Source organism: Corylus avellana, chromosome ca3 (genome assembly GCF_901000735.1).
Source record: "Corylus avellana chromosome ca3, CavTom2PMs-1.0".
Taxonomy (NCBI): domain Eukaryota; kingdom Viridiplantae; phylum Streptophyta; class Magnoliopsida; order Fagales; family Betulaceae; genus Corylus; species Corylus avellana.
In genome coordinates this window covers 751,892-821,936 of record NC_081543.1, presented here as the reverse complement: position 1 = coordinate 821,936, position 70,045 = coordinate 751,892, and the positions used below count along the sequence as shown (strand labels likewise).

General features: G+C 33.9%; 8 protein-coding genes across 13 annotated transcripts in view; 4 read left to right on the top strand and 4 right to left on the bottom strand.

Moving 5' to 3' along the window:
• The window catches only part of LOC132176131 (heavy metal-associated isoprenylated plant protein 7), a 2,066-nt gene extending 1,480 nt beyond the window's left edge, over positions 1 to 586 (bottom strand). The window contains exons 1-2 of the mRNA XM_059588258.1: positions 439 to 586; positions 61 to 319 (exon numbers count right to left, since the gene is read on the bottom strand). Coding sequence (XP_059444241.1) covers positions 61 to 319; positions 439 to 447 — 268 coding nt within the window. The 5' untranslated portion in view covers positions 448 to 586. The remainder of the gene's footprint in view (positions 1 to 60; positions 320 to 438) is intronic.
• A 10,182-nt stretch (positions 587 to 10,768) lies between these two features.
• On the top strand, positions 10,769 to 13,106 carry LOC132174771 (UDP-arabinopyranose mutase 1-like). The gene is made up of 4 exons (XM_059586447.1): positions 10,769 to 11,291; positions 11,829 to 12,079; positions 12,257 to 12,425; positions 12,550 to 13,106. Exons 1-4 carry the CDS (start codon positions 10,968 to 10,970, stop codon positions 12,916 to 12,918), a joined length of 1,113 nt encoding a protein of 370 aa, XP_059442430.1. The 5' UTR covers positions 10,769 to 10,967; the 3' UTR covers positions 12,919 to 13,106.
• Positions 13,107 to 15,746: 2,640 nt separating this feature from the next.
• On the top strand, positions 15,747 to 19,254 carry LOC132175846 (probable WRKY transcription factor 75). Its single transcript, XM_059587914.1, has 2 exons — positions 15,747 to 16,174; positions 18,908 to 19,254. Exons 1-2 carry the CDS (start codon positions 15,903 to 15,905, stop codon positions 19,083 to 19,085), a joined length of 450 nt encoding a protein of 149 aa, XP_059443897.1. The 5' UTR covers positions 15,747 to 15,902; the 3' UTR covers positions 19,086 to 19,254.
• A 5,406-nt stretch (positions 19,255 to 24,660) lies between these two features.
• Positions 24,661 to 28,375, bottom strand: LOC132176302 (SUMO-activating enzyme subunit 1B-1-like). The gene is made up of 10 exons (XM_059588469.1): positions 28,170 to 28,375; positions 27,884 to 27,935; positions 27,595 to 27,790; positions 27,307 to 27,386; positions 27,089 to 27,205; positions 26,127 to 26,177; positions 25,647 to 25,713; positions 25,284 to 25,387; positions 25,098 to 25,202; positions 24,661 to 25,015 (listed from the first exon to the last, which is right to left on the bottom strand). Exons 1-10 carry the CDS (start codon positions 28,250 to 28,252, stop codon positions 24,899 to 24,901), a joined length of 972 nt encoding a protein of 323 aa, XP_059444452.1. The 5' UTR covers positions 28,253 to 28,375; the 3' UTR covers positions 24,661 to 24,898.
• A 4,068-nt stretch (positions 28,376 to 32,443) lies between these two features.
• On the top strand, positions 32,444 to 36,548 carry LOC132176678 (squamosa promoter-binding-like protein 13A). 3 transcript variants are annotated; one of them, XM_059588952.1, is made up of 5 exons: positions 32,444 to 32,760; positions 32,851 to 32,905; positions 33,431 to 33,925; positions 34,959 to 35,092; positions 35,744 to 36,548. In XM_059588952.1, exons 3-5 carry the CDS (start codon positions 33,510 to 33,512, stop codon positions 36,358 to 36,360), a joined length of 1,167 nt encoding a protein of 388 aa, XP_059444935.1. In that variant the 5' UTR covers positions 32,444 to 32,760; positions 32,851 to 32,905; positions 33,431 to 33,509; the 3' UTR covers positions 36,361 to 36,548. The 3 variants fall into 3 exon arrangements, with proteins under 3 accessions (XP_059444935.1, XP_059444934.1, XP_059444933.1); XM_059588951.1 differs by having other exon boundaries at positions 33,413 to 33,925; XM_059588950.1 differs by having other exon boundaries at positions 32,444 to 32,905; positions 33,413 to 33,925.
• A 1,550-nt stretch (positions 36,549 to 38,098) lies between these two features.
• LOC132174690 (F-box/LRR-repeat protein At5g63520) lies at positions 38,099 to 42,367 on the top strand. Its single transcript, XM_059586332.1, has 10 exons — positions 38,099 to 38,374; positions 38,618 to 38,725; positions 38,812 to 38,904; positions 38,996 to 39,139; positions 39,905 to 40,006; positions 40,101 to 40,140; positions 40,264 to 40,419; positions 40,782 to 40,963; positions 41,512 to 41,630; positions 41,779 to 42,367. The coding sequence occupies exons 1-10, from the start codon at positions 38,159 to 38,161 to the stop codon at positions 42,218 to 42,220; spliced, it is 1,602 nt and encodes a 533-aa protein (XP_059442315.1). The 5' UTR covers positions 38,099 to 38,158; the 3' UTR covers positions 42,221 to 42,367.
• A 5,851-nt stretch (positions 42,368 to 48,218) lies between these two features.
• On the bottom strand, positions 48,219 to 51,365 carry LOC132176645 (gamma carbonic anhydrase-like 2, mitochondrial). Its single transcript, XM_059588909.1, has 2 exons — positions 50,913 to 51,365; positions 48,219 to 48,808 (listed from the first exon to the last, which is right to left on the bottom strand). Exons 1-2 carry the CDS (start codon positions 51,274 to 51,276, stop codon positions 48,432 to 48,434), a joined length of 741 nt encoding a protein of 246 aa, XP_059444892.1. The 5' UTR covers positions 51,277 to 51,365; the 3' UTR covers positions 48,219 to 48,431.
• Positions 51,366 to 55,370: 4,005 nt separating this feature from the next.
• On the bottom strand, positions 55,371 to 58,682 carry LOC132175304 (MADS-box transcription factor 23-like). 4 transcript variants are annotated; one of them, XM_059587195.1, is made up of 8 exons: positions 58,432 to 58,681; positions 58,243 to 58,321; positions 57,599 to 57,660; positions 57,413 to 57,512; positions 57,109 to 57,150; positions 56,356 to 56,397; positions 56,182 to 56,252; positions 55,371 to 55,596 (listed from the first exon to the last, which is right to left on the bottom strand). In XM_059587195.1, the coding sequence occupies exons 1-8, from the start codon at positions 58,611 to 58,613 to the stop codon at positions 55,527 to 55,529; spliced, it is 648 nt and encodes a 215-aa protein (XP_059443178.1). In that variant the 5' UTR covers positions 58,614 to 58,681; the 3' UTR covers positions 55,371 to 55,526. The 4 variants fall into 4 exon arrangements, 2 of the variants coding, with proteins under 2 accessions (XP_059443178.1, XP_059443179.1); XM_059587196.1 differs by having other exon boundaries at positions 55,372 to 55,591; positions 58,432 to 58,680; XR_009439414.1 differs by having other exon boundaries at positions 55,572 to 55,591; positions 56,356 to 56,392; positions 58,432 to 58,682.
• Positions 58,683 to 70,045: the final 11,363 nt, after the last annotated feature.

The following is a 70,045-nucleotide window of genomic DNA, read 5'->3' as shown; positions in this document are numbered from 1 at the left end:
AACAAAAACAATCCTCTGTTTCTCTGAATGGCATCAAAGAATTAGCGGCGACTGCCTAACCTTCAAACCCTTTGAGGCAGCGCCGGACCTTGCGAGCACAGCCTTCGCAATGCATGTACACTTTGAGCACGATCTCTTGAGGTGGTGGTGGCGGCGGAGATTGGTCCTTACCTTCCTTGGATTCTTTTCCATCCTTGGCTTCCTCTGCTTTCTTTTCTTCCGCCGGCTTCTCTGCCGGTTTCTCTTCTTTCTTTTCCTCTTTCTTCTCCTCTGGTTTCTTCTCCTCCATTTTCGTCTCTTCTGCAGGTTTCTTTTCCTCCTAAACAAACACAACCCTACATCAGAACCCCGAGAAACAAACCTAAAAACAATAGAAAAGAAAACCAAAGAATGATTCAGATTAAGATAATGATAAAAGAGATTATTGGGCTTCAAGACCTCCCCCATTAGTTTACTACTCCTCTCTTGGGTTGTGGAGAGAGATAAGCTTTGAAAACGCTTCTTTCTGTTTGTGTGTTTTTTTTTTTTTGTTTCCCACACTCTCTAGGTCTGGTTCTCTTTCCCTCTGTGTAAGTTAAGCTTCGTGGCACTGTGGGTTATGAACCATCAGATCTTAAGCCACTCGCTCTATCATCATCATCATCCCACACTTGACGTGGCTTTTTATAAGGGGGCACGTGCAAGGGGGAGGGAAATGCTGAGACAAATGGTGCTCGAAGGTTACATGCTCTTTTTTCTTTTTTCTTTTTTTTTTTAATGGACATTTTGGGAATTCACCAAATTTTTTGTTCTGGATAGATCCTACTCTTCTGAACAGAAAATCATTATTCCTATGCCCTTTTATCGGTAGTGAAAATGTAGAAATTGGATTTGAGATATATCATAGGGGTTTTAAAGGTTGGTCTTTTACCGAACACCTTTCAACTGTCACTTTTGAAAACTATTTGGACAGCAAACAGACTGTTTAAAATTTATTTGAGTGGAGTAGATACTTTCATTTCTTTCATAATTGCTGTCTAATTTAAATAGCTAATTATTTGGAGAGTTGCTACACACATTCTCCTCACCATCTCTTCACCATCTTCCTTCTTTCAATATTTTGAGTTTTTCAAAAAAAAAAATTAAAAAAAAATACAAGAAAGAGGAGATGGTGAGGAGAATGAAAAAGAGCATTTCTCAATTATTTAAGACCACAACCCTACATAATAAATACCTTATCATTTGGAATTTAAACATTGTCTCAAAGTTAATGGAAAATGTCTGGGTTGGTGAAATAATTAAGACTGATTGATCATATTTTTTCCTTTACTTTTTTAATTATAATGTAATACTCTGATTTCATATTGAAAAGATAAAAGGCATCCCACATAGAATGTGTCGTTTATAAATATAGTCATAAGTATTAAGTCTCATATTATTTAGCTATTTTGTTAAACAAGTTTTATAATAACTTATAAGAAAGTTTTAAATTAACTACTCATTTTAAAATAATAACGCACATGTGAATAAAGTTTTTCTTGTGTCCTAAACTTACTAATTTATTAAAAAAAAAAAAAAAACAATAAAAGCACAAACTTTAATCATTGTGCTAAAATTCTGTACAACGTACCCTTCCATACTTATGATGTAACAACTGTTAGGAATGCTTGCTTTGTTACATGCAACTGTTAGGAATGCTTGCTTTGTTACATGCAACTGTTAGGAATGCTTTGTTACATGCAACGATGGGTCGTTAATTAAAGAACTTCGGGGACAAATAAATCTAACAAACAATATGGGAGGGCCAATGTGCTGTCACGATCAGACAGCGTGCGTGTGCTGTTGGCCAACAGTAGGATCCATTATACGACCTCCCCCTTCCCCTTCCCCTTCCCCTTAAATTGATCACAGAAAGAAGAAAAAACTATCCATTATACGACCTTGTAGTTTATTGTTAAAGCAATTGGCGGGAGAGTTTTAGAGCAATGCTTAAATTAGTAAAATATTTAAGAAAAAATTAAATGAGAATAATCTGCCACGTGGCGAGCTTGTGGCCCCCTGAGTTGTTGTTGTGTAATGGGGTTATTTAAGTGGTATATTTACTAATTTACCGTATCGACCACACTTTTTGCAGTGCTAGGTAGGTCTTAAATTTGGTCTTGATTACTTGGTCGTCTGTGATTTAGCAAGTTAGGAGAAGTATAAATGTAAAAACTTTATTGTAGAATATATCTGCTCTGGCATGTATTAAATACAACTTTTTCTGTGCTTTGCTCGTGTATTCAATACGTTTCGTGGGCAAGGATGTGACACATCGAGTGCATGATTAACAAGAATCGGACGATTACGGGATCATCATTGGCAAGAAAAACAGATCTACTAGCCTCATCAAACCGATCCATGTGTATATTGTCATTATCAACCCATCAAGTTCCAGGCTCAACGGGTATCAAAATTGCAGAGAATTCCCCTTCCATCTTGCATTCTAGATTGTCCATTTGTTACTTCTTTTGAATTCCTCGAATTTTACTAACCCAATCGTTTGAAAAGGAATAAACAGCGAGTTATGGGACTTAAAAGAGTATATTTTAATGATTAGACGTGAACCTAACATAAGATAAGGGTTAAGATTATACATAAGGGTTAAGATTATAGAGTATGATCTATTTAATTAAAAATGTTAAGTTAGAGTTAACTTATATAAATTTATACTCCTGCATGCTTCGATATGACTTGCACCCGATATGTGACATAATGGTAGGCAATTTTCGAACTGACCTACAAACTCAACATAAACCTAATACAAAATTAGAGGGTTATGGCCGAGGAATTTGATATATTTAATTAAATTGATCGGATTAGAATTGACCTATATAGTTTTATACACATGGTACCACTAATATTAACCTCCAATTAAACCTAGAAGGGGATCTATATAATTGTATATGTAATAATAAATATAATAATAAGGTAACTATTATAATGATATTAGTTTGTTTTTATCCATGATTTGGCTATAAACCTACTCTAAAGTAAGGCCTCCAATGTCATGATTAACATATATAGGAGACCAGGCGACAAATATTAAGGGTTTGTAAGGGCAAAAGTTTCCGAAACCTCTCTCAGTGAGATGGCATGTTAAGCATGAAATAACCACCCACCTAAAAGCTCATAATATAATTAACAAAACAATAAACAAAACAAAAAAGAACAGCAATGCAACTCAGATGATGCATGTGTTGTTGGTAGCCTGGTTGGTAGGTGAGAAAATAATTAGACAAAAGGAACGAATTGAATATGGGCTCAGAGCGAGCAAAATAGGACTTTAATTACTTTAATAGATTCAAAACATGTTTTATATATATATATATATATATATATATATATAAAGATGGTTTTTAAATATATACACAATTAAGTATTTGATAAAAGATGTAAAAAATAAAAAATAAAAGTGTGTAGAACATGTAAAATCGTGTTTTTAAAGGATTTGATTTGTAAATACGGTTTTTTAGAACTATTATTATACAGTACAGGACGAAGCAAAGTCTTCGAAATTTCAAAGGGGGCCAAAATGATGTTGACTTTAATTCCGTGAACAGTGGGGAATTATATGGAAGAGACATTGTTGGCTCTGATTCATAGGATAAGTTTGGGATAATGTTTTCGGGCCAATCAGATTTGACTTTGATTTGATGTAGTCTTGTAAGTTGTATTATGTAGATGAAAAGGTTATGGATTAAAGATTAAACCTCTAAGATTGGATCATTGGAGGAAATGTTTAAAAATCAAAACATGATTAATATCTTATTATTGTCTCCAATAGGGTAAAAGCTCTTGTAGAATTTTAAGGGATCACGCCATTAATATCTTTTTCTTTTCTTTTAACATTGTTCATAGAATCAAATCAAAATCCTCTAAACTTTGATTTACATATCTGGCCTAATTGTGCATATCGATTTCCTTGAATTGCCAAGATGAGAACAAATTCAATTACTAAACCCCAAGTTGCAATTAAAATTGCTAATAATATCATAACACGTCATTAGAAGCTGGGCCAATAGGGGACGAGAGAGGCCAAACGTCTCTCCTCGATGGTCAAAAACTTTTCTTAGCCTTTCTTGAATGAAAATTCTGGCTCTACCACTGCAATTTATTCATTGCAATTGTCCTAACTCGGGATCAGGATCTACTGAAATTTTTAGTTTTTGGAATTTCGAATTCAAGCCGTCCATTTTTCATCAAATAGTCATTGTTCTGCCACATGTCCCACTAAATATTTATTAATTTATTAGTAGTGAAACACGTGGCAGAATAATGACCCTTTAATGGAAAATAGACAACCTAAATATGAAATTTCAGAAACTGAAATTCCCTAAAAATTTCAATGGATCCAAATCCCTTAACTCGTATGCATGGTTTTAGAATATAACAATGATCGTGCGATAATAATTAACTCAAAGCAACCAAAGGTTTGGTAATTAGGTTAAGTGGTTGCACCTTGAAGGAACCATGGACTGGTAGCTCAATAAGGCACTGAAAACAGTTGGGACAGGATTAATTTCAAATGGCGCAACTAAAATACAACTAAGTTGTAATCAAATTGTTAATCTTCTTTACTTAAACGAGGAAATTTCACAACAACTGTTATTCTCCTTTTGCCTAAAATGGAGAACTTTTTTGCATGTGATAATACCAAAAACTAACAAAATGGCTGAGGTTAATTTATTCTTGTATTTAAGAGAAGGATAAGGCTAACGTTGTTAGTTGGACGAATTACTTATCTGTGAATGAGTCAGAAATCCTGAATCTTCTCACAAATTAATTGGTCCCATGACCATGTTTAGTTTGTCTAAGGTCAACTAGAAAACGTTTTAGACATCACCTCACCATTGCCTTTTTACTCTTAATTTGAATTACCTAGAGCTCTAAACTCGTACAAACCTAAAAGCAAACAAATCTTCTTAATGGTTGCTTTGGATGCCACATGGCGATGACATGTTCTAATCTTTTGACTAAATTCATGACATTTGGCAAAAGTAATCAGGGTCCCACCTGACACATTACACGTCACCTTACATTTATGCGTGTAAAAACTTGAACTAAGATTTTGTTGTGTTGATTATGCACTTTGCAATAGTACTAATGAAGGAACAAACACTTGTAACTTTGATTGGATTTGTTAAGTCAGCTTATTATGGTATCAAGCGCATACACATATGCATGGCTTTCAACAAAAGGCAATCCCCAATGGCCCACGGCTAATGATATTGCAGTTGTTAGCATTGCTTGTGGCACTACCACCAGAAAATTCACACCAACTTACATCCAACTAACTTTGTAAGACGGGACGACGTTAGATACATCTACATTATTATTCTAAAAAGTTTAATCAACTTACAATTGGATAGAGGCAAAACTAAAATTTTAGGTTTAGAGGAAAAAAAACTTGGGACAGTAGCCTCCAAAGCTCCAACTTGATTCTACCCCTACAATTGAAACTCCCTCAAATCTTTTAGAAAATCTAGTCATATCTAGTAATTAAGGAACTAATATTTTACTAAGCACCTACAAGCATTTTTATAATTTACCCACTTAATGGAGGCAGTTATCTTCCTAATGTGGAACTAATCTAAGATCAATTATGTAAAAATTTATGAGATTCAATAGGGTTGGCAAAACGGGTTGACGTATCGCTTTCGCTCTCTTTTTTCTCTTTTATATTTTATATACATTAATATGATTAGAAAGAAAACAGAAGCTAGCTTTAGTATGACATAAGAAAAATCATATATAATTATATATAAACATAAACTTAAGTACTTTCTCCAATTCTAGTATTCTACCATCACTTTGGTTAATCATTTAATGATTTTTGTTTTTCTAAGGAGCAATTATTACTTGAATAAAATATTAAAACATAAAAGAACAAAAAATATAGAAAGGTTAAGAAGATAAATTGAACACAAAAATTTGAGATGGTTCGGCTTTTAACATACCTACATCCACTACTAGGAAGTGTCCAATAGGAATACACCTTAAACTTATTAACTTTGATATACAATTATATCATATGGTCAATTTATAAGAAAAATGGATTTGATTACAAAGAGAAAACTAGGGTAAAAATAATATCATATATTATAACATTATTAATTGCATGGAAGAGACATCACCTTCTTTGTAGTACATAATGTGTCCAATATTACTGATTTCACTCTTGGCTTCTTCTTATATTCACCCCAAAGCAAGCAAAGAGGGTACATAAAAGGAGAGTAAACGATGCATATAATTTTTGCTTAGGCCGTACTCATGATAGCATCTTAAAGGAGAATGAAATGTCAGTCATGTCCACGAAAAGCATAGCATATCGTGGCAATTATTTGATAGGCCATGCATGTGATAATGCCTTGTGGAGCCCATTTGGGCCCACTCATACTTTGTAAGGGACCTGCACCAACCCAAAATTGATCAAAAGATTGACTGATTGCAAATGTTCTTTTTAAAGGCCCATCTACATTTTCACCCTTTTGAAAGTAGTTGATCACAAGAAAGATTAGCAGATTTGACACATTCGTGTGCATCCACCAATGCTTATGGATTCAGATCGGGATTGCTAATTAGTGAGACCCTTTTTTACGAAGGACGGATTTTGTTCAAATAGGTGAGTCTTATAGAGACTTTTTCCCGTTTGCGGACCGAATTATTACAAATAAGTACCGTGAATCTCAATCCTAAGAATATTCCTGAAGCTTAATTAGGTAGGGTTGGGAGTGTAATTTGGTGTGGTACTTGATAATTGGGAAATCTAGTTATTAACCTTTGATAAATGCTATTTGTCCATCTCTGTACATTTTTTTTCTTCTTCAAATATACCTTTGGAGATTATGGATTTGAAAAAGAGATAAATGGGAAATGGATGAGAGATGAAGAACTAATAGGGCTTTTAAACTTTACTGAATAGGTTGTTTAGCAAAGAAGCTGAAGCTTTTAGGCCTTTAGTTCCGTGATTATATATAATTTCTTAGAAGTATTACAACTGTTATTATAAATTTATTATAAATTAATATGACAATGTTATGTGATAATTATCATGTTAGTCATTAAATAATTAAATTTGGTTGCTTATGATAATTCTTACAAGCTAGGTACATACGTAAATTATCAGGCCAATTTGTACAATGATTTTAATAAAAACTATTGTACTTGAAGCATATTCCTTTATGAGGGGGAAAATGTTGGTGAAAAGTAAGTGAAATCTGATATCATCACCTACTATTACATTAAAAAAAAAAAATTAAAAAAAAAAAAAAAGGTCTAATTATACATTCATATTTTGTCTTCAATTATGCTCCGGGGGCCAATACGGATAATAGATGTAGGAGTTGTACCACTGAACATGTCTGGTCCCAATTTTGCAGTAATAGTGTAGGGTGGGTTGGGCCTACATGTTTTGTGGGCCATGGCTACTGGCTACTGGCGTCTCCAAGTATTGGGCTACTGGCTTTAACTGACCCTGACGTGATTAAAATCCATTTTCCGTTTCAGAATTTATTTATTTTTGTTTTAGCAAATAAATTATTTTTTATTTTAGTTAACTATTTTATTTTTTTCTAAATATATATATTTTTAATTCTTTCAAAGAAAAAAGAGTTCTATTATTATTATTATTATTATTGGGCTAAAATAACTAGCGGAATGCAAATAGGATGGATACCAGATGGGCCGATCTTTGAAAACATATATTTCCCTTTGTGTATCATATCTTCAACTCAGTTCGACTCGAACGTGTGTTGTTCAGTATGGAAGATTTAATTTCGAAAGGGCCCAATTATAACTTATAACCGATCACTGAAGCATTGTGGAAGGCCAAGATCCATAACATGTTGAAATTGCTTATTTGAAAAACAACAAAGTTTTTTTTTTTTTTTTTTTTGGGTGGGGGGTCAAAATTGAAGGAATTTATTCTATTGCAATCTATTAAATTAATATTTATTCTTAAAGTAAGTGATTCTTATATGAATTATTAATAGAATTACCGTAACATTCTTTTGATTATAAGAAAATCGAAATATAGTCGAAACTAAATATATTGTCGTCCAAAATTTTAAAATTGCCATGATTCGCATGTTAAGCTCTTACTTCACTGTAACAGTAGCATATAACATTTAATTTGACTTCATTACAATGTCATAACCGTATTATAGTGGAAAGCAAGACACGCCATGAAATTTGATTCATCAGAGTTAGTGACCAAACACTTTATCGTTCAGAGCACTGCTCAATAATAAGAAGACACCTAACACAACCCATCTAGGAGAAAAAGAGTCCACGACACAAAGAAGACAAGCAAACGAGAGAAATACGAAACTATTTCATTCATCCTCCTCTTAGATGAGGTCACTTGTGTGACCGTGTCGGTTTCCTCTTATTGCCTGTCATATTGGCTGGAAGTAGGGTTGTCCAATCTATTGATTATTCAAAATTATCGACCGATTTGGTTTGACATAAGTTTTGCTTCTTGAGGGACAATACGCTAGGCTGCTTTTCAACTTGTTATCGAATAGACTGTGAGTATTAAATGGACTAGAAAAAAGTAGTTGTGTTGCTGAGATGTCGTTAAGAAACCCTCCTCTTTTAGCAAGTAGCGTAGATGGACCTCTTCTTCCTACTTGTGGAGACTAATTAATGTTGTGGGCTTGGTGGGCTTTTGACTTTTGAGAGCCTCCTCTCAGAACACCTTCAAACTTCTTTGAGGCTCTTAAGGACACCACTAGGTGCTCCTTTACATCTACTAATGCAAAAAATTTCAAATCCAGAGATGCTTCAAATTATATTATAGCATCATTTAAAAATCTTAAATGAAATAATAATGTAAGCAACATATATACCATTAAAGATAAACTATAAAATAGTTTATTGGGAAAAGTCCATATAACCTCCTCAAACTACCACTCAATTGACAATATTCCCCCCAAACTTTCAATTGTGACAATGTCCCCCCCAAACTACCAAAAATTGTCAATGTTCCTCCCAATGACGAAATTACCCTTAGTAAAATTTTTTTTTTAAAAAAAAAACTAAAACTAAAACTTCTAGAAAAAACCTAAAACTAACAACAAAAAAAAATCCATCCAAACGTTGGCCAATTTTTTTTTTTAATCAATTTTATAAGAAAAAGAATTAAAAAAATTTCGATTTTTTTTTTTTTTTTTTTTTTAATAAAAATTGAAATTTTTCGTTTTTTTTGTTTTGTTTTGTTTTATAATTTTATTTAAATAAAAGTTTACGTTTTAAAAAAAATAAAATTTTCGTTTAATAAAATGAAATTTTTTTGTTTTTTTAAAACTAAATAAAAAAAAATAGTTTTTTTTTTAATAAAAATTTCCGTTTTAAAAAAAAATTGTTTTTTTAAAAAATATTATTTTTAAATTAAAATTTTTCGTTTTTTTTTTTAAATCAATTTTTTTTTTTTTTGAATTTATAGGGGTATTTTTGTCTTATTGAGAAATCTACAGGGGCTTTTTTGTCTTATTGTTAGTCTTGGAGGGACATTGACAATGTTTTGGTAGTTTAGAGGGAACATTGTCACAATTGAAAGTTTGAGGGGGACATTGTCAATTGAGTGGTAGTTTGAGGGGGGTATGTAGACTTTACCCTAGTTTATTTTCATTTTCCTTGAAATGAAAAGGACCTATTCTCTAGGGTAGGTACCCCTTGATCTCTCATTAAAAAATATAGCTTACTTGTAGCATAGATTACTTCATAAGTTGAAATTAAGAGGCACTTTCTTCTATAAGACTCAAGCACACTACAAAGTGAAACTTATGTTTTTTAATTATGACTTAATGTGCTTAAACTTTTACTACAAGGTTTTTTCTTTTTTATAAAATATGAATTGTCATTAGAGTTATATAAAAAAAGAGATTGTAACCAAGCTGGGCTAATGGGGTGCTAGGCCAGATTTGGGCCTAATTAAAAGCTGAGGCCCATCATTAAATGCAACATCTGTTGGGCATCCCAAGGTGAATTGTCCTTCACTGTCTGCCACGTGTACTCTGTGGAGCTCCTTATTGGTTTTTTTACGTTGCTGTACTTGTCACGGGAAATGAATGTGGCAAAACGTGGAACAACACAAAGACGCTCCGAGCGAGGAACTTCTCACGTTCTTCACCTCACGAAAGCCTGCCTCTTTCCCAGTTAGTCCCTCTATAATTGCTCATTTATTCTTCCTTTAATTTTGTGTCTCTTTTGTTTAGCTGTTCACAAATACTCAGATTTTCAGTAATTTTTTCTGCTTGAAGGGTCAGTAATTATTAATTCTAATTGGAGCAAAAAATATAAGAGAAATCTTAAAGAGCTCATTTATTTCAACAAATATTAGCAATTTTAACAGTAAAATTATTGAGAATCTCCATCTATTTAGAAACGTATTATTCGATTTTAAAATATTTAGCTAATAAAAACATAATTTTTGAAATCATAATTAAAATATTTAAATTAAACTTGTCGTTTAACATTCAAAATAAATTCACTTGCCTAAATAGATTTTAGATTGTTCAGTTACTTATAAAAAAGGGCAAGTAAGTTCTATATGGAGTCTTTCATGAAATAGGATCTCATAGAATTTATTTGATAATCAAAATTAAAATAACATGACACTATATATATACCATAAATATATATATATATACTAACTTTAAATCACTAGAAAAAAAATAATAATAAAGAGAAGTAATTGGTGTAGATCCATTCCATTCTTGGTAGCTTAGGAAAGGAAAGTCAATGATCATACTTTTCCATCGATCCAAACAACCCTCTCACATGTGCCACCTAGTGTGACTCCCTCATCACCGCCCTCTCCTTCCTCGTTCCAAACCCACGAATTCTACGCTCCCTCTTTCCCCACCACTATAAGAACCCCATCAGAGCCATCAAACGCCCATCACTCCCTCATCATCATCATCACCACCACCAACATCACCACCATGGCCCACCCAGTGACCCCAGTATCACCGCCGTTGAAAGATGAGCTGGACATAGTGATCCCCACGATCAGGAACCTGGATTTCTTGGAGATGTGGAGGCCATTCTTCCAGCCCTACCACCTCATCATCGTCCAGGACGGTGACCCCACCAAGACCATCAAGGTCCCAGAGGGGTTCGACTACGAGCTCTATAACCGCAACGACGTGAACCGGGTTCTGGGTCCCAAGGCTAGCTGCATCTCCTTCAAGGACTCCGCCTGTCGCTGCTTTGGCTTCCTCGTTTCCAAGAAGAAGTACATCTTCACCATCGACGACGATTGCTTTGTAAGTTTTCTCGCAATATCCATGATCTAATTCTTTTTTTTTTTTTTTTTTATTTCGTTGTCTGCTGAGTCTTGGATCGCCATGGACCATGGTCAAGTGGGCTGAGTTTGGCTGACGAGTTAGACTTGGATTTGGAAGTTCAAAAGTCAACAGTACTTGAGGGGCATATTCTTAATTAGGAAAAACCGAAAAATCTCTGTGAGGTGGAGCATGTTTCATAGTGTAGGAGAGTGCACTGGTGGGCTGTGTCCACCAGCTTCAGATGCTTGACATCTGTCCAATGTGGGTCCTATGGTGGGACCCTATTTTGGTCAACTTTAGTCCTTTATTATTAAGAAAAAAAAAGAAAGAAAAATCTCACATTTGTCAGCCTTATTAGAGCCCTTTATGCTCATTAAAGCAAATAGAAGCCAATTAAATCACTTTTGATTATTTGATAGTTGAATATAATGTACAAATATTTCTGTCTCTTTTTGTCTTTTTAATCATATTTATATTTTGGTTTGACTGAAAACACGAATAAATATGAAAAAATAGGTGGCGAAGGATCCGAGTGGGAAAGAGATCAATGCATTGGCACAGCACATACAGAACGTGCTGACACCTTCCACGCCGCATTTCTTCAATACCCTGTATGATCCGTATAGGGAAGGGGCTGACTTCGTTCGTGGATACCCATTTAGCTTGAGAGAAGGAGTCCCCACCGCCATCTCTCACGGGCTCTGGCTCAACATTCCCGACTATGACGCACCCACTCAGCTTGTCAAGCCTCGCGAGCGCAACACCAGGTTAAGTTTTTTTTCACACTCCTTAATCAGCATATTAAATTAAATTGTCTGAATTTCACAGGAATTTGTACAGTTGAGGCAACCTAGCTAGGATCCATAACTCATTTTGTACGTGTTTTAGTGGGTCTGTCTGCAGCTTAATCTTGCCTAATTATGCATTAACATTAGCTCGAACAGATATGTGGATGCTGTTATGACAATTCCCAAAGGCACCCTTTTCCCAATGTGTGGGATGAACCTTGCTTTCGACAGGGAGCTTATAGGACCTGCCATGTATTTTGGGCTCATGGGCGATGGCCAACCAATTGGCAGATACGATGACATGTGGGCTGGTTGGTGTTGCAAGGTACGTATATCTCTAATTCATTTGTTGACTTCTTCATAGAGTGCTCTGATGGATAGCTTTCTCATAGATTTTGATGGTCACACCTAGCTACTCAATGCTTTAATTTGGTGCTTGGTTTTTTCAGGTGATCTGTGACCATTTGAGTCTTGGGGTGAAGACAGGGTTGCCATACCTTTGGCACAGCAAAGCAAGCAACCCATTTGTGAATTTGAAGAAGGAATACAAGGGCATATTCTGGCAGGAGGAGATCATTCCATTCTTCCAGTCTCTTGTCCTCCCCAGAGACTGCACGACTGTGCAGAATTGCTACCTGGAGCTCTCAAAGATGGTCAAGGAAAAGCTTGGCCCTGTTGATCCTTACTTTCAGAAGCTTGGGGATGCCATGGTTACCTGGATTGAAGCCTGGGATGAGCTCAACCCACCCGCACAAGCAGCAGCAACAGCTCAGCCCACCGCTGTGAACAAGGATGGGCCCTCTTCCAAATCAAAGTAGACAGCCTTTTTTAGTTCCCTTTCGTTATTCATGTTTTTTGCTTATCACTATATCGTTTAGTTATTCCTTTGGGCCTATGTTTTGATCAGCATGAATAAGAGTATTGTCTAATCTTTTGATTTAAATTTGAAGCAAATCCTTACAATAGCTTTTTGGATACATATATAAAACAAGATGTCCGAGATCAATATCTATGATTTTTTTTTTTTTTTTAAAGTCCATTTAACCCCCTCAAAGTATCATCCTAATGACAATCTACCCCCTAAACTATTAATTGCGATAATTTACCCTCCAAACTACAAAAACAATGACAATGTACCTTAAATCTTAAACAAATGACAAAATTACCCTTACTAAAATAAAAATAAAAATACTAAATTTTTATTTTTATTTTTAAAAAAAAAAAAAAAATTAAGGGTATTTTTGTCTTGTTGAAAATTTTATAGGGGTAATTTCATCATTTTGCTAGCATTAACGGGTACATTGTCATCGTTTTGGTAGTTTGTGGAATAAATTGTTGTAATTAATGATTTGAAGAGTAGATTGTCATTGGGGTAATAGTTTAAGTCCATACTTTCTCTCTTTTTTTTTTTTTTTGAGGGGACACTAAATTGATGGGAGGAGATGCATTGAATGGCTCTCTTTCGGTGGCAAATAAATCAAGCTGTCAAGAGAGTACTATTTGGGTTAATGTAGCTTTTACTAGCTATTAGTTTTTTAATGATATAATTCATAATTGATTAAATGCTTAAGCAAATAAATATAACTTATCAATTTAATTAATCAATTTTTGACTTGTCAATTATACATTCTTAATGATTTTACCAATTGATGGCTCCTTTTTGTAAAAGGAATACGGTAAAAGTTATATTACCCCCAAACATTTCCTTGCTTTAAAAAGGATTTACACACGGCCAAGGAATATTATGGAGCTAAAATGTGGGGTTTATGCTAATGTTTAATTCATGTAAGTGTGTGCAAATGAAAAGTATTACACTTTTTTTTTCTTTTTTAATTTTAAAAATCATCGTTAGTAAAATAATAAATAAAAGTACATATAACATTCCATGATAATTTTCATTAACACGTGAGGGCCTTAATTAAGAGTATTATATCATTTTTCTATAAAAATTGTTAAACTAGAAAGTGGGCAGTTGCTAATATCAAGTTGTAGCTTAACCTAACTCACAGGCCACCTTTTGACCATGGAGCAAAGCATGAGAAAGTCTGCTACGTCTCACCGAAAGATCAAATTTATTCTGTTTTATCTTCTCAGCATTCTGTCCATCAAACTAACTTTTCCATTTCATTTCAAAATGATACTTCTTTCTTCAAAATTCAAATAATATGTCATTGTCACGTATAGTTTGACACGGCTTTAAATGGAGGGTTTTGGTGAAGAAGAGCATATTCCTTTTCTTTTGACAGTTTGAGCATTAAAGACAAACTTCATTAATTTCAAGGAGAATCATTATCCCGAGTCAACAAATGCAAACCTTCATAGCTAGCCCTTAAGACCCTGTCATTAGGCTGCTTCAATACCATATGGGCGGCTGGCCCTTAGATTTATTTTGGCTAAAATTTATTTATCATCTCCAAGCTATCACCTTAATGTATTCTACTTCTTAAATTATTAATTGTGATAATTTATCATTTAAATTATTAAAACAATGACAATGTATCTTAAATTTTAACAAAATGATAAAATTACCCTTATTAAAATAAAAATAAAAATACTAAAATTTATTTATTTTTTTCAAAATTGTAAGAATATTTTTGTCTTATTAAAAATTCTATATGAGTAATTTCATCATTTGTTAGCATTGGAGGTATATTGTCATTGTTTTGGTAATTTGAAGGATAAATTATTAATGGGACGGTTGTTTAAGGGAGTTAAGTGAACTTTACCCTTTTATTTTTATATACATATAAGGTCTCTTTATGAAATTTTAAACTGTTGGATATGATTTTGTATTAAGGGATTTGAGCATTTAATTAAATCAAATAAGATTTGAAATACATTTAATTCTTATTTGATTTGATTTTCCATATAGTTTTGTATTTTCTCCATCTCTATAAATAGGAATTTGTTGAATTGTAAATTATTAAGAGAATAAGAGCAATAATGTAGCTATTAGGACTTTATCACGTGGATATAGGTTATAGACTGAACACCTATAATCGTTTGTCTCTATTTTATTTCATTATTATTTTCTTTAAAAAAAGTATTAAAAGGCCCGTTGATAAATAATTAATGAGAAAAATAACATTAATTACTAGGCGAAGTCAAACTTTCATATACTTTAAATGCCTTTGGCTTTTTAAGACATAAAAATAAAGCAAGATGAACAACAATTCATAGTGAATCTAAATAAAATATATATATTAGAGAATTAAAAAAAAAAAAAATTTTATTTAATATTTATAGATAAAACAATGCTTCATTTAAATTTGTCATCTTATGCTTTAAAATCTATTGAGTTGCCCTAACCCACATCCCCTCTTTGGGTTAGGGCAAATTTCTATTTTGTTATTCGGTCAACCTATTAATAACAGGAAATCTCAATCATGACGTCAATCCAAGGGTCAAGATTGCGTTTCATATCTAGCCAGCCAGTCAGTAATCTTGGTTAAGTCTGCTAACTCGGCTCCGTGTCTTATCAGTTACGTGCCGTTTACGATATACCTTATCTAATCTACACCTGATGGATGCACGCTTGTAAATTAGCCCCTCTATGCCTCAAATTTCTCCGTAGCCATCGTGATTGGACAGTAGCCATGACGCCGCCCACCCATTTTCCACATGTGCTGCCTTTTTCACTTGCAATACATAAACTCCATTAATTCTCCTTTTTCTTCCACACCTCCAATCCCTCACAACTTGCGTGAGTTGGATCGTAGCTTCTCCAACGCAGAGAAACCAAATAATTTTACCAGCTTATTCAAGGAGATCTTGATCGGTTTCTACAGCTTCCTCATTAAACATGGAAAATCCTCCAACTTATTTTCATGGCCGCAACAGCGCAGACACGATGAAAGTTGAAGCCAAAATTCAACCTTTGAGAGCTAATAACATATCTGAGGGAGGAGGGTCTTCTGGGTCAGAGAGAAAGGTGAAATCAGGACAGAAGGGAGAGAAGCAGATCAAAAAGCACAGGTTTGCATTTCAAACGAGGAGCCAGGTTGATATACTTGATGATGGGTACCGGTGGAGAAAATATGGGCAAAAGGGGGTGAAGAACAGTAAATTCCCCAGGTTAGTATCTTTTTTGTAATCATCTTTCGGATCACTTAATTTGGCTTTAAATTCTTATAATTACTCCCACCATTCTCCTTGATGGAGAGGAACTAACCCCTCATTAACTAAAGAAAGATTCAGCAGAATTGGTTGCTCCTTTTCCGATCAGAAGTTGGCCATGTAGAACCAGTGCAACTCTCATGTGGTGCATGCGTTATATATAACTATACATCCTTCTAGATATGCACTCATAATCGTTTCTTTGATGTTCAGTCTTTCGTCATATATTTCTTGCAGTAGTAGTATTTGGGAATATCAGTCTAGCTAATATGACAAGTGTTGAATTAGTGGCTCATATTTTAGAGAAAATGCTAAAGGCCCAACTTTTTTGCCCAACAAAAGTCCAACTTTTACCATTTTTTTTTTTCTGTAAAAAAAACAAAATGAAAAATGGAAAAAATGCCTAAAGCAACCCTATCTATTTTTGGCCTTTCTTTTATTTAGTATTTGTTTTTAAATAAAAAATGGTATTTTTCTTCATAATAATGTCATTTTTTTAAGAAAATGTCATTATTATGAAAAAAAATATCATTTTTCATTTTTTTAAAAATACCAAATAAAAGAAAGACAAAAAATACATGGGGTTGCTTCAAACATTTTTTCTATTTTTTATCTTATTTTATTTTTTAAAAATAAATAAGGCAAAAGTTAGACTTTTGTTGAGCAAAAAAGTTGGGTTCCTATCATTCCTCCATATTCTATTGGAATACTAGTGATCGGCCAAGTAGACTCTCAAGAGCATAATTAAGTTTGCGTAGGTTGTGGGGGGTGCGGGGTTTCCAAAATAAGCCCTTACAATTAGGGTTATATATATGTTATGTTTGAAGCCTGAATCATAAATATCAAAATAAAGTCGCACACTCTATGGACATAAGCATCTTGCCAAATCATGTAAATCTGTATTTCGACTCTCTCTTTGATCTCTATATTATTCATAATTATTATGCACGATAACAAGTATCTAGTTCTAGTGTGTAATAATAAGCTTGTCAGAGCAACAAATCAGGATTCATGCAAGGGAGTGTACAAGTTTTACCTTGACATTTCTATGTACGTATATTGAGAGATTCATTATAGGTAAATGCTGATGCTTGGTATAAAATCCAAAACAAAACCTGGTAACATGGTTCGTTTGTATTTGCAATTTCAAAAAGTGCCATTTGAAAAAGTAGTGTTTAAAAACGTATGCAATTATTTGCCTGCGATATGAAAACGCTGATTTTTATACATTTATTAATTACAATTTTTTAAAAACGTACTTTCAAAAGACATGTTTCATTTTCTTAATTTGATTTAAAATCGCACTGTTTATCTGTGAAATTGCAGTGCCAACACACTTTAAGGCACCTGAATTATTTCACCAAGACTCTCTGTAGGGGGGGTAAGTTTCCCTGTAATATCAACTTGTCTCAAGCTACATAACTTCACCAAGCTAGTCTGCATATGGTCTTCATTCACATGATAAAAGGTGAAACCTCATGATTATATATATAATCAAATCAAACGGGAACTATGCTCTCTAATTCTTATCTTTATTTTTATAGCTTTCTACTTCTATAACTTGACATCCCGATTCATCGACTCTGACTACTGCAGAAGAAGCATGCTTGATTATTCTGCTTGAGGGACTTTATTAATTTGTCATCTTTTGCTCAATTGACATCAACGGCCAGAATTTCTTCATCTTTCATCCTGTTTCTATTATACCTCATTTTCAACTGAAATTCACAGGATTGGACACTAGCTAGTTTACTAGACACTCTTTGATTTGTTGTCATCTTCAGAGTAGCTCAAGCCTAGCTCTAAACTCACATAAGCCAAATCATCTACGACATTTTTTATTATCAACTATTATTTCATCCCAAAAGGAAGAAATCACAACACTTTCAAGGTTAAAAAAAAGTCCATCAGACTACAAGTCAAACAAGTTGCATACCAACCGATTACAAGAAAAAGAAAAAGAAAAAAAGCAAGCTAGAAAAAGGCTACAAACTAGAAGATGCAGAAGCAGGTCCATTTGTGACACCCCTTAGTCCCATATTGGGTAGATGAATTGTTAATATTGAGTGTTCATAGGTGTTAAGTCTTACATTGATTCCTTACTATGTAATATTATACTTTATAATTAAATGATTTTAAGGAGCTTTAATTATAACTTGAATAGTCATTTTGAAGTAACATATTTACACAAATATGTCTAGCGTTTTTGTTTAATCATTAGACCATTGACCATCATATAGAGTGTGCAATTCTTATCAATCAAAAATAAGAATTTTTGGTAGTCATTTGCCTTGTTCTAAAATAATCATTCATGCATAATCATTACATGCATAATTTTGGGGGTGGTTTTGGGCACTCCATTTGGCTCGAGCCACCCCCAATTCAGCCAGATGGGGGTGGCCAGTTTTTATTTTTAGTAGCATTACGGGAAGATTGGGAGCTAAAATCTCATGTGCGTGGTACATGTTTAACTTTTCGTCCGAGAAGACGGAATTCAGTAACGGATTGCTTGAATTGCAAAATTTTGAAACTTTATGAGGGCACATTGCAAATATTTAAACATTGGAATTCAAATTGAAAATGAGGTTAAACTTCGGAGGAGGGATAAAGTGCACTTTCCCCTTAAAAATATAAATATTATATGCAGCAGAACAGAAATGATTTAATTTGTTTCATTAATTTTTTTTGCAGAAGTTACTACAAGTGTACGTATAAAGGGTGCAATGTTAAAAAGCAAATACAACGCCTTACAAAAGATGAAGAGATTGTGGTAACGACCTATGAAGGGATGCACACACATCCTCTACAGAAGACTACTGAAAGCTTTGAACAGATCTTTAGACAGATACAAGCATATGCTCCTCTATGAAGTAACATAAACCAATATTAATGCCGAGTGTCTCAAACCACGCACTTCTTAATTAATGCATGTAATATTAAATATGTACTGATTAATTAATGTAATTTTCAACTTTTATGTAAAGCATCAGATATGAGATGAATGAATTGATCAGGACAATCATCTTATTTGTACATAACATGTTCTCTCCATAGGGAAAAAAAGGTTTATAGAGACAATTAATATATCAGTACTCCTCCAAAGAACAAATTAAGGATCAAATTATGATAATGGAGAGAAAAATTTCATGTTGGAACTAAAAACATCTCATGTTCATCTCCATATCCACTGAAGCTCCTCACTGGGACAATGCAAATTGCGTATACAAATATTGAAGCAATAACAAGCCAATCCGTGAGACTAATTACCATCCACCTTCTCCTATTACCGCTTCCACCGTAAGCCACTCTCCTCGTTTCCATACTTGCCGCCACCACCATCTTTTCTTCCTCCAATACTTCTCCTCCCACTTTTTCACCACACAAAGAGGAAACAGATGATGATGAAGCGTGAAAACAAACAGGCAAATCCTTGTTTCCACCGGATTCAATTCCAAAACCCATCTCAGTTTCATCCTCCAGAGCCTCAAAAAGACGCTGCTGCCCCTCTAACCGCCCGCTCTCAACGACCGCCATTCGCTCTCCAAGTATCTCTTCCATTGCCAAAACATTGGTCCTTATCTTCCATCCTCCTTCAGAAGGAGACAACCTGTGCTGAAGCGAAGACTTATTAGCCATGGCATTGGAATCTGTTGAACAATATCTGCGGTGGGTTGTGGGGCTAGATTGCTTGTAGGACTCCCATTCTTGTTGCAAAGCCTTGAACTTCTGCTGTAGTTTGTCTTGATCAGTTGCTCTCTCTTTTACATGAGTGCCTTTCATGGTGATCAGACAAAACACAAGAAAAGAAAACTCTCTTCTAATTTTGTTGTGCGGCACGTCAACCAAAGATAGGAAAAACTCTTATACTATTTCTTTGAGTTAATAGAAAGGGGAGAGGGCTAATTAAGTCGGTGGCTCAATATTCCTTCTCCCAGAAGTACTTGAAGATCAGAGAAGCTGTAGAAGTCGGTTAACCAAAACCCAAAAGCAATAGGAGAAGTAGCGGGGGCCACCGGACTTGATGGGCTAAGAAGTCAACAGTTAGATCCATATATATATATATATATATATATATATAGTAGGGCTGAATCATACTCGGTCGAAGTTGAAGAAACGACTGCGATTTTTACCGTCTACGCTCATTCTGTACAGATCTCAGCGGGTAATTGTTATGCCCATATAAGATAGTCATAATTGGTTTCCCTACCTACCCTTGCAGCTGTTAAAAAAAAAAAAAAAAAAAAAGTTATCAAGTTGTGTAACAAAGCTCCTCCTAGCAGCAAATCAGGATCATGGGAGTCTAGATATATGCCATTAAATGTGTAGAGCTTATACGTACCTTCACTGATTTTTAAATTGATGGAGAGATTCATTAAAAGGTAGACGCTGATAATTGTTGATCTTTGGGTAGTACTTGGTCTAAAATCCAAACAAAACCCTAAAAGTTTGCGGTAGCTTTTAAAATCAAAATTTAGCTTTTGAAAATGTGTGCTTTAAAAATGCTTCATTGCCTACGATTTGAAAACGTATATTTTTCTACATTTTCAAATCGTAATTTTTTAAAGTCATACTCTCAAATGATATATTTTATGAAATTTGGTTTAAAATCGTACTTTTGTTATACGAAACCGCAGTGAATGTACTAAGGATCCATTTTATTTGCAATTTACAAATAGTTATTTTAAAACGTGCAATTTGAAATTTTAGTAAGATCGCAGTTTGTCCTTTAATCGTACGTTTTTAAAATTGCACATATTTGCATCTAATTTGAAAACATAGAAAAAATAATTTTTTAATAAAGTAATCCCAAATGATACAATATTTTTCATATCTAATTTAAAATTACACTTTCAATTTACAAGATCGTAGTGCCAAATACACTCTAACACAAGTGTGAATTTTTTTTTTTTTTTTTGGGGGGGTGTGGGTTTGGTCTTCATTCACATAATAAAAGGTGATCAAACTTCATGATTATTGTCCGATGCTAATGATTTATACTTTTAATTTGTTTCACTTTTCAAATCAAATGGGAACTATGCCCTCTAATTCCTATTAGAAAAAATATATATATTATTATTATTTTTATTTTTCTAGCTTTCTACTCCTCTAACTTGAGATCCTAATTCATCGACACCGACTGCTACAGAGTACAGAAGAAGCATACTTGATTATTCTGCTTGAGGGACTTTATTAATTTGTCATCTTTTGCTTAATTGACATCAACGGCCAGAATTTATTTATCTTCGTCCGTTTTTATTATATATACCTCATTTTCATCAGAAGTTCACGGGATTGGACACTAGCTAGTATTCTAACACTCTTTTGCTTGTACATCATCAGAGTAGATCAAGCCCATCTCTAAACTCACGTAAGCAAGATCATCTAAGGCTTCTTCCTGTTTTTTTAATTTTTAATGATCTAGTATTTCATTCCCAAAAGGAAGAAAATACAACACTTTCAAGGTTAAAAATGTGAATCAGACTACAGGTCAAACAAGTTGTACGTAGACCAGGCAAAGAAGACTGCAGTTGCCTAGAAGATGCAGAAGCAGGTCCATTTGTGATACTCCTTATCCCATATTGGGTGAGTTGATTATAAAAGTGCTTATAGGTGCTAAATATTGTGTTCTTTATTAGGTGAAACTAAGATTTATAAATAATTTTATAAAACTTCAATTATAACTAGACTAATCCTTTTGAAGTAATGGTGTAGCTGCAGATTATAAATTAGATGCTCACGGGTACTAAGTCATGTTACTTAGTTTTATAAGTGATTTTAGGAAATTCCAATTCTTGCAATAAAAAAAACTGGAATTTGTCAAAGAGTAATACTAATTAGTAGATTGCTATATAATTGATTAACATACAAGGCTATGAAAATCAACCATTAGTTTTTTTTTTTTTTTTTTTAAGTACTGATTTGTATAGCAGCTGGCGTGTCTATGAGCTTGATTTACATTATTGGCCTACTACCAGAACCATTGCTTACCCGTTGGATTATTGCCATTCATTCTTGAATTCCTCGATCTGTGTCTAAATCTTTTGCATGCGCTCTTGAAGTACCACTATAAGGCCTAACAAAATGGCACCTAACTTCAATATTGTATCTCAGAATTTTGAAACACAAATTCAAAATATAAACTGGTTTTGTTTAATTTTCTTTGCAGAAGTTATAATAAGCGCAGGCATATATAAATAAATGGTGCATGCGCTACTGCAATGTTAAAAGGCACCTTACAAAAGATGAAGAGATTGTGGTAACGACCTATGATTCTATGAAGGGTTTGCTGATAGCTTTGAACAAATGTTTAGACAGATACAAACATATATATGCTCCTCTATGAAGTAAGCCATCTCATAAACCAAGAAATTAATATCAACATCCATAGGGAAAAAGTTTAATAGAGACAAGTGTCCAATCATCACTCTCCAAGGAACAATATTGGATCAAATTAAAGGGAATGATAAAATTGAGAGAGAGAGAGAGAGAGAGAGAGTTCATGTTGGAACTAAAAGCATCTCATGTTCATCTCCATATCCACATAAGCTCCTCATTGGGACTATGCAAATTGCGTATAAAATTGAAGCAATAGCAAGCCAAAACATGACACTTGCCATCCAGCTTCTCCCATTACCACTTCCACCATAAGCCACTGATCTCCTCGTTTCCACACTTGCCACCACCTTTTTTTCTTCCTCCAATACTTCTCCTTCCACTTTTTCACCAGACAAAGAAGAAAGAGATGATGATGAAGATGAAGAAGAAGAAAACTGAAAACAAACAGGCAAATCCTTGCTTCCACCGAATTGATGATCATCCTCAGAATTATAAAAAGACACTGCTCTCACTTCACTCTCTAGATCTTGAACAAAACCAATATTCCAACCATTACATATCTTCTCTCTCCCTCCAGAAGCCATCTCAGTTTCATCCTCCAGATCCTCAAAAAGACGCCGCCGCCCCTTTAACCCGTCCTCAATGGCCGCCTTTCGCTCTTGAAATATCTCTTCCTTTGCCAAATCATTGTTCCTTATCTTCCATCCTCCTTCAGAAGGAGACAACTTTTGCTGAAGCGAAGACATGAGGTTTCTTGGAGAGCAGTCCAGCAGTTGACGAGCTTTAGCCATGGCCTTCGATTCTGTTGAACATCTGCGGAGGGTTCTGGGGTTAGACTGCATGTAGGACTCCCAATCTTGTTGCAAAGCCTTGAATTTCTTTTGCAGTTTATCTTGAGTTGCTTTCTCTTTTATATGAGAGCCTTTCATGGTGGGGTCATCATTCTATTATGGCTTGTGTATCATTCGAAGGGCCTTTTGAATGAGAGAGAGAGAGAGAGAGAAAGTTTTGTTAATTTTGATTTGAATATGGGGAGATAATAGCGGAGGGATAAGAACCACCCACGATCTGTTTTTTAATTTTTTATCCTTGTTCTACTGACTTTTCTTTTTATTTTGTAATTAATTTAAGAGTAATGTTAAGTACCTTCTTTTTATCCTCTTAAAATCCTTATAAAGTTGATGTATCTTTTAAAATCACCATTAAATTTTATATGAATCATACTTGAATTTAGATTCAATGGTGATTTTGAAAACCACAAAGATTTTAAAAGAATAAAAAAATGATACTTAATATTACTCTTAATTTATAGTAATGGCCAATGGGAGAAATCTGGACCCTCGATCATGATATAAGAATCACTAAGTGATTCGCTTTTAAGGTCTCCTCCTATGTTTCACTTCTGCTTCTAATAAGTTAGATCTTTTTTCCCATATTTCAAGTAATTTTTACGTGTAGTATTTTTAATAGAATATGCCGCCTGTACATCGGGCGGGCGGGCGAACGCATCTCATCTTAAAAATCGAAGTCCTTTCTGCCTAAAAAGGTCACAAGAGCCTATTGTGGCCGCCTTCCTTTTCATCTCCTTTTTTCCACTTTACCAGACAAAGTAATTGGTTATCCCCTACCACCCATGATCACTAAAGAGAAATCTCTAGCATCCAAATCAAATCATCTTTGGCAATCACATCCTGATGAAAATGACGAAACCATCACCCATCTTGGCAGAGCACTGGCTATCATAGCGTATGGGGACAATTAAGGATTCCAACAAACATGACCATCCTCGAAAGAGCATTATGGGCTAAACGAGGACCATAATCTTCTTTCTTCGTTCTAGTTTGAGGTTTTCCTTTCTTTGGTTCCAGAAGTTTATTCTTGTTTGGAACTCTGTATTTCCAAAATAACAGCATTATCATGAAACCCAAAATCAAAAGAGCATTATCACAAGTAAGATTGTAGTCATGGCCTCCACTTAATGCAAAAGAAAATCCCTATTAACTTGCCACAATTTAAAACAAAAATAATTCTTAGATACACAATGAACAATGCATTGCAGGCATAAACTCCATGTGTACATCAACAAGAACATGATAATTCCAACCATCAAGTGTAAAGACTTGAGATTCATTAGTAATGCAAGTCAAGTAAGAACTGCAGAATTCTGTCTAACGAACTAGTGTTGTCTTAATTTAAGTATCAGTGTTGGGAACAATAATCTATAAACAATAAGAGGTCAGTTTCTTCTAGATTTCCGTGACCAAATTCTCTAATCTCCTTCAGAGAAGTAGACTGATTTTTCTTATCATACATCTCCTTCAGAAGCTTCCCTCAGAAAGGCTGTGCTTAGCTTCGACTATCGGGGCTTGAAATGTCCTCTATTATGCCTTTCCCATCCACAGCATCAAAGAAGAAGAAATTTTTGAGGGGTTCCCCTTTGCCTGAGATCGCTTTGATAACTTCCTGAGAAGTTCATAGGTAACTGTGTCAAGATGACGTACTAAATGCTCCAAAAACATAATAACAAAATGGTTGAACATGGCACCTGTCCAAGAATTCCTCCAATGACGGCACAAACTGGAGGGAATTCTCTTGTACCCGTTACTAGTCTTTCAAGAAGTGCATCAGGGATATGAGATTCGCTCAGTGACTGCAGGGTATTATTTAAGCAAGGGTTAGAAGATGAAAAACACTATTATTGAAACATAAGCAACAAATTCCAAGTAAATACATTTGCTTCACAAAGTTCCTTTTTCAGCTTCAGAACACCAGGAAGATCCGCAATTGAAACTTCTCCAGGACTACGCCCCTCAGCCTCCTCAAACCTTTCTATCACTGGAACAAGATTGTCGATAATTTAATTATTGTTCCATAAAATGCAAATGATTTGAAACCAATTAAACCCAATCTCAAAAAGTATAAATGAAAATGGAAAAGGGATAGTAAACTTTTCACTGGAAAATGCCAAAAGCAACTCGTGTAATGGCAAAAAGACAAGCTATAGCAGATAAATCAGTAGGATTTTGATAAGCAACACATTCTTCACCCCCACCCCTTTTTAACATAGAAGCTACAACACTATAATTTAGCAGACCTCTCATAGCGAAGTATAGCTTTGACACTTTCTTTGGAAGTGATCTCCAAGGTACTAAAATTGCTTCCTGCAATGAAAGAATTACACACACATTATTATCAAAGAAAACAGCTCCAGGGTGCACATCAGCTGTAGTTAGACAAAAGCATGTGTTACACGCTGACGCATTTTATTCAATAAACTAATGCCAATCCAACTTCATGCAATGCAGTCCCTACTCCTGATAGGTACAGAGATCAAGCCTTTTCTTTAATGAAGCTTATAGAAACCAACGCTGTTGCAATACAGATGTGCTGGCAAGGCACTCAAAAGGGAAGGTTGGGGTTAGGATTCATTTCTTTCAATAGACCCCATCCCCACCTCCAAACTAAATAAATGGGTAAATAAAGCTCGTAAGAGTAGTGGCTTGCAGAAGAAGTGTAACGTATAGAGTAATTAACTCAATGTCATTAGAAAGAACATTGACAAACCAAGTCGTACCTCAAAACTTGGATATTGCTGTTGGCATTCAATGGTCTCCTCAAGTTTTCTCTGCCAACAAATAAAAGCAACAGCAAATAGATAATTACTGCTTCTGTCATCGAGCATGATATCTGAATATGATAAAAAACCAAGATGTTTTCGAAGCTGATATGAATATTAGTCATAACTTCTTAATGCAAGAGGAAAAGCAGAAACATTCCAGAACCCTTAGATGAGCTACTAGCCATTCCAGAGCAGTAGCAGTTCAGTAGACTCTTGAGATTATTGCAGAGAATCACGTATCACTTTGCATTTAACTCTTAGGGTTTGACAAGACAAATTTTCAGCTGAGATATTGGTCACTAATTTAAAATATATGCAATCCACGTGCTAAAGCATTTTCACAATATAAATGCGGAATAATTTTCAAGAGAACTTTAACACGCTCACAGTGAGATTCCAATCGGTGACATGTCTCTAAGGGATAGTTCAATCAGCTAAAGATTACATCTCATGAATCAAAGATCACTAGTTCGAATTTTTCTTTTTCCCTCTCCTTGGGGACAAAAAATTACTTATCAAAAAAAAAAAAAAAAAAGGATTTCGATCGGTGATATAGAATGACTGCAATGTATAACATGAGGTAAATGTTTGGTTCAGTCCATTTAACCCTAATACTAACGTCATTTTTCATGCAAATCAAGCTTTCATAAAACACATAATGAATATGCATATTAAGGAAAAATTAACTAAATAATCCACCACCCTCTATGAAACAAAATTTGGTATTCGCTACGTCTTTCCATCATCTACTGACTGTTTGACATCTAATAGTGGCACAACAAAGTTTTCTTGATAAGTAAGTGACACAACAAAGTGCAGGTAACGTAACACAATCATAAGCTGAAAAGGACAAATCAGGGAACAAATAACCCCGACAACTGAGAAATCTGAACATTTAGATGGAGTAAGATAATCACTTTTGAATATCTATGGTGTATCAGATCTACAAAAATTTCACCACAGGAGTCTCTACAGTCGACTGCATAGAATGCTACATGCTTTGATAGCTTTCGGCATTTCTCACTGATCAATTTCTGCAGCCAAGAAAATTGAACATGTCAAAAGAAACTCATATAGAAAGTGAACTGTTTACAAGTTGTGACTATATATTAACGCAGACAAGTTTGTGCTGTACTTTTGTCGCAAAGGAGCAACAACTGACAACCATGACATCATATTTAGCAAGGAACTCCCCACCAAAGCTCGACACATCACCTGTAAGATTGAAAATTTGGATTTAATCAAAATCCTTTCTCATTTACTTGGCACTTACAAAAATAGATAATTACTTAACTGAAATAACATAATGGTATCAGAATACGTAAAGTTTCTTAACATGGCTAGTTTTGACATAAAAATTATACACATAAAAGCAATCTTCAACTATAACATTAGCAAGTTGAACAGAACAAAAGGGGTATACCTTTTTCTACCGAAACACGGACCATCGGATTGAAATCTTTCAAAGAGTCACAACAAAGCTCGGCAACTGTTTTCCCACCATACACATTCTCATCAGGAGGTATCAAAAAGTTTGCAGAAAGCGCTTCTTCTGTCACTACCCGGTCATCCACCAATGTCAAACTACTAACTCCTGCTAGAACAATGTTCTTGCAGAACTACCCACAAAAATATCAAAGATGGAGGGTTCAATATACCAATTACATCAAAGAATGGGTTCAATGAAAATTACTAGAGAAATTCAGATTTACCTCAGCAACAGTCCCTTTCATTCCACATACTAAAATATGAGCTTTGCTCAGTCTAAACCAATAAAATAAAAAAAGAAAAAAAGAAGAATTGGGATTAAGCATTCCTAAATTGAAGATGATTAATAAGCAAAATTTATAGTAACTCATGCATTTTACACATTACACTATTGAGTAGAAACAAAAGAAATTAGCATAGCTAAATTGGATTTGGACTAAAAGTCTAAAAAACATCTCAATGAATAAGAGAACAAAAATTGAACTCACGCGCATATATATATAAATTTACCTTCTTTGGGCATCAGCACCCCAAACCCTAATCTGACGGTCGTAGAGAGCGGTCTCCTGCTCCGTTAACTCCTCACCATCCATTCCTAACTGCAAACTGCTTCACAAAGTCCCAAATTGAGAGAGAGAGGGAGGGAGCAAGAAATTGAGAGAGTGTGCGCGTGCGTGAAACCCTAGAAAGAACTCGAAGCGTTGCGTTTTGAATGAAAAGAAGAAGCAGATTTGCTTTTACATCCAAGCTCGAAGCGCTGCGTTTTGGGCCAAGTTTTCTCCAACCCAATTGTCCACGAAATTGACATATGGGTAGCCCAGGCATTTACTTAGTAGTCCAATAACTTTACTTTCTTGTTTTTCATTTAGTTTTTTTTTTTTTAAATGACAAAAAGGTAGAACGAAAAAAAAAAAGAAAAAAAAAAAGAGAGATTGAATTTGAGGTTGTCCTTCTCTTATCTTTTATTGTTCTTTTGGGGGTTTATAAGTGAAAAATAATGGAAACAAATGGTAAATTAAGAGGGAATATACTATAAAGATATTATATCTACATTTTTTTTTTGGATGCTTAGATGAAAATAAATAATTTAATTTAATTTAAATATTATATACTTCCATTTATTTCATTCATCCTCTATACTACAATTTTTACTATAATTTCATTACAAATCTATGTGAAAGTCCCCATGAATGACATGTTAATCTAATTAGTTAGTGGCTGACTAATCAACCATATACTATTAATTAATTCGCTAATTATAAATTATCATGTCAATTTAATTGTTGAACAATGATAGAGATACTATAATTTTTACTTAGCTTCCTTACAAATTGGTGTAGCAATTCATATGACATTTATCACATCAACTATTAAACAATTAAATTTATTAACCAAATTTTGTTGCTTAATTTTCTTATCATTAAGATACTATTACGTGAATTTATAAAAAAAAATTGTAGTATTCTAAACGTTTTTCTCAATTGTTTTGTAACTATCGTAATAAGTGTTATATAAAATGCCATATTAATTTATAAGAAACTCATAATACTCAACTTAAAAAGTTTCCAAACACTTAAAAAAAAAATCTCTCTTCCCCTCCCAAATTTCTTTCTTACCAAACAGGCTGTCAATCGTGGACAACTAAAAATAATTGTACTTACCTGGGACCTTATGTTGTTGTTGTCAGAGAACAATGACGAAATCCATGTGTTCCACAAAGTTGTAATCCATGATGATATTTGTGTTTTTCTTACTACACAAAACGACCCATATATATATATATATATATATGAGACTTTAAACTTACCTAGAAAACATTGAAAAAACCTGGCTCTTTGCCTCCTGGACGATCCACAATACTTCCTTTACTCCTGCACCGCCAACTTTTTCCAGTAAAAGCCACCGACAATAATACTCCCATAGAAAAAGTAATTTCAACCAACAATCTGGGTACTTGCATTACACTCACATGTTCTGAAGATATATGTATCAGTTTAAGATATTGGATTGAAAGAATTTTCTTCGATAAAAATTTTTGTCGGTAGAAAGTGATGGCAGAATTACCTGGATCTTGATGTTTATGTTGCTTTGCATTTCCTGTCATGGTCATAAAGTAGTGCATGATCTTGGATGACTATGAACTTGTTGGGTGTCCTTTCCCTCTTTGCAAGGTTCAATCAGAAAAATACTTGGTGATGGTGGGTACTATTGAAAAGCCTAGGGGTCGGTTTTAGAGTTGAGAAGTGCAACAGACAGTCTTTTAAGGAAGCTTCTTAGGAATTTATTCAAAGGATGTGGCTCCTCATTATAAAAGTAGTTCTTTCATGTGTATGCAACTCATGGAATTTTAAAGAAAAGTACGTGACCCAATCCAATGTTTGGCAAAACAACTCAAAAACAAAAAAAATAAATTATTGTTGAAAATAATTTCACTCTAGCCCACATGATATATTATGAGCCTAAGCCCATCAAAAAAATAATGCGCCACAACTTTCAGCACTTATAGGACAAGTTAAAGTAGAAAACCTAATCCTAGACTACAAATAGGCTCATATACCAAGTATAAACCCTAGACTCAATTATTGAATATTGGGCAAATTTTTCTCAAATGAACTAACTTAAGCATTGGAGTGAGACCTGCCGGCACCCCACCGGCGAGGATTCCGAAGATTGAAGATCATGGACACCGTCTCGAAAAACACAAAGAGCATGTAGATCTCATCAATCGGAGATTGTTAGACCAAAAAATATCTTAACAATTACCATCCGATGGAGGGCTGAACATAAATTTCTTCTGAATTAGATTCAATAAATTTTTTTTAATTCAGTCTATAAAACTACTTTATATCTTTTAGCACGAGAAAGTTACATGATTTTTTGGTGAAATTATTAATAAAAAAAAAAAGTGTTTTTATAGACCGAGCCGTAAGAAATTCATATCCTAAAGGGTTATCTGTTGTACGTATATCCATGAAACCGAACTTTGATGTTATAATTAGAGACAATTTCTCTCCATGTGTATTGGTGTACGTTCAAATTAAGATGGCCAATCATTTTGGCACGTACACTTACAAAGGTCAACTCCCTTGTGGTTTGAATATGGGTGAAGCTTCAGCAGCCATGCTTGCAGTTGCAGACTTGCAGTATCTTTAGACTTTAATCTTTGGTTTCAAGATTGACAACATCTTCTTTGAAGGTGACTCTTCTTTGGTCCTTGTCTTTACCCCTCCAGCACACCCACTTTACTTCAGACTATTTTTTTTTTTCATTTTATTTCAGTGTTTGATTTATAGAAAATATTTCTTATATATATATATATATATATATATATATAGGAAGTATTTTTTAGTGTTTAGTGTCACATAAAATCATTTTTTTTAATATATTTTTATTCAATTATTTTCAATGGAAAATATTTTTCATCAAACAAACTAATTAGCCATAGTGTTATCATCCGAGCCTAAACATTCGAGCTCACAATTTAACTAAATGACCAGCTTTAATTGAGTTTTTTTAGTAGAATTTTCCCTTCTTTTTTTTTTTAAATATTTTATTTTTAAATCTTCCTCTTGAATCTGCAGTGAATCCTTGAAAACTTGAGCGGGGGTCGCTATCATTGCCAGTTTTCTTTTTCTTCAATAACTGCACGTGGTATTGTTTTTTGGACATCTAAGTACTGCATATAGTTCAATTTTGTCAGCCACAAAAATAATAATAATAAAGTAAAATAAAAATCAATTTTGTCATATTATGTTGTTGTACTGGTGGGAGAATTAAATATAATAAGTAATAAGTATAGATTTTTTTTTTTTTTTTTTGAAAGGACTAATAAGTATAGATGGAATTGGTATAAATGACTATATTTGCTATTTGTATAAATTTTCCAAATGACTTAGCATGGTAACCATTTAAATTACATTATATGTTTTAAAAATACAAGAGATGGAATTATAAGATCTTAGTTAGATATGGGTAAAATTATTTTCGTTAATTTTAAACTAAAATGATGGTTAATGGATATATTACATGTGCCACATGATTTTGCTTTATCGTGTGGATATATTAGGGTGGATTTTTTAAAATAACTTTAATTTTTTTTTTTTTAAAAAAAAAAAGTTACTATTTTGAAGAATCTTTTAGCTTTTATTTGATAACATTTTTTCATTTCAAAATAAAAACCTTAACAAACAACTCAAAATACAATACACTCGTAAAAACACTTTCATTTTTATTTAACACTTTTGAAACAAAATAAAAAATAAAAAAACAGACACAATCTAAAAAGGTATTTAACAAATCAAGCCAAATTAGAGTTGTATGATGTATTTATTTATTTAAAAAAAAAAAAGAAAAAGAAAAAAAGAAAACAAAAGGAAAGAAAACAAAAAGAAAAAAACAAACAATGGGATTGTTTATTCATAAATCTTAATATTGTTATCTGTCGCAAGCAGCCTTTCTTTGATGAGCATCTGTCCCAAGCAGCTTTTTTTTGCTAAGCATTTGTCCCAAGCAGCTAACAGTAGGAATCAAGAGACTAACAACAAGATAATCAGAGTACATTATGGGGCCCCTGGAGAAATAATGATTAGGGTGGGCATACTCTCCAGCAAAAGTCTTAGGCAAGTAATTAGATTCCCCATTCAAATTGAGCTTTAAAATTTTCTAGTGTTGCTTCCCACTCTCTTCCAAAGGAGCGTGGGCTATGCAAAATCCAAGCTGTGTGCAAAAGAAACCTAAAAGAAAGACATGCCATGAAATGTGAAACACAATGCCACATGCCTTGCCTCAAGCATCCATCCTTGTACTTCTTTTTCTTGGCTCACAAAAGTTGAAAGCTACAAACTAGCTGTCTCTATTATGCTTCCTTTCTCAACCAACACATTTCAAACAAACCCTAAAAATGGAAAAAAATAATAATAAATAAGAAAATACTAAAAAAATTGTAGTGAACTTTGAAAACCCAACAAATCTAGCTCTTTTTAGCCCTCATTGAAGCTTACCCAGGTTCTCTATTCTTCTCTCTCAATATTCTATCCCTCAACTGCAATACATTATCCATTATCTTTCTGTGTACAGACCTCCAGTTGCATTTTGCTAGCAGGTACAGTACTGGGTGATCCTCCTTAACCTACCCCCCCCACCCCAGCTTTTACTAGCCACTTTATTGGTTTTGTATTGCAATCCTTGTCAGGGAATGAGTGGCTGGAAAGAGCAAACCATTCTTCTTTCTTTTGCTGTAATTGTCTGTAAGTACTCTCCCACCTCTTTTCTTTTGTTTCTTTATTTGTTTTATTACTTGTTTATTTCCGGTCAGTACCTTTCTCATTTGTAGCTTCCAAAGTCCTTGGAAGTCTCTGCTACTTCCCTGCTTAGCAATTTTTTTTTTCTTCCTTTTTTAATGTTAAAAACGTAACTTTCTGGTTTGGTTTCTTATATTATTACTATTTTTGCCTTTTATTTCAAGAAAATTTTGTGATGTAGTTTGAAGATTCCTATTGAGGATTTTTGGCTTTGCCGCTTTATTTATAGTTATTTTTATTTTGAACTTTCTACTGCTGCTTTGTTTTAAATTTGACAATTTCAAGCTACCCAGCAAAGCTTTATGTGAATTAATTGTTGTTATAATTTTTTTTTTTTTTTTTTTTTAATTATTGTTTGGGTTTTGAAAGTAGTGATTACTCCCAGACTTTGCAATTCTTAACTTGTTGCTTTTGTTTTGATTTGATGCTGTTATGAAATAACCTCTCTTTAAGGGTGACTCAATTCCATAGTGAAAAGAGAAGCTTTAAAAGATCGGGATTGATAAGGTGTGTGGAAAAAGCAGAAGAAATCTAGAAGTGAAGAGTTTGTATGGACTGGCACTTGAAAGCACCTTCTTGGGATTTGACAGAATTAGAACAAGAAGCCTTTCCCAACATAGAAACAGTTGGTGGGTCAAGTAGCCTTAGAGATCTTAGGACCAATAAAGGGGATTTTTCAGTTGATTTGAAGCTTGGTCAGTTGGGTAATTCAGGCCCTGAATCTGTGAATAAATGGAAGGATCCTGGAGTCTCAAAAATGGCATCATCGCCTTCTGGGTCATCAAAGAGGGCCAGAGCAGCCAATAATGGAACTCAGCCAGTTTCATGCCTAGTTGATGGGTGCACTTCAGACCTTAGTAATTGTAGGGACTACCATAAGCGTCACAAGGTCTGCGAGCTCCATTCGAAGACTCCACAAGTAACCATTTGCGGCCAGAAGCAACGGTTCTGCCAGCAGTGCAGCAGGTATTATTTGAATGATGGTAATTGTGGTTTCCAGCTTGTGTAAGTCACATCAGCTGTGCTGTTGATTACTTGAATTTTGCCATAGGATTTTGTAGTCCTTTAGCTTATATAATAATAATCTGCTATTTCTCAATTGTATTTCCATCTTTTGTGGTAGCTTCTTTTTGGTCCTTGTCTATCATTCGGGTTTACTTCGATTCAAAGCGTCTGAACTAATGTAGTGGTCTCTCTTGCCATGAGGGATCTCTGGTGTTCCTTCTTTTTTAAGGGGCATAATCTTAAGCAGCCAGATTTTGGTAGAGGCATTCATTCTGTGTACAATAGCTTGATTTGGAGTAGCTTAGTATACAGAGAGCGTTAAGTAATAAAGAGAAATGTATGATATCATATGAAAGAGTGAACTATTGAGGAACTGAAATTCTGTATTTGAATGCCATGTCTATGAGCATCTCACATGTCCTTGAAGTCCTTCTAAATATAAACTATTTTTTAGTTTTATATTCTCAATAGTAGAGGAAATGGCAACGGATTCTTCCTCACATTGTTCTTCATAAGATCTTTGCTGATGACTAGCCTGGATTCTTCCTCATATTGTTCTTCTCATGTAAATATGATGCATTTTCAATTTTGATTTTACTGATATCTCTATAAAAGTTTGCTTCTTCATTTCATGTGTATAGAATTCGATTTGCGTCGAGCCTGATTGACATGACTCTTTTTCCTGCTATGATGGGGGTCAATTCAATTAGGTGGTCGGTTTGGAAACAATTCACCAGGGTATTGGTAATGCATCAATCATACCAATCCAAGTGTAAACAAGCAAAAAAAGTGCATTGGTTTATACATTCCTCTTAGGTCTCAACTTTTTGACCAGTCACACGCCCTCATATGATAATATCCTCAATCACCTCCAAAAGTTGATTCTGAAATAGCAGCCCTCCATCCGGAGTTGTGGAATATCAATTGCTTTTATACCGCACTGTTTCTTCCTGGCGAGCCTAGTTCCTCAACAGTTCTGTCACTCTTTTCATAGGTTCCATTCGCTGGACGAATTTGATGAAGGAAAGAGAAGCTGCAGAAAACGTCTTGATGGACACAATCGAAGGCGAAGGAAGCCTCAGCCAGAACCCCTCTCTCGATCTGGGAACTTTTTGTCCAATTACCAAGGTTAGATTTGACAATGACTGATTCAACTTATTGTCAGCTCTGAAGTAGGATGTGCATGCCTGCACGCATGCATACACACACACAAATTAAGCTTTAGGAAATGTTTCCTCAAACTCTTAATGTTGAAATCACTCAGCTGAGTGCTTCATTGTTTGCTCTAATTGATGGTAAGTTTTGATGATGTAGTGACCACCACAGTCATTTCTAGAGGCCTATTTCAATGTCTGGTATTTTCAATCTTTTTCCTGTACTGCTAGAGAAAATTATGATAACCAAAACAACTTTCCAACTCTGTAATCTCTCTTTTGAACTACTTCTAAATGGAAAGACTTTCCTTCTTTTGGAAACCATTTCAACTGCAATTTTTCTTGAAAGAGTTGAATCCAACATGACCTACAAACTTACATGGATGTTTAGCATAAAACTTTAATATGTTTATAGTTAAATTCTCTTCAAAACCATCTTACAAACCCAGGTAGTTCTAATAATCCCCAAACTAATTCTGACTGCTTTTGAACAGTATCAGATTATGGCTTATTAGAAGCAGGCTCCATTTTAGGCAATAATGTTGTTGTGAAGAGCACCAAAAGACTGTAAATGCTCTTAACATTGTCAACTTCTTTCAGTAAATATATTTTCTAATTCTTTCAGGTACCCAATTGATGCCATTCTCTAGTTCACACGTCTATCCCTCCACCACTGTGGTGAACGCGGCCTGGGCTGGCGTTCTCAATTCTGCAGCAGATGCTAGGCTTCATAACCAGCAGCAACAATTACAATTAATGGATGAACAGAAACTGTTTCTCCGATCCTCCCCGAGCACGAGCAGCTTTATTGGAGGGAAGCAACTCTCATTCTTGCAAGGCGGCAGCACCGCACTCAACAACCAATCATCCCTTGAAGCTCCTGTCTGCCGGCCACTTCTAAGGACCATTGCTTTGACAGAAAGTGGCGGGGCTAGGACTAAAATGTATTGTGACAGGTTAACAAGTCGAGTCCAGGACTCGGATTGTGCTCTCTCTCTTCTGTCATCACCTCAGTCACAGACATCCAGGCTCGATTTTACCCACATAGCTCATCCTAATTCACTCTCCCTGGTGCAGCCATTAGGTCCAAGCCTACATGGTAACAGCTTAGAGCCAATGGATTCAGTTCTGGTTTCCAGTGGCAGTGACAGCAACGTCCATTGCCAGGCGATGTTTCACATGGGGTCTGATGGATCACAGGCAAACGGAACCCCTCAAACACTTCCCTTTCATTGGGAGTAAAGAGATAATACTTGAGTTTTACCTTGTTGAGCAATGATTCTGGATTCTCTTGTTGACCATCTGTTGGAATTCTTTTCTTTCTAAAGCTAAGATGTTTGTTTATTAAATTTCTCTCTTTCATTTACGTTAGTATACAATCCTCTTGTTTCCGACAGTTTCCGCCCTGTGATGTTATAATGATTTTAAGGAAAACTCTCAAGTTTCCTTTCCCTTTTAGTTCTGTCTTCAGCCCTCCATGAAAGCAACATATTTGACAAAACCCTGTTAGTTTGCACTTCTACATTTTCCTAATCCCGCATAACTTGGGATACTATAGCTTTTACTATAATTTTTTTACAAACTTATGTTGCAATCAAAAAATTAAGCGACAAAATTTGATAGGATATATGATCTGTCACGTCAGTTTGTAAAGAACTTGTAGTAAATTGTGTAATACCCTAATAGCACTCGAAAACTTAAAATCTTTCAGTATGGATTTAACTAAGTGCTTTGATATAATACGAAAACATAAATACTTTCACCACAGTGTTAATTCCAATGTTATTATCATACTATCAATAGTACATGGACATGGAATTGTGATAGGCAAAAGAAGATTGCAAGTACAAAAGCATATAAACTTGATTTTGTTGAGCTATTTGTTAACAGAAGATGATCCAAGGGCTGCTAGATCCTGATGCATGAACTTTGTGTGATATTTGTCTGATATGTGGCATTATTCTTTCTCAAAAGAAAATTCCAATTATGTTGTGTTTTGAACCACCCTATAGGTATAATAGTTTTGAAACTTTTAGATGTGTTATTCTTTGGTGATGTGAAACTTCTCTTCTAGGATGCTTAGCAAGCATGTTGTTCATCGAACCATGATCCTCCAGAGCACTTTTTAACTCTCTTCCAGCCCTTCAAAGTGGGTATATATATGCCATAATCACATTCATGTGGTAGTCCTTTCTGATGTGCTATCTTATTCTCACTCCATCTTTGTTTCTAGCATTTCTTAGCCTCAATCTAAGGACATTAAGGAGACTTATCCATGTTTTGAATTGCAGCTTAGAGAAAGTTCTTCTAATTCTTAAGTCACCATGAAAGTATATGCAATGGAAAAATGGTTAAATTGTTCTCTTAGCCACCATGAAGTTAAGGGTCATTTTGGCAAATCATTTTGCCTTAGATACTGTAGCTGACGTGGATTGATGTGGACCATGTGGTATAAAGTTTTGAAATTTTTTTTATTAAAAAGTGAAAAAAAATTTGTTTTACAGTGATTTTTTTTTATCTGATAAGTAATAAAAAATGAATAATGTGATATAAAAAGTAAAAAAATTGCAAAATGGTTTGCCAAATGAATCATGTTGTTGGTGACTTTAAGTGCTTGTCGGAAAAATTGAAACTACCAATTTAACAAAATTTTCGATTCTATTGTGATGTTTTTCCAATCCTCCCGTAGTCGTCCACAAAGTCGGCCGGTATTCCATAAGCAAGCATTCTAAGAGTATATTTGGTAAAAAATATCAAAAATTACTTATTCCAATTTTTTACTCTTAAAATGACCAAAACTCAAACTTAAAAATGAATTTTTTTTTTTTTAAAAAAAAAAAAAAGCAAATAGCCAATACGATATCCCCGCCCGTAATCCATGCAAAAGGCCGAATAGCGGACACCTGAACACCCGATTACGCTAACCCGCTTACCAAACTGACCGCTTGTTTGGTTTGTACTTTGGAAAGTAGTTGCCTAGTTGGAAAACCCAAGAGCACACAAGGAAGCGGTTCAGAGAAAAAAAGCACGCAAGGAAGCAATGGACGACGAATCCAAGGCCAAGAGCGAGCCCAAGACGGTGCGCAAAGGGCTGGCCCTGATCAACGATGACCTTCTCCACAACATTCTCTTGAGGCTAACGGCCACATCTTTCGCATCCGCGGCGTGCGTTAGCAAATCCTGGAACCTTCTCTGCAATCGCATCCTCTCTCGCCCGAAGCTCGCCTCTGCTCTCTCTCTCAACCCCTCGCAACATGTAAAGTTACCTTTCTACGACTTTGCCTCCTATTTCGTAAACCCTCCCTTTTTCTCACTCCTCTTACATGAAAATGAGAAATTGTGTGTATGTACAATGAGCTTTTGATAATATGTAAGAATTTTGGAATTTATTGATTAAGCTGAAAGTGATTGAATTAGGTTTAACTATAATTTTTATGTCGCTCGCTGAATTCTATATAATTTGCCTGAAATTTGTGAATTTTATGTTCGAGATTAATAGATTGCCGTACAAGAGGTTCTTGAAAAGGTGCTGTCGGAGCCAATTCGGCCGCATTTCGCTGTTGCAAACATCGGCAGTGGGTTCAGCTTGATTGGGGCTTTTCGGCTTGTATGCATTCAAAGTTTCAGTAATTTTTTAAAATATTGTGCTGTTATTATTATTTATTGAACTCTAATTAATTGTTTGTAATGCAGATAACGAAAAGATTGGGGTCTGGTACTCCGTTTATTATTTCTACTGCTAGTGGAATTATTGGAAGAGATGCTCTTACCAATGAACTTAAGGAGGTTTGAGTCTCTCCATTTGTTTTTTGGTTTATATTTATTATTGGTAACTGGTAAGTTGCCATTTTGACAATTAAAAAATATGTTGATGTAGGTTAAGTGGGGAGATATTGGTGGTGATTCAGACGATGAAGGTGGCTATTTTCCCGTTGAAGTTATAAACAATGGCATTGTTTTGACCGTTGGTTTTGTACCAGGATTGAAAGTTGATGCTATCCCGCTTTTACGATCAGTAAAGGTGAAATTGTTTGGCACTGAAACATCAAATGCGGATTTTCTCTAGTAGGGATTTTGTTACTCATTAAAAATGCTGATTTTCTCTTAACATGAGGGGCTTTATTATGGAAATATTGTTATGTTAAAACTATGAATGTATCTCAAATGGATTGAGGTCCTTGTAATTCAATGATTGAGGCCGTTTCTTCAAAGTGAACAACTTGGATTAAGCCCTCTTAGTAATAATAATAATAATACATCAAAAGAAGTTAATCAAAAGAAGTTAACGGGTGGTCGGCCACTCCCTATTGGGGTGGGCCGACAACCCCCAAAGGGGTGGCTGATCATGGTGTTCAGCCTACCTAAACCACGCCATTGGGTAGGCAACCATCCCTTTGAGGGTGAGGGGTGATATAGCCACCCATTAGCTTCTTTTGATTTTTTTTTTTTTTTTTTAAATATTCTTTTATTGTTGACGTGGCTATTCTAGGCTGTTAATTTTGAATGAATGACCCGGATCATTGGAATTGCAAGGGACCTCACTCCATCTCAAATGCCCAGCATAGATAGATATGAAAATGGTGCAAGATCACAGGGATATGATGTTCATTTTTTGGGACAAAATTGGGAAAGTGAACAAGTATATCGTTTCAGATTACTTTAAGATTTGTTGGCTTATGATGTATACTCTTTGTCTTGAAGGACATTTGTTGTAATTTGTGTGAGCTTTTGTGTAGTTTGAATTATTTAAGGATGTTGACATTATGAAATTTTTCACTGATATCAGGAACCTCGAGTTCATATGCGTGACAAGTTTGTGATGGATATTAAGAACTACACAGCCTCTGTTTCGGGTTGCACATCCCCCGTTGGAATTATAATATTTGGAGTGAGTTAGTTTTTGGTAGCTTTCTCATCCTTCTATAAATTAGAGCAGTTCACCCTGGTTGCATCGCTAACATGTGATGTGGATGATGTTACAGGAAGGGCTTGCCGACATGAAACCTGTCATCGATGTCTTGGGTGAGTATTAATCTGTATGAGAAACGGTAGGGAATGGAAGGCTACTGTTACAAGTGACTTGTGATAAACGATTATATGGCAAGCATGTGCTTGATCAGTTGATTATGGCTCATGTATTTGCAGATTATGCTATGCCAATGGAAACAGTCATTGTGGGTGATGAGAGAGGCCGCTTTCTATACAGAAGTTGGGATGAATCTAGAAATGTCTGTGGGAGTGCAAAATACATATCAGAAGCTGTAGCTCTAGTATTTGCAAGGGATAGTGACAAGTCTAGTGGTATTTATTTTTATGTTTATTTATATCGTACTATTCTTGTGTGTCCAATAAGAACTAACAAAACAGTTGCTAACATGCACACCTTATGTTTACAAGAGTGCTTTTGTAATTTACGTTATAATGACTTCTTATCCATAGATACACAATAGAATATGGTTAATATTGAGAAATAGAAATATAAGAATACATATTGTTAAAAGAGGGGAGGGGTGCTTCATGTAGCATGGCCATAGATCTTTTGTTTGGAATCCACTGTTTCACATTATATGCATCTTTTCTTTTGCTTATAGTTATGTTTTTTTTTATAAAAAAAAAAAAAATCACTTATCTCTTTTTTTTCTCTTTCTGCTATAAATGAGAAGTTACAGGAGATATTCAGTTCCATGTTGCATTGTCAAATGGTGTATCAGTGGTAGGTCCGATACACAAGGCAGTTTCTGTTAGAGCGAACAACCCTGATCGTACCACGTGGCTTACAGCTAAAAGGGAAGGACAATTTGAGATTCTTGATGGTCAAACGATGCTAACTGAAATCAACGATGAGGTACATTGTTACTTTCAAATAATAGATTTGTGGTTGAACCATAATTTTGCTTCCTATAGATTCTTATGTAATTCAAAGGATCAAGAGATGATGAGCTTCAAATACTTCCACTATTTTCCTTGTTAGTACTTAAAACAAACATAGAGGATATTTTTTTCGTTTAGATGCACTGAAATGCTTGGGAATGATTTACTACAAAGCTCTCTTTTTTTAAAGGTTGTGATACATCATGAACTCATTGTCTCATGTATATTACTGGTTTTTTCAGTTATTCGTTTATATTGGTATAATAGAAGTGAATATGTTTCATGACTCGGACCGAAACCCACACCCACACACACAGAAAACTGGTTTCTTCAACTATTCATGTAGGCAGGTTATAATAGAAGCGTACATGTGTCATGGCCCAAGACACACACGAAGTTATTATAGAATTTAATAGTGTATTATATAGAAAAATGATTAAATTCGCCTTATGTCAGTTTTTTTTTTTTTTTTTTTTGCCTCTTTCTATACCCTTGCTTCTTATAGAGTGAAATATGTTACAGTTGGAAAATCGTATTGAGTCTCCTGATCTGTATATCGGGGTTACGAAACGAAGAAAATGCAGTATTGGATCAGAGAAACCGAGGTTGATAACATCCTTGTCATATCACGGAGTTATAGGGTAACTATCTGAGATATCTTCTTAAAGGAATAATTGTTATATTGGGGTTTCTTTTTCTACTCTTTGAATAGTAATTTTAGTTAACTAGTTTTTTGTTGCATTCCTTTTGTTTCCATAATAACATTTGAAGTCTTTTGGTTATCAACAGCGGAGATGAAGAGTACCTTTATGTGAATGGTGATAACATCAAGACTGGTGATTACTTTCAATTCTACCATTCAGATCCCAATGCTGCAATATCCTCATGTAGTGATGCCTCTGTAAACTTCAAAAATTTGAAGCTATATGAAAATGCCAATAACGGTCATGACATGAGGGCTGTTGCTGTTAACGTCGTAAAGAAGGAAGTTTTTGGAGGGTTTATTTTCTCATGTAATGGCCGTGGCGAGTCCTTCTTTGGTCGCCGCAATGTTGATAGCGCTCCATTTACGGAAAACTTTCCTAGGGTTCCATTGGCAGGCATATTTTGTGGAGGGGAAATTGGACGTGGCTCTTCAAGCCTAATGGGAGAAAGCCAAAGAGAGAGCTCTGCTCACTGCTGTCTGCATGTCTACAGCTCTGTTTATCTAGTGATGTCATCTACCTTATAGAATTAGATTTTGTGGATAGTTCATGCTTTCTATAGGGACTCAAATTATTTTCAAATTTTAGTTTGTGAACATACTTCATTTACCATTGAAGTCCGATTCATGTCTAGAAAAGTGAAAACTTTTGGAGCCTGTAGTTCTTGTTTTTATGAACAGTTTTTTTTTTTTGAAAGTTCACAAAAAAAAAAAACAAAAACGAAAACAAAAATATGTTATGCTCAAAGTGTCACTTCGACTGCTTTCCCTATCATAATGGGAAACGGCATGGATTAAAGATTGAAACGGCATAAGATCAAAAGTATCTGAATTGCCGCTCTTTAAGACTTTCTACATGAATATCCCGTTTGTTTTCAAGTTTCTTCAGTTGTAAGAATTGCTGCGGAGGCGGCGGCGGCTGCTGCAGCATTGATCGTGAGTCTTGAGTTCTTCCAATCGTATGATAAACTTTAAAAAGTTACCAATAAACAAGTCAACAGCTTGAAAATTAAGGCAGCCTACTTTCCTCTCTCTTGGGTGGAACATCAACATATGCTAAAACCATGAAAATGATTTGTTTAGGACAAATTCTCAGACTTGGGAGTTGCTGCTTATAAACAATCATAGATAAGAGATCTATATACCCGAAGAGAAACACTACATGCTACACTCCTATCTTACTGGGTTAATGTGACAGTGTTCATTAGCCCATAATTTTATTTTATTATTATTATTATTTTTCCGGATAATGAATGATCCAAAAACTAATAGATACCGTCACATCAGACATCAGGCTAGCTAGTGGAATGAGAATAGAATGAAAGGTGTAGAATATAACATTATTTATATCCAAATCTATGTATCAAACTCCAAACCATGAAATTCAGTGTTTGGTATGTATGAAGGAAACTAAAGTTAACTTTTAAGCAATTTTAGAAATCACATTTTTATTCTACAACTATCTCACAAAGCCGATGTAACAGTCTCAACCAACCCTTTAATTTTTTTTTAAAAAATAATGATTAATTCAAGAGTTAGAACTGTCACGCCAACATTATAAAATAATTATAAGATACAAATATGATTTTTAACATTAGCATCTAGCGCATTAAAGTAATATTCTCTTAAGATCATGATACACTATCATGTCAATTGATTTGGATCTCAACCGCCCAACCTATTAAGTCTTATGGTCGGAAAGCAGCTTCTCCTTCTTGACAACACAAGTCACTGACTCTCTTTCTTTCTTTTCATATTTGGAACAAGTTTGGATACTATATTAAACGAGGAGATGAAAATGCATCTAGATATCAGAGTCAAAACAATGGAGGGAAGAGATGATAAGTGATAATGTGATATAGGCAGGGGGCAAATACATTTTTGCCAGAAGCCCTTTGGCTAGTTATGAGGTACATACTTTAGCTTCTATGAATTTTTTTCTTTTTCACATTCCAAAGTTTGAAGTTGGGGAGGATCTGATGAACATATTGCTATAATGGTATAGATGCTACAACTAACTTGTGTGTTGTTGTGGAATGCTTCTATCTCAGCTTGGGAGATGGAAGTTGATGCCAACTTCAGGTAAAATTCACCCTTAAGAATTGGGTGCTTAAGATCATAACATAGCACCACGCTCCGAAGCTAAAGAATATGGCGGCTGACTTTATTGACAGCATTTTAATCCAACTTATAAGTTGCCCCTTCGTGACTCCACTACGAAGCTACAACACATTCGATCTCATAGTTGATGAACTGCATCTAATCCCATACTTGACATCATGGCTGATTCTAATACCAAATGATATATAAATCACTCTTGAAAACCGACTTACAAAGAGAAGATGTCCAAAAACTTGTATACACATAATTAAAATTATACTTAAGTCTAATAGTGTCATCTTTAAAGATGACATGGTCCAAATTCCTAGGTGTTGGCATCTGAGATCTTCATGAGAGTAGCTCTTGTTTCATCATCTCGGGGGGTGAACAAGGGGCATTTAGAAGCCCAAGCACTGACACAAAGCAAAAAGATAAGAAGCATCTAACCCATTAAAATAAAAAATTGAAGATCGACTTGTTACTCTTTAAAACATGAAGAGTGATAGAGAAAGTACTTTGCAATTGTACCTGTTTACCACCAAGTAGTCAATACAAAGGATCATAGTTTTTGTTTTCTATGCACCATGAAATAAGAAGAAAAAAAAAAAACCAGTGCCGTGCCAAGTGGTCGTGAAGTTTGTATCATAAGTATGTTTGTTTTGGGGATATTTTTGTTTTTGGTTTAAAAAAGTGTTCTAATGTGTAACATAAAGATGAAAACATGTTTGTGGTTTGAAAAATATTTTATGGTTTGAGTTGTCTTTTAATATATTTATTTTTTAGAACAAAAAACAAAAAATTATTATTATTTTTTTAATTTCATCCCCCCACATCTGAATCCTAATTCCGCTCCCGATGATTGCAATAGTTTTCTTTGTAGAAAATTAATTGCACTAAGTCTAATTTTCAGACAAAAAAAAAAAAAAAAAAAAAAAAACCCTTTTTGGGGTTGTTATTTTCTGGGGACCTTGCTCAAAGGAATTGGCCCAAGCTTTTCCTATAAATTATGCTAAGCTATGATATCAAGATATTCTGTATGGTGATGAATGATAATGATGACTCATAAAATCATATGGCAAGTTCAAGAGGCTATTAGATTTAGACCCATTTTCCTCTGAATTTCATTCTAATCACACTCTCAAACAAGAGTTATCAAAGAAATCAACATGGGATGAAATTAAGTTTATACATATAAATATGTAAGTAAATATGATATTGGCGCGGCTCAATCAGATTAAAGCACCCAAAACCCTTGGGAGATTTCATTTGATTGAGCCGTTCCAACATCGATCTCAGTTTTCTCCTTACTTACCCGCCAGGCGAGAAGATGAGATATGAATGGTTAAACCACCAATTATCCCAATAATCAACATGTTGATCACCCTCTATCATGTTGATGTTCAAACTTTTGTTACTCTCGCATGGCCATGAAAACAAATTGGAGGAGAAAAATGAAAAATCAGACCTACTAGATAGCAACTATTGGTATAGCAAGCGGTGGTGTGGGATGGATGAATATATATACTATGTATATAAGACAGAAAAGAGACGAAAGTGGGAGAAAATAGAGGGGTGATTAGAAAGAAAATTTTGGATGGTTGAGATGTCAAAATCTTTGCTTCAATGAGGAGAGATTATATTTATATAGTTTTGTGATTAGGTCTTCCGCAAGGCCTCATGGTGGTGGTTGATGACATTGTCAAATATTAATGCACGAGAACAATTCCCTTCCTCACAAGTATCTCCAACTTCATTTCTAGAAGGGTATTAAATTATTAAACACATTTATGCATAATTAGCATTTAATTTTATTAACAATGATTGATTGACAATTTGACATCGATACATCAGTAATGTGAGATAAAAGTGTGGTGTATAACATTACTCTATTGTTGAATTACCACTTATCTTAAAAGTTTAAGTTGATGGTAAATTTAATTATTTAAATTAATATTTTAACACTTTGATATCATATTAAATCACTACTTATTTCAAAAGTTTAAGACGAATTTAATTATTTAAATAATATTTTAACAATCATTGATGTAGAAACTAAGAAGATCTAGAGTAGAGAAATGAGAAAAAGAAAATGGATTGAGTCACGCAATTCACAAAAGAAGGTTAATTTAGTAAAGTCTCATCACCAGAAAGAAAAAAGAAAGAGAAAGATGAGTCATATCTTAAAAGAACAAAATACTACTAACTAATAAAACTAAAATAAAATTACATAACCCAATAAACTCGTCATGTCCCGCATGAATTATCATCCTCGATAGCAAATTATTATTATTATTATAATCATATGCTAAGTCCGTATGGTATATTCGGCTTAATTAAGAAATGGAAAGACTTAGAGATAGAACTACCAACCCACGAAGGCATGAATTGGCCTGTATTCCAGTTCATCAAAATTTAGTATATTTTGCCGCGTGACAGTGATGCTTACAGAGTGGGCTGATAGCATTTTCCACATCATATTGTGCCCCATAATAATTAGGGTTATAATAATAATAAAAATATAAAAATATATTACTAATAGGCTAGCTATTGCCTTCTTCTGAATTGTCCTAAAAAAAATGTTGTTGTTTTTTTTTTTTTTTTTTTCATATAAAGAGGGTCGTTGAAAAGCGTTTAAAATATGATATAATTAAGTCATAAAATGCTTTTAAAAAGAAATCCAACAGCTAATAGGGAGAAAATATTTTAAAATTACATAATAATTATTTCCTTAGATTGTGGGTGGGGGAGGGATCTTAATGGTTCATCCATTTTCTCCACTAAAGACGCAAAGAACAATCTACCCACCTATGAGCAAATACCTAATTTTTGTCCTGTCTACTCCACCATATAGCCATAATTTAATTATGAAAAAAATTAAAAAAAAATATGAATATATGTACCACTTTGAAAATAAATGAGTAGAAGCTCAGCCGTTTGGCCCTTCAGATTTGCCAAGCCATCAAAATCAACTTGATTTATATCCCTTACAACAAAGTTCTCCCTTGAGATAATATTAATTAAATAATTAATTCAATCATTTCATATCAACTTGAATTTTTTAGATAATTGACAATTTAATATAATTAGATGAACATAGATATGAAATATAATACATTTTGCATGCGGGAAAAATAAAATGTAAAGACACAAAGTACAAACTAATTTATTTCCGCACTACTTTAGTTTGTTTTGGGTTTATTGTTGGGGAGCCCACCCCTTTTTCGTTTTTAGGATCGTCCCCTCTTTCTTCCTTTCAGATCAGGAGTGAAAATGATCATTCCCTATAACCCTTTTCTTTTTTCAATTAAAAAATAAAATAAAATCATCGTTAGCATTCACCTACCTCATTTTGATGGGATAAGGAGTTATATCGTAGAAAGTATTCATCAATACGACCAGTCTTCTGGTCGTATTGACTACTGCTTCTTCTCCTTCTTATTCTCTCTCACTCCAATCATATTTTGTAGATGGAAAAATGAATGGGGACCATTCAAAGCTATGAGATTTGGTACAAATAGCTCGTACATGACTATGTACTTTCGACACAATTATCATTTTGATTGATAAGAGTAACAAAAACTAGAGGCGTGGATGGAATCAATCTACTCCATTATAAATACATATGTATTTGTTGGATCTCTTCATCGATTAAATTAAATGTTTGAGTTAAGTGTTGTTAAAGGTAATATAGCCTTTACTATAAATTTTTTTATAGATTGACGTGATAATTTACGTGACATTTATCACATCAGTCACTAAAATGTAGATTGTCATGTGACAATTTATATAATATTTTATCACGTTTACAAATTGACATGTTAGTCCACGTAACACTTATCATGTCAACCACTAAAATGTAAGCTACAACGTGAGTTTGTAAGCTTGGTGATTCATCTCAAATTCAATAATGATTTTAAAAGTAACATCAACTTTAAGGAGATAAAATAAGGATAAAAATGGTACATAAAATTACTCAGATTATGAGAGTTTGTCCATTTTTAAATGCCTTGAGTTATTAATGTTTGTCTTAATTTGGAACCATCTTTTGAAAAATTGAAGTACCTCTTCTATATAATTTCTATCGGGTTTGAGTTAAAAGGTATTGATCTTTAATCTGACATTGCTCTTTACAAAATCGAAGAACTCTTCATTCCTAGTAAACTTTCAATCCAATCATTCCATCGACCCATTATCCATTTGAATTTTGGATTGATATCAATCCCGACATGTCAATTCAACTATTCATAAAAGAGTAATGTTACTCTTCACACCCATTTTACATTGACTGACGCGACATGTTTTAAATGAATTTTCATATTAACTACTTAAAAAAATAACAACAAAAAATTACTTAAAACATGATAAATCAGCCAGTGTGCAAAATGGATTTAACGAGTCGCATTATTGAAGAATGCCTTCAATCATATAATAGAAATTTCTTGACAACTGCCTTCAGTCATTACTGTAAGATATTTGGAGTGATACTTCCAAACAACTCTTTGAATAGCCAGCAAAACCAAATACACAGAAAAGGAACTCAAACTCTTGATTCACGTCTTGGACCTGCTTATTTTCCTTAACAGGGAAACTTCGAACTATCTGATACATAGAAGGGGGAAAAAAATGACAACGAGGATAATCAAATAGATATCCCCAAAGACTTCTTGAACTTCTCAACCTCCAAATACACTGTGGAGTATGGAAGGAACTCTGAGAAATGTTCCTTGCTCAGATCGTTAATCGCAACAGCAAGTTTAGGGATTTCTAAGGTCTCTTCATGGGTCAGAGTCCTGACAAACCTTGCTGGATTTCCTGCCCAAAGTTCACCAGTTGGTATTCTTCTCCCTGGGGGAACCACAGACCCAGCTTCAAGGATAGACTGGGTCTCCACCAAGGAACCTTCCATAAGAATGGAGTGCTGCCCAATAATGCACTCTGGTTCAACTGTGCACGACCGCAGGAGACTGTATGTGCCAACTGTCACAAATCTATCAATAGATGTCTCCGCAGGCAGGCCTGTTAAATAGAAAAGAGTTGGACACTGTATAAACTAACAAAGATATTTGGAAGTATGATAAGGAATTTACTATTAGCATTTCTTCAGAATACCAAGTCCAATTGGAAAATCAAAAACAAAAACTGCAGTACATATTAATACAAAAATTAGTAACAGGAAAACGATGACACATAAAACAGTCCATATTACCTGGCAAGTTTAACCACATCTCCTATTTTACACAAAGATGTTGTCTTTTCCCCCCTCCCTATCTACAAGCTATGAGCAAATAAACTTGTCACAGTGATTCCTATTAGGTAAAAATTCTAAGTCAGTAGAAAATGATATGGAGAATTAACTCAAAAGCCCAGCTGATAATAGCCAGAAAGCAAAGGAAAAGTAAGCCAATAAAAAAATTACAAACAAAAAAAAAAAGTGCTGCAAAATCTTTGATGTCAGAAAGAAGGGGGGGCAACACATAATTAGAGATCGAAGGAAATTGATAATGAGGGAAACAACATCAGGAGGTCAACGGAAGGTGCCAGCTAACCTGCTGGGTTAAGGTCTCTTGGGACATAGGATCAAATCACACTTTCATCAAGGCTGTGGTTGTTTATGATGGATTGCGTGAGGATTATTTCCTGCTCATAGATAATAATCTCACCAAAGCCAGCCTCAAACTTAAGAAAGTACATATACATACTTCCACAATTTGAACAGTTCACCTTTGGTAGATTAAAATTAAAAAAGCAGCCGTGGGTGCTGGGTTTGAAGGAAAGTGACAACTTAAGATAAAACAACAGGGTAGACAAAGGAGAACTCAAATAGTTTTGTGCTTGTTATGCGCATCAAGAACAACATTTGCGTCCCATCCATACTATATATGCAAATTTCTTTTGGTCTTTCAATAAGCTAAGGTTATCAGCCAAGCAAGAACAACACTTACTAATGTCCTAATCTATCCATGCGTGGAAAAGCATCCGAAGAATAATGTATATGATGTGCAGAATTTCATTACAAAAAAGAAAGAAAAACCAGAAAAAAGGTTTTTTTTTTTATAAAAAAAATCTCCATTCATGTCCCTCAAAATCAAGAAATTATGGTTATTACATAGGGATCATGAAGAAATTTCAATATTATATTTAGTTTGAGACAAATGTCTCGCATCTCCATCTGATTATGGTTCAAGCAACAAACCAAGCATGGCCACTAAGAAACTCCAAGACGCTAAGGGAAAGGAATGACAAAATAATTAGTGGATGGCTCAACAAAGTGTTCCCCTAATATGTTATACACAATACACATATCTTAATATATAACCAGCCATCCAGCAATCCCTAAAGCAAAAAAAGACCAATCTAATAATAACCATCTGCATCTTATAATTCAATATAAAGTTTCAGTCTTTCAACAAACACATATAAACCCTAACTCAATTGTCAGCAAGGTATAAAATCCTAAACCACATTGTACCTACAGCCATAACTCCTTAGCAAAATGCCGCAAAACTCAACAAATATATTCTTAACCTCAAAATTCAACAGAAAATCATACTTCTTTTTCTTTCTCTATCTATTCCTGGCGACCAATCATGAAATTAGACAAAAAGTTCAAAGCAAATTGCAATTTTCTTTTCTTTTCCATCCCATCAACGATGGACCATTTGCAATACAAAGTCCATGAACCTCTTCCAGTATAAAAGTTCCAGGCTTTCACAATCCATTATACAATCTCAAACTCAATTGTCAGCAAAGGCATGAAATTGTAAACCACATTGGCCTAAGTTCAGTTAATTCCATAAATATATGCCATGACCCGTTAACAAAAATGCCTTAAAAATGAAGAACTTTACACTCTTAACCTCAAAATTCAGCACAGCATATAAACCCTAACTCATTGTCAGTAATCATAAACCACATTGGACCTATCGCCTCGTTTCAGTTAATTCCACAAATCTATGCTATGATCCATTAACGAAGTACCGAAAAACTACAAGTTCACATTCTTAACCTCAAAATTCAACACAACACATAATCAAGAAGCACTTTTTTCCCTCAACACATCCTCAGCAACCAAATAGCGCGAATCATAACAATCTTTTTATAAAAGAGATTGAATTGGAACCTGTGGGTGAGGACCATGCGGCGTGGAGCACGCAGCGTTCCTGAACGTTGGAGCAGAACCCAACGCTGATCTTGTTGAGATCGCCGCGGAGGACCGAACCGGCCCAGACGGAGGCTCCGTCGTATACGGTGACCTGGCCGGCGAGCACCACGTTCGGGGCCACGTAGGCGTCCACGGCGATCTTCGGAAGCCACTGCCCCAGCGGTATGATCTTCCTCTGCCCTCTGTAGTCCCACCTCAAGCGATCCGCCGACTCCGTAATGGTCTTCGACGCTGCTTGGGTGGCCAGCGTGCGCTGGAGGACCGGGTTGAGGTGGGTGGAGCTCAGGGCCTTCCTCGAGATGCGAGCTAGAGCCGCTGCCATGGCTTCGGCTTTGATGGAGAGGAGCTGGTAATGGAGGAGGAGAGAGTGGAAACAGAGCGAGTGGGTGGAAGGTGGATGGGGAGTTGTATGCGTTTGGGCCGACAAGTGGGTTTTGTAGTTTGGGGGACTCTTTTTCTGTTCTTTGTATTGGAGTAATTGTTGATCGGCCCGATTTGAGCCTGTATGTCATGTTGGGCTTTGTGTTTTAAGGCCCATTTTGTTGACACTGGCATTTGGCCATGACTAATATTATGAAATTTTTTTTCTCCAAAAAAAAAAAAAAAAAAAACACTACGAAATTTTCCTAATTTACACGTTTTAAGTGATTTTTTTTTTTTTCCTTAAAAAAATTTGTTGACATAGAACGTCACTTAAAAACACATTATGTCAGCTAGTGATAAATGAGCGTGAAGAGTAGCATTACTCTTTTGTGGCCTTCGATTAAGAAGTCATTAAGTAAATTAACTTAACGAGAATCCACCACATAAATCCACTCTCTTGTGGCCTTCGATTTTGAATTATATTTATAATTATCTGAAGGAGATGAAAGATGTAGACAAAATGCATGTGTGCAAACAACAGTCCAAAAAAAGAAACTAAAATTGAGCATAATTTGTTCTCCTGTAAGGATAAAGTCTATACTTTCTATACCCCAAGTGCCCCACTAACTAAAAATCAGACATATCATGAAGCCAAGAGCAAGGCATTTCACCCTTGATTCACTCAGCAGGGCTTGCCCAATTTGCCTTATCGACTCTAGCTTTCCTTTTGCAGATTCCAATTCCTAGCAAAAAGATGATTGAAAAATACACTACTTATACTTATCCACTCGTACCACTTTAGTACTATTTCTTTAAATATCTTGGTCAAAAAATGAAACATGCGTGGAACTAAAGCTACTTAAAATACAATTGGATTTAATTAAGTTATCAGGCAAAAAAGCAATTTGGATCAAGTGATCTTTCTTTTTAGAGTACTAATACTATTTAGGGTTCGTTTGTTTGGGATTGCTATTCAAAAAGTGCGATTAAAAATACTGATTTGAAAACGTGATTTTTAAAAATGCAGTTAAAGCGTTTAACAAAATCGCAGTTTGACCTTTAAAATCGCAATTTAGTATTTAAAATTGTGCATTTTTAAAGAAAAACATCATTATCTACTATTTGAAAACACATATTTGGTTTAAGTGAAGCTATTAGAAGGCATATGATCATTCTTTTTAGAGTAATACTATTTACACAGCTACATGATTGTCGTATAACGGTAATAAAGTGGTAGTAAAAATTAGCTATTGATTTTTTTAAAGTACTAATCTAATTACTAATTTTCATTGCCACATTATTAAATTATATGACAGTCATATAATAATTTACTAAATAACATTATTTTATTTTTAAAGGAAATGCGATGGTTGAGGAAGACAGCAGAAACCATTTAAAGAGGAATATAATCTTTGCACAAGAACGAAAACAGTCATTTTGATTTTATTATTCTTTATCCCCCTATCATCCTGATGCATGCAAAAAAAATTTCAGTTCAGGATTCAGAAGGAACAAAATAAGGATTAGATCACCTAAAAAAAAGGATTAGATCATACTTTTACTACATATATTGATAGAATATCAATCTTTTTCCAAAAATTTAAGTGGATATTGTAAATAATTAATTAATTAAATTATTTAATTAATATTCCAGCCAAATGTGTGTCAACAAAAAAAAAATGAAAACATTTATAATTGATGATCAATTTATGACCAAGGAATATAAATCATAATTAAGCTCCTTGTTTTTTTTTTGGGCTTCAGAGAAGCATTATACACTTGTTCATGTGTTTATGGGGTGTGTTTTTTGTTTGTCTTTTTTCTTTTAAAAAAATATTATGATATAACATAAAGATAAAAACGGTTTTTAAGTTTTTAAAAGTGTTTTGTGATTTAATTTGTTTGTTAATATTACATTTATCTCGAAAACAAAATACAAACAAAAAGACCTAAACCGTTTGGATGTGGAATATTTAAGCAATAATATTGCATCTCTCGCATCATGATCAGTAAAAGCATAAGAACTTGTGGGAATATATCTTGAAGACTAGTGCAGACCCATACAGTTGAACCAATTAAGATATATCTATCTGCAATTGTATCTATCTGTTTGCGGATCTCAAAAGATATTTTTGAAAATGGACCACGTACAGCTCGTTTATTCTTATCCCAATACTTTTGAACTTTGTGGCCATTGCTATAAATAGACTCCAGATTTTTGTTACCATTAATTGTAAGCTACAAAACTGTAAAGAGCTAAAAATGGAGTTGAGTTATAAGCAAGAATGGTTCCCCAAAGGCAAGCCGATGGCAACTTTGTATCAAGCACCGAAGGCATCATCAGTATCTTTGCCACATTCAGTCATCATCAAACAAAACCCATCGGCTTCATCAACTGCTTCTGTAAGTTTATTTGAAGGTGTTGACAACCTCTACACCAGCTGCGATGTAAGCATTGATGCCAGGGCTGAGAGTTTTATCTCAAGCGTTCGAGCACGTTTTCAGGCTTGAAAGGCCTGAATATTGAACTTTAATTTATAGCATGTGTTTTGTATGTAGTGCACTAGTCCATCTCTCCTAGTATAGAAGTGAGAGTTCTTTAATTTTGATCAATACAATAATAAATTTGCTTTGTTTCTTTCATCTAATTAAATCAGTCCTTTTAAATTATATGTATATATATATATATGTTGCCATGTTGGCCTAACCTCAAGTCAAGCTTGGTGAAGTAGCATATATGCACCCCAAGTTGGTCAAATGAGTCTGCAATGAGCGGAATGGGGTATATATCGGCTAATTTCACATGTTGGAGATAAGTAGACTCGAACTGCTTATATCTTCTTTCCTATTGTTATTATGATTTTCTTATCTTTAAAAATGTAAAGATCACACTGATCGATCTTATAATCAAATGCCTTCTCCAATGGAATATGTAACGAAAAAGCCTAGAGGCTTTTGAGGAGTGTGTAACCCACCACCATGTTAATAAAGACCATAAAAAGAGAGATTGTTGTGACTTGTGATCACTTTTCTTGTGAGAATCTTTATTTCGTACTCGAAATTTGCTTTCACAAATAAACAACCGTGAAGAAAGCAAAAAGGATTCAGACATAAGAATCGACATGCATCAATGTAAAGTTCATGAGTTTGAATACTGAGATTTATGTTATTTACTTTTCAATTCAATTAAATTAATATTGTACGTGCTAGACTCATTTATTAAGAAAAACGTTAAAATATTAATTAAATAATCAAATCAATAATTTTTTATTAATTTAAAACTTTTGAAATAAGTGATAACTTTTAATTCTAATATTTCTTATGAAACATATGATTCAAGCACGTAATGGTGGAGGAGTCAGCATGATGTCACAGGCATCTACGGGGTTAGTAACAACTTTAATGACCAAGAAACCTAAAATATGTTGTCCGCAGGAAGATATATATGATAGAATTCATAATGAAAGAGAAATATAAATAAATTGCAGAAATAAAATAAATGAGAGACAGATTTTAATGTGGTTCGGTCAACGAATTACATCCACAGATAAAGCCCAAAGAGCTACATTAAGTTCTTATTGAATAATTTGTTTACAATACATAATGCTCTATTTATAAAGCTTATACATAAATATAATCTTAATCAAATTCTCTAATTTAAGGTGATCAAATCATAATCAAATCCCCTGGCTAATCTAATATTCATCAAATATCTAACTTTATGATCATTTAAATATACTCTAACAATATATATACATTTGAGGGCAAGGTCCATAGACCACATATACATATTTTTAAAAATTCAAAGGCATGCTAGCTTGAGCTGCTCTGATTATCAATCTTCAGAAAAGTAATTAATTAGGCTGTCCAAAAATATTCTTGACTTGCGCAACTTTTTAAAAGGTCTTCTTTTAGATGGAATCTTTCTTGGATAGACCAATCAATTTGGTTATATTTGCATGTACAAAGTCCTCTCTAGAAACTTTTGTTAAATCAGCAATTAACAAAAGCAAATTTAATCATTAAATTAACAACTTAATTAACAACTTCAAACACAAGTCATATATATACGAAGATAAAAAGGGAGAGAACACAAAACACCAAATTAAAAAAGAAAAAAAAAAAAGTTGTGAACGACTTATAATTAATTCGTCGCTGCTGAACAATTATATGATTACAATAACTATTATTGAAGTAATTGAAGATTCTTTAATATTGTAACTGGTGGGAGATCATCATCTGGTGCTTAATGGTTAAATCCATGCTGAAGAATCCTGCACTTCAAAATCATTGTACGTCGGGCAATCGAGAGGGTTAGAAAATGCAAAGTTGCAAGAGATCGACGAACTAATATTTGAAAAACTACTTAGAAAAAAAAAAAAAAAAAACAGCTTATGAAATTCATGACTTTCTTGGATTTCATAAACCTAAAGGAAAGGAGAATATTGTCATTACTCCTCGTATTTGGTTTAAGTACCTAGTAAAAGAAGAGTGTTGCTAATTAGGGTATTACAACATTTACTACAAGTTTTTTACAAATTAATTATGTGGCAATTATGTTACACTTATCATGCATGTTATGTCAGTTGTTTCTTGCCACTAAACAATTAAAAGTGATAATATGGATTGCTACACCAATTTGTAAATGGGTTCCAAGCATTTTTTTAACAATTAAATTTGATTGTTGGTGACATGACAAATGTCATATCAAACTAAAATTATTTATTCCAATTCCATGCTAAATCATTACATATTTATTTCAAAAACTTGAATAGATAGAAAAGTATAAATGTACCTATTCAATTAGGAAAAAAAAAACATGAATATTTCAGTATCTTAGCTTGAATAAATCAAAATGATTTACCTTGGGTATGCGTTGCACGCATTCACTCCCGAAATACTTGATCTTACGTAAGAATCATGCAGCTCATGCAACTTGACCACAAAGAAAACATGAATACGCGTCAGACTGTAATATCCAGTGAAAAAAGAACTTTGAATGGGTATAAGATAAGATAATGGTCTTTGAAAATCTCACTCTTTTCTGCAGACGAGAGTTTTCCTCTTGCAGGGCTCTGTGCTGCGTTTGAACAAGAACAGAAAAATTAAAAATAATCGGAAGAGGATTTGGAAGAGAGAGAGAGAGAGATGAAACAAGAGATTTAAGTAGTTTGGCCATAAAAATTTAAGCTCAAGTTGTGAAAAATACTTAAAAATTTCTTGTAAAACGACACAATAACATATCAGTCTATGGACAAGCGTCCCTTCACTTTTCAACAATCCCATATAGAACATGGGCTGGAGTCATATACTAAATATTTATATATAATACTTAAAAGAATTCCTTGAAATATCTATATATATATTTATATTTTATTTTATTATATATATACACAACTCAAGCCTCACTCTTCTTAAAAAAAAAAAATTAGTTTCTATTTTATAAATAATAATTTAACATAATATCAAACATGAGACCAGTTTAAACGGCCTGCCAAATTAAATCTACGGGGTAGGTAGGTTGTGACCCTTAACCAAAAACAAAAAGACTTTGACTGTTATGATGTGATAGACCATTTTGTTTTTCTCATAACACTGATTCAATTTCAAGTCGGGCCTAGCTTGTACGTCAAGGTTAATAATCAAGAACCACTTTAATAAAATCTTAGGATCAAGATTCCTAGAGATGAGGTTAATTATTCCTTTCTGTCCTTTTTTTTATTTATGAAGTTTCACGGCCAAAAACAGCGCACTGCTTCCAAATTAATTCATTGCTATACATATATCTCACCTTCCTTTTCATCAAATTGCTGTGCTCGGAAATGATGCGTCTCTGTTGATTAAAAAAAAAAAAAAATTAGTCTCAAACAAATAATAATCCAGTTAATTAATATTATGCATGGTGGATATATATATATATATATATAGAGAGAGAGAGAGAGAGAGAGAGAGAGAGAGAAAGTTTTTTCCACAGATTACATGGTCGATCGAGTTATGTTAATTCATTAAGTTATAATTTCTTCTTCTTCTTTTTTTTTCAATCCATAAATGACTTGTTTTTGGTAAGAGACTAATTAACACTAAGAATAATTTACCTTTTTAGAACGGATGCGTTCAACCCCAATCTTTATCTGTCGCTCAACCTGTTTCAACTCCTTCATGCCCAACATTGATATATCTTCTCCAGCCAAGTGCCTTAAAATAATAAACCATATGCATATATAAGAGTAAGTTGATGATTTTTATGGGTGTGACGAATAATAGGCAATATATATACATACTTGAGTCTTGTCTCCAATATGTCTATCGATCTCTTGAGCTCCTCAATTTCAGTCCTCCAAAACTGTTATTGGTAGAAAATTGCAAACAGCTAGCTATAAGGATCAAATGGTTGAACTCGATCGATCCACAAATACAAAACTCGAAACTAATATTTAAAGTTGAAACCATCAGCTTAATTCTTGAGGGTTTATTTGTGAACATTTGTGCAGCATGCATGATTTACATATGTTTTCAAAAGAACATATTTCAATGAAGAAAAGAGAAAGCTAGAGATAGACTAATTATGTCAATTAATAAAGAAGATCTCCATCATCACCAGTGATTTTATTTTGGAAATGGGTAATTTATTCGTGTATTATTTTCTTACCATTATGTCCACACGATAATCCCTTTTTTGGCCTTTTTCTTAGGGGAAAAATGAACAGGAAGAGCATGGTATATATATATATATATATATTGGTACGTAGTCTTAGTCGATCACTGTATTTAAGTTCGAGATTAACTGTGACATAACTCTAACATCTCCACTTTCATTCAATCACCTGGAGAAATTTTTCTACTTTTGGTGTTTCCAAAGAATTTACTCTTTCAACCACAAACAGAAACATATAAATTATAATAAGAAGCCCCAGATAATAAATACCTCCATTGATCTAGAGCGTTGGTCACTTGATTGAGGTAATCCTCTTTCATCGCGAAACCTCCCAATGGTTCTGTGCATGCTGCATATATATCACAAATACAAAATAATTAAAACTTTTTTTACATACAATATATATATATATATATAGACACAGAGAGAGAGAGAGAGAGAGAGAGAGAGAGGACTAACTCATGGCTAGCAAACTGATAAGCCTTTCCAGAGGGAGAGAAGATGAGGAGTGCAACTTCAGCATCGCATAAGATGGACAATTCAAGAGCCTTCTTCAAAAGGCCATTTCTCCTCTTTGAGAAGGTCACCTGCCTACTTGTTGGGTTCTCTATTCTCTTCAGCTCTACTTTGCCTCTCCCCATTTCTTTAACCCCAAACAACCTAAAGTATACCTTAGGGAAAACCTTTTAATAGTATACCATATGCCATATGGTAAGCTAACCAAGACACGCGCGGGCACACACAATGCTTTATTATATATATATAATGCTTAATTCCATCTCACAAAAGAAGATTTTAGTGTCGGTATGGTTTAGCGGTTTTAAATCGTGTAGTTTGAAAAAAATAATGATTTTAAAATCTAGTTAATGAAAATATGATTTTTAAAAATGAAGTTAAGCATTTAATTAAATTGTTATTTAACCTTTAAAATTGTGATTCAATCTTTAAAATTGTGCATTTTAAAGATCTCACTTCATTGCTTGTAATTTGAAAATGTGAAAACACTAGAAGTAGGAATAAGTGATCATGGATTCTAATCCAATTACACTATTCTTTTTTCTCCGTGTGCCGTCCAACTTAATATCATGAATATTCAATTTTTCATAGAAGCTTCGAGGCTTTCCTAGGTAGCCACTATATATGTAGAATCTTCGAGGCTTTCAAAATAGGTTGGATTTTCACATTTATTAAATGAACCATTATATATGTAGAACTTACACGTGAGTCTTATTGGTTAATTTGAAAAAAAAAATATATATATATATATATATATATATATATAAGACAAATAAAAAATATACATATATATAGCGCAGGTCTCTTTCGTGTGTATGTAAATGAATATGCTTACATATATGCCCGTGCACGCAAAATGTGTAAACTTTTCTACTTAATAATCGAGTATGAGGCAAAATGAATGAAAATTTAGGAGATCGATTGGTCTATATAATTGTGTGGCGCGAATGACGCTGGTGTGACACGACAGCACTATCAAATCTCCTTTTGACATGATCACATTCTTTCATTATTATTTGGAAGACCTCTTACAATTTAATTCTATTTGGATATGAATCTTCCGCATGCCCCGATCATTTCCATGGTTTAAAAGTTTACATTTTTTTTTTTTTTTTTTTATTTGGGTTGGGGGGGTTGGTTTATGATGATGAAATGACAAAGTTTTTCTTCAAAATGGGTTGGAGGAATTTTATTCAACCTAGTCTATAAAAGTGATATATATCCCTTAAACATGTGAGATGCACATGTTTTTTTAATAGCAGAGACAAAGCTGAAATAAATTTTATTAAAAACTCATGTACATCTCACATATTATTAAATAAATGGATACATGTCACTTTTATAGACTAGGTTTAAAGAAAATTCCTCTAACCCAGTTTGAAGGAAAACTTTATCCATGCTGAAATATGCCTTGATTGATTGAATTTGGTTATTTCATGCCGTCTCTCTTATGTTCCTTAAAAAATTATGGAACTTTTTTTTTTTTTTGTTTACATGTCCGCACAAGAGAGAGGGGGGGATTCGAACTAGTGACCTCCGCTTCATTAGGTGTGGTCCCAGCCAATTGAGCTATTGCTTTGGGACAAAATAATGTGACTTTTAACATCACTATTTGATCAAAATTTAATAGTGATTAATCACAAGTTCAATTGTGATTTTAAAAATCACATCATTTTTAGAGAAATACAAGAAAAACTTGTAGCATTACTCTTTTATGCATCTTTCGACTCAAAAACGCAATTTTGCCATTATGCTCCCATAGCCGGGGCGGAATTATGTTAAGCCCCAAAATCTCAATGCGCATCTTTTTTTTTTTTTTTTTTAATTATTTCTATAATTTTCTTAAAATTAAAATCTTACCTTTCAAAGTATTTTCTTTTTAGTTTAGTTCACTCATACCTCAAATTTTAGTAATTCCGGCCGCCCCTGCCGACACCATGCTCCTTACCTTCCACTAGGGCTGCTTGGATGCAACTCGTTCCTTCTTCAACAAGTCTCTGATCATTACTAATTTTTTCTTCTATGATATATATTAACTCACCAACTATTCTAACAAATTTAGTTTATAAAAAGTACTAAACTTAACCATTTAATTAGTAAATACCAAAAAAAAAAAAACAAAAAAAAAGCGGTCAAATGAATAATTATATTTAAAGTAAATTATGTTCATATTTTATGGGATTTGAAGCATGCAGTTTCATTGACGTATTCGAGTTTCTAGTTTTCTAAGTAATTATTTTACTAAATCATTTCTTATTCCCTGTTAATTAACAAATATTAATTGCATGATAATTATGAGATATCATGTAGAATGATTTGAGAATAAAATCCACCATAGGTCCTACTATACTTTTATCTTTTTCATAATTATATGGATAACAATTATCCCATATCTCCCATAAAGAGGGATATGCATCCCAAGATGTATACTCCAAGTCTCCGGCTCAGAGTTTCTGTCTCCCACCACATGAACCCTAATTTCTTACCTTCTCTTCATTCCAAATATTATGATAATTTAAGTATCAAAGTGTTTTTGGCTGTGTTTGGCAATGGAATGAAAAAAAATGAGTGAAACGGTACTGTAGCAGATTTGATTGATATGAAAAAAAAAAAAAATAAGAATGTTTTGTATAAAAAATATATATATATATATATATATATATATTTTGTAGTAATTTTTTTATTTAAATAGTAATAAAAAATAATTAATGTGATGTAAAAAATAAAAATATTAAAGTTAATTTTGAAAAAAAAAAAAAAATGATTTTCTGTCTAGACCGCCCTTTGTCAAACACAGCCTCTAATTCTAGAAGAGATCGCTCCCTTAATAATTTTTTTTTATTATTTTGTAAGTAGTTTATCACCGGTCTTGTCATACCAAAAACTATTCCAACAAGATTTAATCATGTGAGAAGTCGACACGCAAAGATTAAGAACAGTGAAAGAGTTAATCTAAGATCCTAGGAGAGATCGACACGTGTTTCGCGGATTTGATTGGTCAGCTATCTTATTAAATCGAGAGTGGATGTGCATTGGCTGAAAAAATCAAAAGTTTGTGAATATCATGATGTTCTTCTTGAAGGTTCTGTTCAGCTTTTTGAGAAAATAAAAAGTCCCCACCCCCCCTCCATCGTGGGGACATGATAACGCAACGTAAGAGCCATACCTCCAGGTGGCCCACCATTCTATGATGAATTCAACCTCGGACATCGAACCCTATCTTCCCTTCTCGTAAATCATTGTTAAGTATTTGAAATAAAATTAGGGTTAAATATCTTTCCTCTTATACGATTTAACTATTTTATTTTTTGTCTTGTTAGTTTCAATTTGTATCATAAATGATATTTGATTAATGGCAAAAAAGAGAAATTATACCTTCATCTAAATTTTATTCAAAATTTGATAAAAAATTACATCAGTATTATTAAAAAATTGACACGTGTCTATATATTAATTTAAAATTTAAAATTATAAAAAATTTTAAAATTTTAAAAAACAAAACAACTGGGGTTTGCCAAGCCACCCCCAAGGATGAAAGGGACGGTACCACGAGCCATATTTCCCCACTTTAATTTATAATTTTTTAATTTTTTAAAATTTTTAAATTTAAATTTTATATTTTTAATTAATATATGGATACGTGTCAATTTTTTAACGGTGCTGACGTGGCTTTCCGTCAAGTTTTGGACGGAATTTAGACGGAAGTATTATCTTCGTTTTTTGCCATTACCCAAATTCTATTTGTGATACAAATTAAAACCGAAGGAGAAAAAAATAAAATTGTTAAACCACATGGGGCTAAAATGTATTTAACTCATAAAATTATTTAAAGGTTAAGTCGATGATAAATTAATTATTTAATTAATATTTCACTACTCTTTGCATTTTAATTATGAATTTAATAATTTAAAGCTTCAAATATTATTCTATACGATATAATTAATTTGTTCCTATCATAAGGTCACTTCACGAACAATAAAGTTAAGCTCAAAAGCAACGAGTATTTATGAATAGAATATGTAGGAACATATAAATTCTATGGTCTAGAGGCTTCCTTTTTGTATCACTTCATCACAAAGTCTCTTTTGTGTCTTTAGTTCTTTTTAAAATCCCTATTGAGGTTGAAATGCCCATTGTCACAATTCAAGAAAAATGTAGTCACATTAATTTGCACTGTACTAAAAAAACTTTAGTCCAAGTTATAATTAGATTTTTCTTTTTTCTTTTTTGTAGTGGCTTATATAGTTCAGCCTTGTAAATTAAAAAATCAATGTGACTTAGCATTCATGCAATATCTTCATGATCTTGTGAAACAACTTAAATTGAGTTAGAAAGCTTAAAAAGCTATTTATTTGGTAAAAAAAAAAAGTATTTATTTGACTTGTTTAAAACGCACTTTTAGAAAAATATTAAAATTAAAAGCTACTTTTGACTTTAAAAGTTCTACTTTTTTAAACGCAATCTCAAATATGTTCTAAAAACTCAAGGAACTTGAAAGGTGTTCCTTATGGCAATCAATATTGCTCATTTATATTTGTAAAATTTTTATGAAACTTAAAAAGAACTCAATTATTTTGAATGTAAACTTATTTTTTTTTAATAAATAATGTTATACTTACTTCCACTTATTTACAATTACACCCATTCTTCCACATCCGTAGGTGGTTTTAAAACTACCATTAGATTAAAATTCATATAAGATGGATCTTTATTGAATTAATCTAATTGTGGGTTTAAAAATCACCTATGAATGTGAAAAAATTAAGTGTAACCAAGTGAGAATAAATGAAACATTATTTTTTTTAATACTCGACAATCAACACATTTCAAAAGGCTGTAAAAGGGTTATAGCTTATAAACGAGTGGTTGTAAAATCGAGATCATAGACGAGTCATAGGTCTAGCACTATCTTATTTTATTTTATTTATTTTTTGGGGTTCTATTCAAATTACAGTACAACCAAGAAGCCTCCTTTTATTGAAAGGCTCATCCTTTTCGAATCAAAAGGCTATCACTTCTAGTGTAGGGCCTATAAAAAGCCCAAGACCCAAAGGAAAGGCAATGCTAACAGACTTTTTTGAAAAAAATCTGTCGCTATATACAATTTAAAGTTGGGTCCATTGATGTCCACGATAATAATCCCTTTTTTTTGGGGGTAGATTTTAAGGTAAAAATAATAGAAAGAGCATGGTACATACGTAATTTCAATTTTGGTCTGAAAAGATATCGATGTTAAAATATAATTAATAAAAATGTAATTTTTAAAAACGCAATTAAGTGTATATAATCGTACATTTTTTTCATGCTGTTTAAACATGACACTAGTATATAATTAACACTTTTTCTCATGCACATTACGTATAAATTATATATCTAATAAAAAGAATAATATCACAGAAAATAATGCTGAAATAGAGAAAGATGGTAGAAGACAGAAGCGATGGATCAATTTACATGGCTGGCAAACTGGTAAGCCTTTCCAGAGGGAGAAGAAGAGGATTGAAACTGATCGAGCATCACATAAGATGGACAACTTAAGGCCCATCTTCAAAAGCCCATTTACCTGGCTTAAAAGTTCCTCTTGTTTTTTAGAATAGAGACCGTCCGCACATCATCCACATCCAAGACCCAAAGGCTTTTTTATTTTTTATTTTTGGTTTAATAAGATCATAGTTGACTTGTTCCTTGGTCACAAATTCATCTTCATTCAGTTACGGTGGAAGCCTTTGGGTTTTTTATTCCTTGGTATCATAAAAAGTAACATCCATTCTTCTCTCTGCACCTTCATTAACATTAACAGAAGGAAAACCAAAAGCAGGGACAAACAATTTTATTTTAGTTTTAGTTCGATATTGTAGCAAAAAATGATTGATGTAAAAAAAAAAAAAGTAAGAATATTTTTTTTAAAGAATAGTAAAAAAGTAAGAATATTTGGTATGAAAAAATTAAAAATTTTTGTTTTATAGTGATTTTTTTATTTGAATAATAATAAAAAATAATTGATATGATATAAAAAATAAAAAAATATTAAAAATGAAAAAAAATGGGATGAATAGTATAATGCCAAAATTATGGTAAAATAAACGGAGCCAGAGTATCGTGCATAAAAATGTCCTCTATTCTTCCGTATAGTTCTAATTATAAAATAACCTGACGTCAGATCTGCTGATCATCTTGGAGTTATGCAATGATATCGTCACTACCATGACGGCATGAAGCACCAATCCATGAACCCCATGCAAGTCGGCGTAACGGCGTTGCTAGCTACTTTTCACCAACTTATGAAGTAACCAGAAATAAATAAATAAATTTTAAGGAATCAAATCCATTCCTGCTAGCTCCGACTATTCGCCCCCTCGTTCTCTCTCTCTCTCTCTGTCTTCAGAAAAAGAAAATAAGAATTTTTCCTATATTCAGAGGAGGGGAGAGGCTTTAGGAAAAATGCTGACAGTACTCTTAATTAAGGTCATGTTAAGGTGAAAAGAGCTTGTTTGAAGGTTTTGGGGCTGACCCATGGGGGTGGGGGCGCGCGATGGGGTGGGGGAGTGTCTAAGTTTTGAGGGGTAATATCAGTGCTTTCTGTATTGCAGCGACAGAGTATTGGGCCGGGTTGGTTTATGATGAAGAACAGGGTGAGCTCAAGAAAAGGTTGAAGTCTCCAAGAGAAATTTGAAATGGGACTCAATTAAGGGTATGGGGTACTCTACTCACCAGTGATCTTTACCCACAACAAAGCTTTTGAATGGTTTAGAAAACAGAAACATGTTTGAGACGGTAAATTATAATTTTAAAAAATTGAATATATTTCAAAATTCATGTTTGGGTGAGTTTTTTTATGTTTTTTTTTTCTCCAAATAAAATGAATTCAAACATGAAAAAACATTTTGAGTTGGTTGAAAAGAAAAACATTTGAGTCAGGTATCCCAACCGAGTTGGATTGGGTTGAATTTTACATTCAAAGCAACAAACAGAGCAACTACAAACAAAGGGCCTTAGCCTTAGCCACAACAGAAGCTAAGCCACAAAGGAGATAGAGAACCATAATCACAACTAGAGAGCTGAGTTAGCCCATTTGAGTAGCAAACATGAATTGAAACTGAAAGTTTGTTTTTCTTTCTGCAAAAATGATTAGCCCTTGTAAGAAAACAGTTTCAGTGGATCGCTATGGATTCTTCAAAAAGAAAACATCTGCAACACAGTCGACTGCCTGCCACAGTAACAAAAGGAGGAGATGGTTTTCTTGCGGGCGGCTGCTTTTGCGTGCTTGAAGTTGGACTTGAGGGACTGATGTTTTCCTTTCGTTTGTCGGCTCTTGATTTCGTTGTTGATTTTGGGTGGGGCTTACTCTTTGGCGTGCATGAAATTGTTTTCAGTTAGTGAAGAAGCAAAAACTTCACACACACTCACACACCAAGCCAAGAGATGTCTAGAAGAATATTATATTTATTACTTTCAAAAAAAAAAAATTTGACTGTTAAACTGACCAGTAACTAGAAGAGACTGTTTTTTACATTTCTACCAGTAAGCAAACTGAAAAATGGATCTTCCTTGACACCACCATTGGTTGTGGCTGGTAGTGGAGGATTTTTCACTGAGACAAAAGCTACTTTTATTGATCCAGAGTAAATTTTCACAGAATTTGACAACTTCGAGTCTGCAAGCAAACCACCTTCCTGCAGGAGTTTCTTGCTAGGGATAGTTTCATTGACAAAACCATCTCCTACTTCTGTACAAACTTCGACTGCCTTCCCATTGCCAATCTCCATGGAAGGGTCTGCCAACAAATCAGTCTTGTCGTCCTTGATGTGTGATGGACCTTTCTCAGCTATTTGGTCTGCATCCCCACTATCTGGAACAAGTTCATCATCTACAAAAGAGTCATCACTTGGTAAAAAATAATAGACACCAAGACCCCCATTAAACAGCAGACAGGAGAAAACCAGTGACAGCCACTGTTTAGTGATGACTTGATGAACAAAATAGACAGCAATATCAAACTTACTACATCAGAATACGAAAAGCATATGAATGAACCCGGATATCTTTGCCCCAGAGGTAGCTGTAAGGCGTGTAGAACGTGCAATTACACCTGAAGCTGATTTTTCTAGAAAATAAAGGAGGAAAGAGGAGGAGGGGAGGAGGGGTGAGGGCGAGAAGAAGGCAATGGAAATGCTTACCTTCAAGAAAAGACTCAATACTTCGATACTTCACAGTCAATGCTCCTAAAGAAGCCTCTTCTTTAAGATCACCCTCTTGACTTCCAGTCTTGCTCTTATGCATTCTCTCAAGTAATACAAACTTAATTATCTGATTTCCATACATACTCTAGGGTACGTGACAAATTCCTCATTGATTGGATAAAACTCCCTGAAGACCTGCATGGGTAATAGCAAGACAAGAGGCGGAAAAATGAAAATAAAATAAAACAAGAAACCAACTTATAAACAAACAGGCATCTAAAAGAGTCAAATATTGACTAGGAGAATTAGTAGAACCTAAAGAGGTGCAGACCAACCTCAATTCCTTCCAGGTTTATCTTTATATATTGCTTCTTCTGGGAGAGATAAGAAACCATATTGAATACTGAAACAACATCAAGTAATATCTGTACAAACGTACAATTTTGTGTCAAGCCGAAAAATCAATTATTGAGCTAGGTTCCTTCAGGATAATCGTTCACAAATGAATGCGTATGCAAACAGCCAATCTGGTGGTCAATGACTCAAATCACCAAGATTTTTCTGATTAGTTGAGTTGAATCATGCATCACCAATTTGTCATTGGCTAAATTTTGTAGATAAGAAAATAAATTTGAACGAACAAGGCTCACGTTATATAAATTATCACAACTTACTATAATTTTTTATAATGAATAACAAAATCAAGTGTGTTATGTGTGGCATATAATCATATCCACAAATTCTGCCTCTTACCTTAATATTAAGGGTATACATGCGGGTGAATATTGCCATATGCAACTATCTATATGTGCGGAGATGAATGCGGATAGCGATTTCAGGATATGCGAACTGCATCCACATATCTTTTATATATAATATTTTTTATATATATTATAATATATTTTAACCAAAACAATGTCATTTTTTGTATTAAGTATATGTTATGTTTATATTGTTTTAGGTTTTCTTCTTTACAATTTACTCATTCACTTGTGCAAAAAAGCAAAAGTAATGTGAAATCAATACATTTTCAAAAGATTAAGGTTTAAATAAAATTAAAACAAGTCCAAAACACTATAAACTAGCCAAATAATTTTCAACATCGTTTAAAATAGGTTGTAATAAAGACCCAAAGAAGGTTCAAGATCTAGAGATTAAAATAGGCCAATTACTTAAAATATAGATACTCGATAATAACTGCATTTAATAACCATAATAACCGCGAGGATGTGGTTAATAAAAACACCATCTGAATGCAAATGTAAATATTTAAAAGTAATTTTTGCATTTTGCTAACGTGGTTGCGATGCAACTGCTAATATTTAGTTCTATGACCTTTAATCTACGTACCCATATATTAAGGTCATATGAGTGAGAGAGAGAGAGAGAGAGCAATTGAAGGCTGAAGGGCCGGAAGAGGCTAGCCTCTAGAGTCAGCTGACAAGTTCTTTTGCACTTGGAGAGGAAAGAAGGCTATGATTATTTTCCACTCCAAGATTGGCTAAGATTCTTTTTTAGGGGTAATCAATGCATTTCCGCTAAGAAGAGAAGAAAAACTTCATATGAAGGGGAGACTTTTGAGTCTTTGACAACCCTTTTCCACACAGAACTAGGAATAAAATGCGTTGATGTGTCATATATATGCGTGGTACATGAAATTTCATGGACCCTTCCTAGCTCGACCGCAAATGTACATGCACTAATGTTCTTGCCGTAAAGGCCATTGGCATTATTGGTGCGAAAAATATAAACTATTTGAAAGGTTTTATATATATATATATATATATTATTTTAGCTTAAAAGCCTAAGTTAATGGCATAGGTCTACTTAGGCATATTAATTACTCTTTTTTTTTTTTTTTTAAATACTTTCTCAATGTGAGACTCAACACTTACAAGTACACTTCGAACAATCTCATATTCACTTATGAGTCTCTTTCACATTGACTCAATTCCCCTTCTTCTATGAGTCTTTTTATACTTTAAGCATCAAGAGTTGGCTTGAGGACCAAAGAGTGCAACTCTTAAACTAGATGTGAAAGCTAACTATGACTCTGATATCACTTGTTGGAGAGATAAACAATTTGAGTGTTTTTACCAAGAGTACATTAATATATATACATATTTGAACATCACTCTAACCGAAAAACTTAAGTTAATGAGCTTTGGTCCGCTTAAGTATATTAAGTACTATTTTATATATATATATATATATAATGTGAGATTCTTTTCTTTTTTTTTTTCTAATAATAATGTGAGATTCAATACTCTCAATAACTAGTAGATAAAATTTGTTCCATTCAAATTAAATGGAAGTGTCAATTGACATGTACGTGCTTTTTTCAGAATGTAGAGAAGAATCATGGGTCTTTTGCTAACACATTTATTCAATATGGTTCATGTTAAACTGACATTTTAGAGTAGAGTACATTATATTTTGATTTCACTATTATTCTATTTATGACATTTCTGCTACATTAAGAAATATCAAATGCATGAACAATAGAGAATGCCTATTAAGGGGTCGGCCTATTGGGCGCTTTAGGAGATGGAGGCCATCCACTAGGCTTTCGATTTGAACTAGGAGTTGGTAGTGGGCCTAGTGGCAACCAAGCCGTACGCTTTTTGTAGATTTGCCAACAGCAAAAGTGAGCCTTTCCTTTGTTTTACGGTAATAGTGTCAGACAATTCTTCTGTATTTCTTGCATGAATTAATTTCTTCATTTTTTTCACCTGATCAGAATAATTACCTCCGACAATTTCGGGCAAGAAAAAAGTAAAAAAGAAGAAGATGGTATTAAGTGGTGTTAAACGATCATATATACAGTGCAATTAGAATTAAACATGACATAAATACGGGTGTCAAGTTCATCAAATTTTAGTAGCCTTGTATTGTACTTTATAATTTTACCACTTATTCAATGAAGTGATGGCGGTTAGACTGATGCATCAGGAAGAGAATTTCATGAAAAATATTGACGGAGTAGCGTAGTTAAATAAATCATTGTATGCTATTCATTAATGGAATTGTCAGGACAAAATTTAACATGTCTAGCTATATCGATCGCGAGGCCTGAGACTTCAAAGTTCCTTTGAAGCCATATCATTTAACTGTTTCTGTCTTGTTACAGCAGGGCTGAGGTGTATAGGTTATAATTGGGATTTGACTTGTGTAGGTGTACAGTTTATGTTTATTGTTTAGGAGACTTGTTTGTTTCCATGAGTGCATGTTCTCTGGTCTACATGTGTTGAATCAACTGGTCCACATGTCCTCTGGTCCACAACGTGTATTTTAAGATTATGACATGCATGTCCTCTGGTCCACATGCGTTGAATTGAAAATTGTTGTTGATAATATCTTTAAACAGTGAGATTACA

What these genes read in the sequence shown, in the direction of transcription:
- LOC132174771 (XM_059586447.1), top strand. Translation starts at nt 10,968, where the DNA reads ATGGCCCACCCAGTGACCCCAGTATCACCGCCGTTGAAAGATGAGCTG. An exon ending in CCATCGACGACGATTGCTTT is followed by an intron (nt 11,292 to 11,828) that starts GTAAGTTTTCTC and finishes ATGAAAAAATAG; the next exon opens with GTGGCGAAGGATCCGAGTGG. An exon ending in CCTCGCGAGCGCAACACCAG is followed by an intron (nt 12,080 to 12,256) that starts GTTAAGTTTTTT and finishes TAGCTCGAACAG; the next exon opens with ATATGTGGATGCTGTTATGA.
- LOC132175846 (XM_059587914.1), top strand. Translation starts at nt 15,903, where the DNA reads ATGGAAAATCCTCCAACTTATTTTCATGGCCGCAACAGCGCAGACACG. An exon ending in AAGAACAGTAAATTCCCCAG is followed by an intron (nt 16,175 to 18,907) that starts GTTAGTATCTTT and finishes TTTTTTTTGCAG; the next exon opens with AAGTTACTACAAGTGTACGT.
- LOC132176302 (XM_059588469.1), bottom strand. Translation starts at nt 28,252, where the DNA reads ATGGATGGTGAGGAGTTAACGGAGCAGGAGACCGCTCTCTACGACCGT. An exon ending in TACACCATAGATATTCAAAA is followed by an intron (nt 26,178 to 27,088) that starts GTGATTATCTTA and finishes ATTTGTTGGCAG; the next exon opens with AGAAAACTTGAGGAGACCAT. An exon ending in AGCAATATCCAAGTTTTGAG is followed by an intron (nt 25,714 to 26,126) that starts GTACGACTTGGT and finishes CTTTCATTGCAG; the next exon opens with GAAGCAATTTTAGTACCTTG.
- LOC132176678 (XM_059588952.1), top strand. Translation starts at nt 33,510, where the DNA reads ATGGACTGGCACTTGAAAGCACCTTCTTGGGATTTGACAGAATTAGAA. An exon ending in TTCTGCCAGCAGTGCAGCAG is followed by an intron (nt 33,926 to 34,958) that starts GTATTATTTGAA and finishes CTCTTTTCATAG; the next exon opens with GTTCCATTCGCTGGACGAAT. An exon ending in CTTTTTGTCCAATTACCAAG is followed by an intron (nt 35,093 to 35,743) that starts GTTAGATTTGAC and finishes TAATTCTTTCAG; the next exon opens with GTACCCAATTGATGCCATTC.
- LOC132174690 (XM_059586332.1), top strand. Translation starts at nt 38,159, where the DNA reads ATGGACGACGAATCCAAGGCCAAGAGCGAGCCCAAGACGGTGCGCAAA. An exon ending in TGATTGGGGCTTTTCGGCTT is followed by an intron (nt 38,726 to 38,811) that starts GTATGCATTCAA and finishes TTTGTAATGCAG; the next exon opens with ATAACGAAAAGATTGGGGTC. An exon ending in TTGGAATTATAATATTTGGA is followed by an intron (nt 40,007 to 40,100) that starts GTGAGTTAGTTT and finishes ATGATGTTACAG; the next exon opens with GAAGGGCTTGCCGACATGAA.
- LOC132176645 (XM_059588909.1), bottom strand. Translation starts at nt 51,276, where the DNA reads ATGGCAGCGGCTCTAGCTCGCATCTCGAGGAAGGCCCTGAGCTCCACC. An exon ending in CGCATGGTCCTCACCCACAG is followed by an intron (nt 48,809 to 50,912) that starts GTTCCAATTCAA and finishes TCTATTTAACAG; the next exon opens with GCCTGCCTGCGGAGACATCT.
- LOC132175304 (XM_059587195.1), bottom strand. Translation starts at nt 58,613, where the DNA reads ATGGGGAGAGGCAAAGTAGAGCTGAAGAGAATAGAGAACCCAACAAGT. An exon ending in AACGCATCCGTTCTAAAAAG is followed by an intron (nt 57,151 to 57,412) that starts GTAAATTATTCT and finishes TTTAATCAACAG; the next exon opens with AGACGCATCATTTCCGAGCA. An exon ending in GCGTGCAACGCATACCCAAG is followed by an intron (nt 55,597 to 56,181) that starts GTAAATCATTTT and finishes ATGATTTTGAAG; the next exon opens with TGCAGGATTCTTCAGCATGG.